Below are 72089 nucleotides of genomic sequence, written 5' to 3' on the forward strand. Positions count from 1 at the left end.
GGTTTTATAGTAGGCAGTGTTGGTCGCAGCTAGTGGCACATCCTTTTTTCAGCCGACTTGGTGAGCCCCACTTCATTTTTGGGTCTTGTATCATCTGTTCTTCATGTACTTATATATTGAGGAATAGCCGGAGCCTTGTTGCAGGTATTTTCATATTTCTCTTCAGTTGTATTTAGAGGCTCCGTAGACAGTTTTTGGGTGATGTCGGGTATTGGAATTGAATTAGAAATATTGATAATTTCGCAAAGATGTTTTTTTTTGTCATATCTATAAGACTTGTAACATTTTAAAAGAATTATGAACGAGGTTGTTAATGAAAATTAATTGGAAATTGTTAATGATATATTTTCAGAATTTGATTAATGGAGCTCATGTCCTATTTATTCATGATTTAGTTTGGGTAGAATGAAACCTAGAAATCTTGCTTAGTCAGGTTTACTCAGTTGAGCGCCGGTCGCGCCCTTCGGTTTTTGGGGCGTGACATTTATGTTGTTGTTGTTCTTGTTGTTGTTGGCCCGAGATAACAAGAGAGAGACCTCCAAATTTTCCCGAATCAGAAGATATATGGACTACAACATAAGAAGTGGCTTCATCCCACACCGGTACAATATCTCAAGAAATGGCTTCATAATAGTAGTGCTGGCGAGACCCATACTTGCCAAATTTTTCACCAAGACACAATTTTCCCTGCTTGCTTGAAAGCTTTTGCTCTTTAATAGGCTATCGCTGCTTCGGAAGAGACTCTAGAAGATATTACTCTGAAGATCAAAATGGGATCCTCGAGGAAACGGTTCTCTCCGATGTCGCTCCTGAGGACATACCCTCGAAAGTAGATTAGGCTCTCTAGCTATTGCATTTTGCTTCTTTGTTTATGTGTTAGGACTCCTCGTGGGCTTTTGTAATCATCGTTTATTAATGCAAAAGTTTATTTCAATCTGTTTTTGACTTGTGTTGGATCCCTCTTTTGCTTGTGTTTGAAAAATCCAAGCGTGCAATTTTATCGATCGGTCAAAATACTGGACCCAGACATAGGAAGTCCTTTGGTTCTTTATTGGTTAATATGGTATTCCCTAAAAACCCTTTTTTACCCCTCGAACTAAGCCTGGATCGATTCTGATACAAACTTAGGTAATTAGAAGTTCTGAGCTCGAATTGAGTGAGAGCGCGGCCTCCGATTTCCTTAAAATAAAGCTTAGCCTTTATAGGCTCCATTGATAGTCTTCGAGGGATGAATTTGCTCGATCATCTGAAAGTTTAAGATTGCCTTTAGGCATTACACATAGTCCCCGAGTAAGAGCTTATTTGAACTCGGGTGGTTTCCAACTGATGAAAAATTGGCCTTGCTTAAAATGAAGATAGCCTTAAGGCGTTATAGATAGTTCCTGAGTGAGGATGCATTAGAACTCGGGTGGCCCAGAAAACTCTCTTTGAACTTAAAATGGAGATAGCCCTAAGGCATCATAGATGGCCCCCTGAGCGAGGATACACTCGAACTCGGATGGCCCATGGGCTAAAGTAATTGAGATAGCATTTAAATTGATCTGAAGGCTAATATAGCCATGAGGCTTTATTAATAACCCTCGAGTGAGAACTGATTCGGGCTCAGGTAGCTTGGGGCCAAAGAATCTGGTGAATGACCCGCAATTGTAATAGCATAAATTCTCGAGACTGGGTACCATCTCGAGGCTAGGTTTATGTGGATAGCTCCTTAGAGCTCATAGTTGTATTAATAAAGGTCCTCGAGATAGGGCACCATCTCAAGGCTAGATTAATGCCGATAGCTTCTTAGAGCCTAATTTTATTTTAATGGAGATCCTCGAGATCGGGCACCATCTTGAGGCTAGATTGGTGCTGATGGCTCCCTAGAATTCATCGTGATGGTAACAAAGATTCTTGAGTTTGGGAACCATCTCGAGGCTAGGTTGACATGGGAATCTTTGACCGCTCGAACATTGTATGACAACGTCATTCGTATGACACGGTCAAGAAGTGATTTGGATGGTCCTGCCGATACACATCCTCGATAGTGATAATGGCCTAGTTCGAACTAACTGCCTTCAGGGTAGGTGGACAGCATCCGCTTGCACTATATATGAGTTTTCTCTCCCCTTATTTGAGGGTTCCGCTACTTTGAGCAGCTATCCTTTTTATAGAGTTCTCCTTCCTTGCGCCAATTGTTTCATCATTTTAATTCAAATATTTCGCCTAAGTTTTAATTTCCCTTATCTTGTTTTACCATAGCTATATCTACTACACCCAGATCCGTTCACCAAGAAGAGGAGGGTTCAGCTTCTGCCTCCCGCTCGGTCGGTGGTACACCACTAGCGTCTGGCGAGCTAACCTCAAGATGCTTTGCCTCGAGGAGAGATATTACGTTAGATAGACCTCCCAATGTTCAGGTCCATTGGGATCGTGCATCGAGGTTCATCTCATCAATAGGAGAGGAACACCTCGAGACGGCTAGGAGAGAATGCGCATGGGGAGAAAAGGTGATATTGTAGGTACCTCCCCCTAAAAAGAACATCATGGCTCATGCAGAGGGGTTTTCGAACGTATACACGTACCCCTTTATGTTTGGCCCTCTCGATAGAGTCGTGCTCGACTTCTGTCGATTATATCGGGCTACCCTGGCACAGGTTCACCCATCTTTCTGTATTATAGTATTGATGGTGAGGTTTTTTGCGGAAGAAACCGGGCTTGATTTTACCTTTAGCCATCTCATTAGGTTGTGCCGGCCTTTATCCATGTAGAGTTCCTACCATTTCCTTAGAAATAGAATTTCACCCGTAAGTGGTACACTTGTGTTTTTATCATTTTTGTTCATGATGGAGGCGGACTCCGTAAAGATGTTTTCCTTTTCCTTTGTACAGTAATCCCCTAGATGCCATACGAAGTTACCGACCTGGCAGATTGGATTTAAAAGCTGGCAGCTCGCTCGACCTACGATGAGCACAAGAGGCACGACCTATCGAAGGGTAGATGGGAGGCAAAATACCACCGTACGTGTTGTTTGGTTCATTATCTTTGAAAGGTATATACTTTTATGTGTATTAATTTCGTCATCACAGGCATTGGAGAATTTCCTGAGGTAAGACCGTGCCCCCTCGGCGAGGAGGAAGGATCGCCGGCTTCAGGGGCGAGGAATAATAACAAATGGAAGGAATCCTCGAGGGGATGCATGTTTCTTTTTCTAACCTTGGGGGTTAATAATTTGACACTTTAGTTGCAGAGAAAGACGGAGGACCTGGAATGACTTTTGGGTGACGTTGCTTAGGCCAAGTGTGAGTGTAGTAAGCTAAAGGGCTAGGCAGATGCCCAAGTTGCGGTCAACAAGAATGCTTTTGCCAAAGCTTCTGCCCTTGAGGTACAAACCTGGAATGCTCGTGAAAAATAGCTCAGTTGAGATGAGCATGATTGCAAGGCTCGAGTCTGACCTTTTGAAGATGAAGGTCGAGGTCTAGGATGCTCGATCTAAAGCTGAAGAGATTCGAGCTAAGGCTGACAAGAAAGTGGTCGTCTATTTAAAAGATGTTGTCGATGCTTGGGCTGAGTTGAGATGGGCTTCCGATCGGGAGAGCAGAAGTAAAGAATATACTTGGTGTAGATCCCAGAGGTAAACCCTCGAGTATATCCATGCTAGGGGCTTCTATCTCTCGGAAGAGATAGCGAAGGCCAATGGGGATAAATATGACGCCAAGTTCCTCGTTTTCGATGTCGAAAATAGTGGAAAGAGGTTGACGTGCCGTAGTCGCTAAGGGGAAAATAGGCTAGGCTTTTTCTTTCTGATTCTGTGTATAATACTATTAGAGAACATCGTAAATGAAGCTGCGTATTTTTTCACATGTACATTGTATACGGCTAAACTCTGAGAGTCCAATTTTAGGATCATCATGGCATTCCATAGCTCGATTCTAGAGGGCTCGAGGCACATCTTGAGGTTTGATGAACCAGAAGGCTCAAGGCAGATCTCAACCTCGGGCCAGTACAAATCGGTGGAAATAATAAACGAGTGGGAAATTCCTAAAGCACGTGATTAAAAGCTGACCAAGTCTATCGGGCTAGTACAAGCTCGTACCGTGGAATTAAATGGATGTACCGGCTGCATATCATTATAATAAATGCATATGTACTATGTTGGGATTCCCCCTCCTATATAAAGGGGACCCTTGTAATTTTGTAAAGGACGATGATATGCAATACAAAAAAAAGAACATTCTCTACTCTCTAACTTAAACCTTTTCAATTGTCTTTCCTTTGATTTATTGCTTACATTTATTATATTTCATTGATTATTATTCATTTATTACTCATCATTGATCATAAAATCCATCATCAATGCTCCCAAAATTGTTAATCCTTTATCAGCTACCCACAGCCTAACACTTAGCTCGACCTTGAGGCCCCGTATAATCCACCTCAAAACCTCGATTCTCAGCCACTCGGTTTGTTTGTCGTATTATCTTCAAGATCTTATCTTACTTCTAGTCTCCAACATAGCTTCTATTTACTAACAACTAGCATAAATATAAATCACATATTTTTAGAACCACAAAATCAAATCTAATTGTAATTACCATTTTCGAGGTAAACAGTTTGGCACCCACCGTGGGGATAAAAATAATAGTGATTGTTTTCGTGCTGGTTTACTGAATAACGCAAGTTATTCTTCGCACTTTTTCTTTCCCAAGAATCTTTGATTTCAGGTCAAAATGTCTAATTCAGTGAATGCATACAAAAACAACGGTCTTGAAAACCGCAGAGAGAATAGTGTAGTTGTTCCAGGCATCGGTGTACCACCGCGAAATCTTGAGGACACACTAGAGCCAATCCTCGCTGATATGGTCTCACACGATGCCCAACACGTCGATATAAGCTCCCATACTAACGGGAGTATACGCCAAGAAGACGAATAAGAAGCTCAGAAAACCCTACCTCAGGATGAACAAGAGGTTCTCCTCCACGTTATTTTCGAGATGTTACAGGCACAACAACTAGCAATTGCTCAACTGCAAAGCCACCAAAAAACACCAAGTGCAGAAGCACTAGAAGCGGCCTCTCGAGCCGAACAGGTATCGAAAAGATCGAGCAACAACGGGTAGACAACCGACCCCGCTATTATGAAGATGCTCGAGGACCTCACAAAGAGGATTGAATCGGGCGAATAGAAGATAGAAGCTAATTATAAAAAGGTGGAGGCCTACAATTCAAAGGTCGATCAGATCCCGGGTGCACCCTTGATCCTTAAGGGTGTTGATTCAAAGAAATTCGCACAAAAGCCATTACCGTCGTGTGGGGCTCCGGAGTCCATCCTGAAGAAATTCAGAATGCCAGGTCTCCCGAAGTACAATGGAACTTTGGACCCCAACGAGCACATTACTGCCTGCACTTGTGCAGTGAAGGGAAACGACCTGAAGGACGACGAGATTAAATCCATCCTGCTTAAAAAGTTCGGAGAAACACTCTCAAAAGGGGAGATGATGTTACATCACAACCTAGCCCCGAATTCGATAGACTCATTCTCCATACTAGCAGATTCTTTTATTAAGGCACATTACGACACCATCAAGGTTGATACAAGGGAATTCGACGTCTTCAAAATCAAACATAGGGAAGACAAGATGCTACGGGAGTTTGTATCTCACTTTCAAATGAAGCGAATGGAATTACCACCAATCTCTGATGACTAGGTAGTGCAGGACTTCACCCAAGGTTTGAACGAACGAAGCTCTGTGGATTGAAAGCAGTTGAAGCAGAACTTGGTTGAATATTCAATCGTGACTTTGTCGGATGTCCACAACCGATATCAGTCAAAGATTAAGGTCGAGGACGACAAACTAGAATCCCTCTCGGGTTTAGTATATCCCAGCAGGCTCTTGGCAAAGGAACCAAAGCCAAACAAGGAAAGGTACCAACCATATACTGAAGATCTAAGAAACACCCCAAGGCATAACATACCCCGAAACGACCGAAGGGCAGACCAAGGTCAGAAGCCTCGAGGACTGGTGAGTAGAGCCGGATTAGATAGATACACAGGGACAATGGAGGCACCCAATTATTTGAGTACAACTTCAACGTCGATGTTTCATACATCGTATCAGCCATTGCTAAAATCAGAGACACCAAGTGGCCAAGACCCGTTCTATTAGACCTGTCACAAAGGAATCCTAACCTGACGTGCAAATTTTACGGCACACACGGTCATATGACCGAAGATTGCAGACAGCTCCGAGAAGAAGTAGCCCGTCTACTTAACAAAGGACACCTCCAAGAATTCCTCAGCGACCGAGCCAAAAATCAATTCTGGGAAAGACATGCGAACAGGAAAAATGAAACAGAAGAAGCACAACATGTCATCCACATGATTGTTGGGGGAGTCGATATCCCATAGGAACCCATTGTCAAACGAACAAAAATATCCATCGCTAGGGAAAAGCGAACTCGAGGTTACACACCTGAGGACGCTCTCACATTCAGCGGTGAGGACATCGAGACCTTGTCTTAGACTCACAATGACGCATTGGTAATTTATTTTCTTGTGAATACATTTCAAATTAAACATGTACTTGTGGATCCAGGTAGCTCGGCCAACATTATTAGGTTGAGGGTGGTAGAGCAGCTCAGACTGCTCAACCAGATCATGCCCGCATCTCGAGTCCTCAACGAATTCAATATGGCGAGCGAGACAAGAAAAGGGGAAATCACCCTCCCGGTCAGTGTGGCCAGCATAACCCAAAATGTCAAGTTTCATGTCATTGAATGAGACATGAGATACAATGCCTCGCTTGGAAGGCCTTGGATACACTACATGAGAGCAGTGCCATCAACCCTTCATCAAATGATGAAATTTCTAATAAAGGACAGAATAAAAATGGTATACGGGGAGAAGCATCCTACGAGAGAAATGTTCGCAGTGCACGATGTGGTACCGGCATCGGCACCTTCAACATTGAAGAAGCAAAAGGATAAGCAAACAACAAAGTAGCAATCACAAGCTACATCCTCGGTTGTATCCGAGTGAATGAACCAGGGAATGTACCGCGTCCCCGGAGCAAGCAATGGAAGCATATCGAGGCTCGAAATGCCATTACAACTAAGGTATAACCGCCTCCTTTTTTATTTACTTCTTATACTAACCTGTGTGGAGGCGTTCAGTTAGAATAATCGAAGTACCTTCCAGCTTGAAGACCTTATGTTTTAAAGCATGTGTTGCGCTCTTTTCCTTCGATCGAATTTTATCCCAAGAAGGGTTTTGCCGGCAAGGTTTTTAAGGAGGCAACATCTATATGCTACCTAAGGAGAACTTAACAAGTATTCAAGGCTTTTCTTCAATCAACCTCGAACACTGGGAGGCATCCCCTGGGAGACCACCTCCTCGAAAAAGCCAAGATGAGCCAAAAAGGGTGTCTATTGGAAATGATGTATTGGGCCAAATGGTCGAATGGACCATGTTCGCGTAGAATAATTGAACCATTGATGGCAAAAACATGTATACTTGTACCAAGTAATCAAAGGAGTATCTTTTACCACCAAAAACGCTTTGCACTTCAAAGAAGTCTGCTATCTTTACAAGAAATGGCTCCAGGGCCTTAAAATTCCCGAACACTCCAGCACTGACGTCAAAAGCTCAAAGTGGTAAGACCTCCGGGTCATTTCTTGTAAGACCTCAAGGAAACATCAAAGTTTACAAAGAACGGCTCTAAATCCAAAAAAGCGCTCGATGTCTCGGGGACTGCTACCGACTATCACCCATCGACCTATCAAAACTCGAGGCCATAAGGCCCCGTGCGGGAAACCTCGAAGTTTATAAGACCTCCAAAAGGTAGCAACAAAACTGTAAGACCTCAAGCAAGGCATGAATTATACTTGTACCAAGTAACCTATCTATAAGACCTCGAGTAAGGAATATTCAAATTTATAATACCTTAAAAAGGGCATAATCCTGATCTTAAAGTCAAGGCTATCTATATTCGAACTTGTTAGACCCCTAAAAAGGCATACCCTCGATATAAATGCCTAGGCTACCATATCGGGGACTAAAGAGGCTACAACCAAATACAATGAGTATGGTCACAAGGCTGTGCCAGCCAAACTAACGCGACTCGAGGATGCCCGACCATCCCCATAAAATCATAGGCCTTTAATTACTTTGAAAATACTTTAAAAAGAATCGATTAATTAGGCTGCCCTCGGCATAAGCAAAAGTGCTTCGATCATATTAGCTTTAAACAATGAAAAACTTCGAAACAATTTATCCATTGACCGAAACTTCCCGAGGTGCTCATTTAATCCCATATAGCGACTCACAATCGAGGTCCTTATCGAACCGTCGAAGAGTCAGACGAACAAAAAAAATTCAAAAAGTCTTTAATGTGGGAACAATAATGCTTATATTAATGATCGTACCGACCCAACGCGAAAGAGCCACTGCAACCAGCCTGAATGAAGAGTCGTATCGGCCAATGCATAAGAGCTACTGCCACCAGCTTAAATTAAGGGTCGTACCGACCCAACGCGTAAGAGCCACTGCTGCCAGCCTAAATTAATGGTCGTAGCGACAAAACGCATAAGAGCCACTGCTGCCAGCTTAAATTAAGAGTCGTACCGGCCCAACATGGAAGAGCCACTGTCACCAGCTTAAATTAAAGGTCGTACCAACCAAATACGTAAGAGCCTACGAGCCAGCCCAACAAGCCTCAGGGCCGATCTGTAAGGAGAAAACCGAAATGTTTCCTTTTATATGTATATGTAAAAAAATACAAAGCATCATTTATAAATTTTATCTAAGAACACTATACAAAGAATCGAAAAGAAAAAGCCTAGTCTATTTTCCCCTTGGGGACTGCGGCTCCATCGGCCTCCTCCTCATTATCTTCGGCATTGGATACGAGGAACGTGGCATCATATTCATCTGCTTTGGCATGCACTATCTATTCATAGAGATCGAAGCCCCTAGCGTGGATCTCCTCGAGGGTTTCCGTCCAGGATTTGCATCAGGCATACTCATTACTTTTGCTCTCCCGATTGGAATCCCCTCTCAATTCAGCTCGAGCACCGGCAGCGTCTTTTAAATAAATGACCACTTTCTTGTCAGCCTTAGCTCGAATCCCTTCAGCTTCAGCCCGGGCATCCACAACCTTAGCCTTCAGCTTCAAAAGGTCGGATTCGAGACTCGCAATCCTGCTCATCTGAACCAAGCTATTTTCATGAGCGTTCTGAAGCTGTACCTCAAGGGCAGAAGCCTTAGCCAAAGCGTTCTTCTTGCCTGCAACTTGGGCATCTATTTGAGCCCTTAGCTCATAACACTTATGCTTATCCTTACCAACTTCGCCCCAAAGACGTTCTAGGTCCTCTGTCTTTTTATGCAACTAAAATATCAGAATGTTAATCTCTGAAGATAGGAGAAGAAGCATGCATCCCCTCGAAACAAATGTTACCTATTTCTCGAGGTGGCCCTCATAGTTCAAGCTTCGATTTATCTCGTACCGAAGGTGTCTCAACTCTTTTCCCCTTTGTCACAAAGAAGCCTGAGGGATTTCTCCTCGACCAAGGCTTTCCACAGCCTGGATTCACGATAGAGCAACTCGTACTTTAGCTTGTCAAAGGCCTATGAAGAAGAAGCTCAATGAGAAAATGAAAATGCAAAATCAAAAAACCAACAAAGTCAACCAAGCTCACCACGGAACAAAGCCGTTGAGCCTCCTCAAAGGTTGAGCGTGCATCCACTGGCCTGGTCTCATCGGCCTCAATTGAACCAATCTCGATGGGGACACGCTCGCTCGAGACCCCGCTTGATTTGGGCGCCTCCTGGCCTCAAACATCCACGAAGTACCTTCGACCGGAGGTGAAAAGGGCGGCAGAAAACCTGTATTCCTCAAACTACCTTCGACAGGAGATGAAACCAGAGGAAGAAAATATGTATCCCTCGAAGTACCTTCGACAGGAGATGAAACCAGAGGAATAAAATATGTATCCCTCGAAGTACCTTCGACAGGAGATGAAGACGACGGTAATGGAGGAGCCATTCTCCCGAGGCTAGAAGCCTCGAGTGCTACAAGCTTAGCCGATGCATCTCCTTTAAGCCTTCGAGAAGGGCTTGCCTCACTATGAGCATCTTCATCATTCGAAGATTCCTTCTGTTTGTTATCATTCCTCGGCCCCGAAGCCGATGATCCTTTCTCCCCTCCAAGGGGGCACGGTCTCACCTTAGAAAATTCTCCAATGCCTGCAGTAACGAAGTTAATACGCATAAAAGAAAATACCTTTTGAATGAGATAAATCACACACCACATACCGTGGTGTTTGGCCTCCCATCTGTCATTGGACAGATCTCGCCACTTACGCTCATCGTAGATCGAGCAAGCCGCCAATCTCAGAGACCAATCTGCCAGGTCGGGGACCTCGTTTGGCAGCCACGGGATTTCTGCAAAGAATGGGAGGAAAACATCTTTACGGGGTCTACCTCTACCATAACAAAAGTGATAAAAGCACAAGTGTACCACTTAGGTGTGAAATTCCATTTATCAGGAAATGGCAGAAACTTTGTAGGGATTATATCGACAGTCCGCACTCGAACAAATCGACTCATCCACCCTCGGTCCCCATCTTCTTCATTACTGGAAATAAAGGGCTGGGTGGATCGACGTCGTAGAGTAATCAGCCTCAATAATGCAAGGGCCGGTACAATTTGAAAAGATGGACGAGGGTGAACTCGAGCCCGACTTTATTCGCAAAGTACCTTATCATAAACACTATCCTCCAAAATGATAGGTGAACCTGTGCCAGGGTAACCTAATATCTCTTACAAAACTCGAGCACGACCCTAACGAGATGGCCCAGTGTAAAGGGGTACGTGTATACCTTCAAAAACCCCACGACGTGGGCCATGATGCTCTCTTCCGAGGAATGTACCTGCAGTACCACCTTTTCCCCCATCCGTAATCTTTCTTGACTAGCTCGAGGTATTCATCCCCTATTGATGAGACGAACCTCGATGCATGCTCCAAATGGCCCCAAACATTGGGAGGTCTCTCTAACATAAAGTCCCTCCCCGAGACAAAGCACCTCGAAGATAGCTCACCGAATATTGGCGGTGTACCACCGGCCGAGCGTGATGTAGAGGCAGAACTCTCCTCTTCTTGGTGAACAGATTTGGGCATAGCAGCCATGGCTATGGTAAAATAAGAAAAGGAAGATGATGACTTGGGCGAAAGCTTTTATTTGAAATGGTAAAGGAATTGGCGCAAGAAAGAAGGGCTCTATAAAAAGGATAGTTACTTAAAAGTAGAGGAATCCTCAAATAAGAAGAAAGAAAATACATATATAGAGAAAGTGGTGACTGTTCGCATATTCTGAATGCCAATTAATTCTGACTATGTCAGTGCCACTTTTGGGGAAGTGTACCGATGGGACCACCTCAGTCACTTCGCAATCATGCCATATGAATGACGTCATCATACGGTATTTGAGGGGCAAGATTCCCATATCAATCTAGCCTCGAGATAGTGCCCGATCTAGAGGAACCCTTCATTATAACAATAGTCTCTAAGGAGCCATCAATATCAATCTAAGCCTCGAGATGGTTCCCAATCTCGAGGATCTCTATCAAAATGAAAATAAGATCTAAGGGGCTATCAACATTGGTCTAGCCTCAAGATAGTGCCGATCTCGAGGATCTCTACCACTACAAAATGGGCCCCGAAAGAGCTAACAGTCTAGCCTCAAGATGGTGCCAGATCTCGAGGATCTCGGTTACTCCGAGTATGGGCTCTAAAAGAGCCAACATAAAAATTCAACAGACTAGCTTTACATAAGAACTGAAAAATAAATTTGAAGACCTAGAATAAAAAGATCTCTTTGCATTCTCAAAAAATCATTTGCAGAATGTGTCTTTGCAAGACTCCCCCGGGGAGCCCATACACAAAAGGAAAAACAGAAAGGATGACGTGAGACTATTCCTTACCCCCGCTACTGTTTGAATCACTTCCAGAGTCCTCATCTGAAGTAGTTAAAGGCGCTGATCTTTCCTCCAAGATTTTGGCTTTCTCGATCTCAATAGAGAGATCGACACCTTCGGTGTTTTCTTTCTCGGGGCCTGCCTCCGAGCTTACAGACAAGCATAAGCAACGACCCGTGCCAAATTCTGCTTGGCCTTCTCGGATATCTCCCTGGATCGAGCATTTACAGTGGGAGCATCTCTCTTGTATGAGGACGAATATTCATCAGCTCCTGCATTGGCCGTAGATAATGTAGTGACCTCCTTCTAAGCATTTTAAAGAAGATCTTGGGTCGAGGTCAACTTTCCCTGTAAAAGTTCTCTCCGAGGTCACAATCTCATTTTGCCTCTTCAGCTTGAGGATCTTCGAATCTTTGGTTGCAACCTGTTTCCAAAGTGGCCGCACCAAGGCATAATTTTTCCCAATCTTCAAAGGCAGGACAAGATCATAAGCATCAAGTTATAAGAATAAAAGGATGAGAACATGAATGCCATATTACCTGCTAGGCAAAGCTAGTCCTTTCCTGGTGCACCCCCTCCAGGCTTGCCCGAAGCTCACCCAACTCCTCTCCCTTTTGAGTGGAAGAAGCCTCTGACTTATTTAGTTCCGAGGTGAGCTTCTTGATTTCCTTCTCACGACATGAAATCTCGTATTGGAGCTTAGATAAGGCATGGTCATATAACTTCTGGATCTACAACCAAAGCAGAAAAGTTGAGAAGATAAAGGGAAAACTTGATGCTCAAATGGTACGTCAAGAATATTACCTGTTGTTAAAGCTTCTCATCCTCCTCGAAAGTGACAGGGGCATCGAGGTCTGTGTCCACGTCGATACCGATGAAATAGTCCTCGAGCATATCTTCCTCTCTATGAGAGTTACCCACACTGGCGATACCCATATCATGGGCATCCCTAATTTCCCCCTATAAAAACGAAGGGCCCAATTTAAAGCCACAGGGGGCATCGATTTCTGTAAGGATTTCGTCTCAAACCTGAGAAATAGTGGGTCTAGGCCCTCCGAAGTCGCCAACAGAGGTTTCATCAGCATGGACTATACCATGTTCGGCTCGAGATTCGAGGACTGCGCCAAACCTTACTTGAGGGTCTCTCCAGTATGTGTTTGATCTGCATCAACCACTCCCAACCCATAAACCTTCTGACCAGCAACTTGTGGAGCATCAGTACTCCGTCTTTCCCTTTGTACCAAAGGGGGATCATCATTATCATCACCTTCGTCTTCGGAATGAGGACTTGCCACAGCGGCTGATGCCTCCTTCTTCCTTTTCTTACCCTTGACCCCCATCGGGTCCAACTTTATTTTTGCAAAAAATATTGTACGCCCCGCAATATTATGTCGATATTATGCTTTACAATATTAAGCTACGACAGTGTTGCACCCTGTAGTATTGTACATTGGATTTGTTGTAAGGTAATTGACATCAATCTAAGGAAAAGATTATTTGGGGATTATAAGGATTATAAGTGATGAGTAAATTCGTGAAAGTGAGAGGGGAAGCTAGTCGGAGAAAATGAAGTTTGTTGAAATTTGGCATTTGGGATAAAATACGGCCCAAGCTAAAATACCCGATATTTATGAACTAGTACCATACGAGGTACCACATAATCATAGTAGTAAGGTGTATAAGGTATATGAAAAGTGAGTAATATTTTAAGTAAGTGGGAATAATTCTTAATTTTTCGGGTAATTGATTAATTACCGGGTAACGGGACATTACCTAATTGAGTAATGACTCTTAATCACAATAGCAAGGTGACTAAATTTGAAGAATTTTGGTGGCTGATCTACTACAATATACAAAAAGGTCGTTGCCATTCCTTGGTAGGTTTAAGTGGGACTACTAAGACCTCTACTTTGGCTTACATATTCTGCTTCTTTAATCTTTCATGGCATATTAAAAGTTTGTGTTTTTTCCTGAGGAATTAAGATTCTGTGTATAGAAACTTTGACATGCCAAGGCTTTTGTTATAACAAAGACTAATACTGCATATAATCAAAGCATGTTTCGTTGGAATTTCACAACTCCAACGCTTCAAAAAAATTCAAACAACAGTTTGCATGATAATCCTTATCAACGTGAGATGATGTAATTTTAAGGGAGTACGGTGCAATCTTTCGCAAGAATATCATATGAAATTTTCCTACTCCGATCTCGCCGTTACGTGAACTGTTGCAATTTGCATATATTAGAGGGATTGTCAAGAGAATCGGCTAAGGTATGTTAAGGATATCCCTTCTTTCTTTTGGCATGATCCATGCGATAAGAATGAAACGTGCAAATGCACAAATTCCATATATGACCCTATTCATAGAAGTATTAGAAGTGCCTATGTTCTTGAATTTCCATATGTCTTATTATTCCATCATCTATTCATGGGTCTCAGAAAATACGTAAAATGATTTTATGATACTAATCAGAGGTATAATGGTCTTATGACGTATCGAGAGATTTTGTTATTGTATTTCATATGCATTTCATGCATTTATACATGTACATTGACATATGACTCAGACGACGTTATATACGTGTATATATGTATATATATGTATATGGGATATAAGAAAAGGTTACGACGTTATATACGCACCACCACCTGATCAACTGGTATATGATGATGATCATGTTGCCCACAGTGGATGAAATATAATTAAAACGGTGTTATATACGCGTATATATGTATGTATTCAAATGGCGTATATACGCATATATATGTATGTATTCAAACGGTATTATATATGCACATATATGTATGTATATATATGTACATGGGATATGCGAAAGGTTATGGCGTTATATACGCACCACCGCTTGATCAGCTGGTATACGATGATGATTTTGCGCACAATGGCCGGTATGATATAATGGAATTCCCTTAGAGGCTGATGATGTTATGAAACATGTACCTATGCACGACATGAAATTCATACGCACGTGCATGATGCTAAAAGTAATTCATGATTTACAAAGTTATTCAAACTTGCAGGTTGAGTCATGTACTTTATATTTCTTTCATGTCTCTGATGTACTTACTTATGTTCCTTACATACTCGGTACATTATTCGTACTGACGTCCCTTTTGCTTGGGGACACTATGTTTCATGCCGGCAAGTCCCGATAGATAGGTCGAGAGCCCTCCAAGTAGGCTATCAACTCAGCGGAAGATGTTGGTGCGCTCCATTTGCTTCGGAGTTGCTAATTTGGTTAGTATGATTTAGACGTGCATTGTTTGGTATGGCGGGACTCTATCCCGACCTCTATGACATTTATGTATTCTTAGAGGCTTGTAGACATATGTCGTACACGTGAAAGATTGTACGACCTCGTCAGCCTATGTTTGAGTTTATAAATGATTATATTGTCCTACTAGGCCCGAATGTCACGTGTATATAATTATGTAATAAGAAAGATACATTACGTTGGTACTCGGTTGAGTAAGGTACCGGGTGCCGGTCGCGGCCCATCGGTTTGGGTCGTGACAAAATAGCCCAAAAAGAACAAAATTTTTGTTGTTTCATTGTAAATAAGTAAGGTGATGTCATTCTTGTCTAAAATAGCCAAATGTCCCTAAAAGGGCGCCGGAAGGCCGTTTCAATAAGAACAACCACCTTTGGTCGCTTTTTTAAGGTTTTGGCCGGTTGGCAAACACAACCTTAAAATCTTCCTCCCCGGAGTGCTAAAAGGTCGTATTTGCAAAGCCAGACTTTTTATGAAAATTTTGAAAAAATAGTGATAACTTTTTCTTGAGTCAAAATGAGTCATAATGTTTTTTTTAATTAAATCACCCTAATATGGATACTTCCAATAATTTCCTCTTGGGAAGGCTGTGGATTCACGCAGTAGGGGCTGTGGCTTCTACTCTTTACCAGATAGTGAAATTCGAATATGAAGATCAGGAGATTGTAGTTCACGAGGAAGAAAAGCAATCGATTTATCGAGACCCGTCAGTCCCTTGTCTTGAAGCTAGAGAAGGAAGTGAATATATAATCTATCAGGCTTTTGAGATTGTGGTTGCGGACCAATGTGAAGAAGGAAGCCCTTGCCCTCAACCCTTTCTTTTAAATGCATCAATTATGGTTGCCAAATAAATGATTAGGCATGGTTACAAACCCGGGAAGGGGCTCGGGAAGTCATTGCAAGGAATCGCCGAACCTATCACTCTGGCTGCTAGTGAGAAGTTCTTTGGGGTAGGTTTCCAACCCACATCAGCTGATGGAAAATGGGCAGATGAAAGAAAGAACAATGGTTGGGTTTTGCCTCTACTGATTCTGCATCTTTATAGGACATTTGTCAGGCCTAAATATAATGAGGAAGAGGAAGATGAGGCCTTCACAGCCGAGGAAATTGAAGAAATTTGTGGGGCTATGAGGCAGATGTTGTATGAAACCCACATGGTCCAACCAAGGGAAGGCTCAAGCACCGCTAAGGTGTTATACATGGGACCCAGTGCCAAACTACAAAATTGGAAGGCTACCCCATTCCCAATCAGGCAGGAATCCTGGTAGTCCAGTCCTGCCACGTTTTCTGCATCATGAGTTATTTCAGGGTGTAACTCAGATGTTTTCTTTAGTTTGGTGTCTTTAATTCCCAATGTAAACCCTATTATCATCAAATTAAAAGAAATGAAATCAATATTTCATAGTTCATCTCTCTTTATTATTTCTGATCTTTGTTATTTTTCTCTTTTATTTCTTCTTTCAGTTCTAATAATGCGGCTTTAAATAACATGACATGCTTGCGGACTTCATGCCCAGATTCAAACACGCTGTCTAACTATGAAATAATGAACCAAGAACCAGAATATGATGAAGAAGAGGCTTTTAGGGAAATAAATCGAGAATTGAAACAATTTGAGAATAAACCTAAACCGAACCTAAATGATATTGAGCTGGTTAATTTTGGTAGTTTTGAAGAAGTCAGGGAAACCAAGATAAGCATTCACACAGATGAAAAAACCTGGGATGCATTGATTCAACTCTTGTTTGAATTCAAAGATGTGTTTGCTTGGTAATACGATGGCATGCCAGGACTAAGTGTTGATTTGGTGGTTCATAAGTTGCCAACTTACTCCGATTGTCCCCATGTCCAGCAAAATCAAAGAAAGTTTAAAATCAATATCAGTGACAAGATTAAAGAAGAGGTCACAAAACAATTAAAAGCGAGGGTGATCTGAGTGGTTCGATACACCATATTGTTAGCTAATGTAGTTCCAGTGCCAAAGAAAGACGGGAAAACCCGAGTGTGTGTGGATTACAGAGATCAGAACAAGGCAAGTCCTAAGGATAATTTTCCTTTGCCGAACATCCACATCCTTATTGATAACTACGCCAAACATGATATATAGTCCTTCATGGATTGTTACGCAGGATATCACCAAGTGTTGATGGATGAAGAGGATGTAGAAAATACAGCTTTACCACACCTTGGGGCACATACTGTTATAAAGTCATGCCTTTTGGTCTGAAGAATGCCGAGGCAACTTACATGAGAGTCTTGACTGCCATTTTTCATGACATGATACCAAGAGATAAATGTGTATGTGGATGACTTAATCATCAAGTCCAAGACCCAGGATGACCATGTTTGGGATTTGAGAAAATTCTTTGAGCTGCTGTGTAAATATGATCTGAAGCTAAACCCAGACAAATGTGCATTTGGTGTTCCATCTAGCAAACTTTTGGGATTCATAGTCAGTCGAAGGGGCATCGAGCAGGACCCAACAAATATAAAGTCCATTCGAGATTTGCCTCCTCCAAGAACCAAGAAAGATGTTATGAGCTTGTTGGGAAGACTGAACTACATCAGCCGATTCATTGCTTAGTTGACGTCTACATGTGAAACCATTTTAAAGCTGTTAAAGAAAGATGTAACAATCAAATGGACAGACAAGTGCCAAGAAGCTTTTAACAAAATCAAAGAATATCTGTCGAACCCGCTAGTTTTGGTCCCACCTGTACCGGGAAGACCTTTGTTCCTATATTTGAGAGTCTTGGAAAACACTTTTGGTTGTGTCCTCGGACAACATGATGTGACCGGGAGGAAAGAGCAGGCGATCTACTATTTGAGTAAAAAGTTCAAAAGCTACGAGGCTAACTATACTCTGTTGGAAAGGACTTGTTGTGCTCTGACCTGGGTAGCTCAAAAGTTGAGGAATTACTTGTTGTCCTACACCACTTATCTCATCACCAGATTGGACCCTTTAAAGTACATATTCCAGAAACCAATGCCCACGGGAAGGTTAGCAAAGTGTCAGATCCTACTCACTGAATTTGACATAGTCTACGTCACTTGCACGGCAATGAAAGCCCAAGCATTAGCAGATCACCTGGTAATAAACCCGGTTGATGATGAATACCAACCTTTGAGCACCTACTTCCCGGATGGAGAGTTAAATTCAGTTAAGGCAATATCCGAAGATACTAATGCTTGGAAAATGTTCTTTGATGGAGCGGTAAACGCAAAAGGTGTTGGAATCGGGGCAATCTTGATCTCACCTATTGGTCAGCATTATCCAGCCACCGCCCGACATCGATTTTTCTGCACAAACAACATTGTTGAGTATAAAGCCTGTATTATGGGTATGAACATGGCAATTGACCAAGATGTCAAAGAATTGTTAATCATGGGAGATTCAGATCAGATTGTACGACAAGCCTAAGGAGAATGGGAGACTCGAGATGTCAAACTTTTTCCTTAAAGGCAACATATGGAAGATCTTAGCAAGCGGTTCAAGTCAGCAGAGTTTAGGTACATCCCTTGTTGTCACAATGAACTAGCCGATGCACTTGCTACTTTGGCCACGATGCTGCCACAGCCAGGCAATTCCCATATTGATCCATTGGAAATCCAAATCCAGGAAAGGCACAGTTACTGTAATAAGGTTGAGGCAAAACCGAATATTCAGCCATGGTATTATGATATCAAAAGATTTATGAAAACTAAATAATACCCCAAGCAAGCTAGTGGAGACCAAAAGAGAATCATTAGACGGCATGCAAGTGGTTTCTTCTTGAGTGGTGATGTCTTGTACAAAAGGACTCCGGATCTCGACTTGTTAAGATGTGTTGATGCTGAAGAGGCCGGAAGAATCATGTACAAAGTGCATGCAGGAGTGTGCGGACCCCATATGAACGGGTATGTTTTGACAAACAAAATCCTTTGAGCGGGTTATTACTAGATGACTATGGAAAAAGACTGTTTCAGTTTCGTCTGGAAATGTCAGCAATGTCAGGTGCATGGTGATTTGATTCATGCACCGCCTACAGAACTGCATCTCATGTTAACACCTTGGTTGTTTGTTGCTTGGGGCATGGGCGTCATTGGGCCGATTGAGCCGAAAGCTTCAAATGGGCATAGATTCATATTGGTCGTTATCGACTACTTCACAAAGTGGGTTGAAGCAATTACTCTCAAATCTGTCACCAAGAAAGCTGTAGTAGACTTCGGACATTCAAACCTCATATGCCATTTTGGTATTCCTGCAACTATCATTACGGATAATATTGTAAAGCCAATGGTGCCGTTGAAGAAGCAAACAAGAACATCAAAAAGATTCTGAGAAAGATGATTCAAAGTTTCAGGCAGTGGTATGAAAAGTTGCCTTTTGCATTATTGGGGTATCGCACTACTGTGCGCACATCGGTCGGAGCAGCCCTGTACCTTTTGGTTTATGGCACTGAAGCCGTAATACCCGCGGAAGTTGAAATCCCTTCTCTCCGAATCATTGTTGAAGATGAAATTGAAGACAGTGAGTGGGTCAAAACCCTTTTAGAACAGTTAACCCTGATCGATGAAAAGCGAATGGTCATAGTCTGTCACGGGGCAATTGTATCAATAAAGAATGGCCCGCGCCTACAACAAGAAAGTGCGACCTATAAACTTTGAAGTAGGGCAACTAATTTTAAGGCGTGTTCTCCCCCATCATCAGGAAGCAGAAAGGAAATTTGCTCCTCACTAGAAAGGCCCATACATTATCAGAAAATTGTTGCCAAAAGGGGGATTGTATCTAGGAGAAATATAGAAACCATGGATATATGTATCAACAGGTATACATCTCAGTATTAATATGAACAAATCAAAAATTGATAGTTACAAATATTTTAAGTACTGGTTAGAAATTCTAAAACATATAAATATGTCAAAAATAATATTAGAAAAAAATATAGAAGAATATCAAAAAACTAAAGATATTAAATACTTAGAATACACACTTGAAAATATAAAAGAAATTTCAAGGTTAATTTCGTTAGCTACAGATAATCATGAAAAAGCATTTAATTCCACAACTACATAAAAAAGATCCTATGAAAAATAAGATGAACTCAAACAACCCCCCCCCCAAATTGGTATCAGAGCTATGAAAAATAAACATTTATATTAAGAAGCAAATCATGAAAAATAACACTGACATTAATAGTACAAACCCGCAAAACAGTGAAACAATCAAAATAACTAAGAAATCGCAGAAAATTAGGAAGAAACTAAAGAAACTATATATAGAATATGAATACTTAAGTATCACAAAAATAAACAAAGCTAGGCTGTCCAAATTAATCGATATAATATCTAAAACAGAATATAAATATGTTTGTTATCTAAAGGATAAAAGATGAATAAAGAAGAATTCGCATTAGAAGAGAAAACATATGAGAATCCAGAAGGATTAAAAATAACAATAATATTTTCTAACTTAGGAAGAAGATATAAAAAAATAGGAAATAACCTAAACTTAATGTTAGAAAAAGAAACTGTAAAACTAGAGGATAGTTTAACCGCCATGGTTAGAATAACAAAAGAAAACGAAGAAATAGATAGAAAACGAGAGATTAAAGAAATACAACAGCAAGCTAAAGAAAAAATACAACAGATAGAGGAAGTAAAAAACACTAAAATAACAGAATTAGAAAAAGAATTAGAGATGCTAAAACAGATGTATGCAAATAAACTAAAAGAAAAGGAAAAACGTAAAGAAGAAGAAGAAGAACTAAAACTAACAAATGAGATAGAAAGATTCAAATTACAGTTAGAAGAAGTACAGGAGAGTCCATCAAAAATAAGTATAAACGAAATAAATGACCAAAGTGATAAAGACACAGAACTAGGAGAAAACTATTCAGAAACAAGTGAAACATACACAGAACTTATAGAAAAAACAGAAAAGATAAAAATAAACCCAGAAATAAATACAGGAGATATGAACGAAGATAAACCAAGCATATCAGGAATAAAAAATCCAAAACAATTAAACCCAACCTATTACAGAGTAAGTTATGATGCATATGACAGAAACAAAACATTATGGGATAAAAGGTTAAATAAGAAATGGGCACCAAGACAGATAACTGAACAATATAATTTTTTAGATCTAGATTGTGTAGCAGATATAAATAAAACAATACAATTATGGATAGGATATATCTCAAAACAACTAATAGATAATAAAATAACAATAACGGAAACACCAGGATATATAGAAAGAACATTAATAGGAACTGTAAAATTATGGTTACAAAATTTATCAAGTGAAAGCTTAGACACATTAAGGAGTAATAAAAAACTTGACGGTACAACTACAACAACAGTTACAGATATATTAAATAAATATGAAATAGCAATAAGAAATGAATTTAGTAGTATGACAACAGAAGTAGAAGAACAAAATAAAGAAAAAATTACAAATAGAAATTTAATGACAAAATTAGCAATATGTAATATGTGTTATATAGATGAATATACTTGTGCATTTAGAGACTATTATTATAAAGGAACATATAGTCCAGATGAAAGTAAAGAGATAAGAAAATTATATTTTACAAAATTACCAGAACCCTTTAGCTCAAAAATAATAAAAAGTTGGAACGAAGCAGGACTAGCAGATACATTAGGAGTAAGGATAAAATTTCTACAAAACTGGTTTATAGAATTATGTGAAAAATATAAAGAAAACATGAAAATGGAAAAAATATTAGTAAAAAATTTGGCATGTTGCAAAAGTAGAATAGCACCCCAATTTGGCTGCACAGATAAATATTACAAAAAAGAAGGAAAGAAAAAGAAATTTAAATCAAAATATTCAAAATATAAATATAGGAAACCAAGAAGAAGATATTATGTAAAAAATTATAAACATAAAAAACCATATAGGAAAAAGAAAAAACTAACAGAATGTACTTGCTATAATTGTGGAAAGCTAGGACACTTAGCCAAAGATTGTAAATTACCAAAAAACCCAAAGAAGAAACAAATTACCGAAATATTGATAGATAATGATAAATATACACAAGTAGAATATGTAGATTATGAATTAAGCAGTGAAGACAGCATATATGAGATATCAGAAAACGAGTTCTCTGAAAATGAAATAAACAAGGATATAGAAGAGTCAGATGAAGAAAATTATGACTGAAAAAGATATACAAATTATACAACAAGAAGAACACCAAGATGAACAATCTTCAGAACAAAAAATAATATTTGACGCTAATATATTTGAACAAATAAAAGGAAAAGAATTGGATCTAAGTATAGACAAAATATTAGAAGTACCAACAATAAAGAATTGGTTTAAAAGACAAAAAGAAGAATACTATGTAGTAAGCCAAAGAGAACATATAATAGATTGTAAATACATCAAAGGTAAAGCACAAATACCAATTTTAAATAAAAGACTACTAAATAAAGAAATACAAGATATAAAAGCAAAAAATCCAATAAAATATGTACACTTAGGAGGAACGGAGATCCTAATAAAAGCATGTTTTAGGGAAGGAATAGATACCCCTATAGAAATATACTTGGCAGATGATAGGATTGTACAACCTATAGAAAAGAGTATAATAAGTGCTGTAAGAGGTAACTTAATATACCAAAAATTTAAATTTATAGTAAGTGCTAACTATTCAGTAGCAGTAGATGATAAAAATATAGATAAATCATTAGTATTATACTGGAAAATGTCTGGAATAGAATTAGCACCAGGAAGTAAAATATTCACAGCAAGATGTAAAAATCTATATGTCTTAACAACGAAACATAAGATAACAGCTAAAAATAAAATAAATAAAATAAAAATAGAAAATCCATTCGAAAGAATAGTATCAGTTATAGACAACAATGATTACAGTTATACAGAAATAGACATGGATGAAGATTTAGAAATAGTAAAAGAAAGATTAAGCACATCAAAACGAATAAATAATGAAATGCCAGAAACATCATCAAGAAGTACATCAAGAAGTACATCAAAAAGAATAAATTATACCACTCCACAAAAATTAATAGAACAAAAAATAGAAGAAATAAACCCACATCATTATTATATAACAGGAATAATGGACCAAAGAAAATATTTAATACTAATAAATACAGGGCAGGAAGAGAATTATGTTATAAGAGAACTAATACCAGAACAAGAGATAGTAACAATAGAACAACAAAATTCAGAACTACCAAAAGCGTTAAGAAAAAACGAAGAAACAACTGAAAAAGAATTAATTATTGGAGGAATACCAATATTAATAAATTTTAAAATATATCAAGGAGATAAAAATATTACACTAGGGATAAAATGGTTAGAAAAAGTCAAACCATATAAATTAGAAGATAGGCAATTAACAATAAGTTATGAAAATAAGAAAATAATAATAAAAAGAACTTTGATATAATGCCAAAGATATACATACTTTCCAAAATAATAGTAGAAGGATATTATAATAGATATTATACACCTATGGTGGATACAGGAGCAGAAGCTAATATGTGTAGACATAATTGTTTACCAGAAAGTAAATGGGAAAAGCTAAAAACCCCCATAGTAGTAACAGGATTTAATAATGAAGGAAGTATGATAACATATAAAGCAAGAAATATAAAAATACAAATATGGGATAAAATATTAACCATAGAAGAAATATATAGTTACGAATTCACAAATAAAGATATATTATTAGGAATGCCATTTTTAGATAAATTATACCCACATATTATAACAAAAACACATTGGTGGTTTACTACCCCGTGTAAACAAAAATTAGGAGCAAAAAGAGTAAATAATAAAGTAAGAAAAACAACACCCTGGATTAAAGGAAGTGAAAAGATTACCCAAAAATTAGAAAATGTAATACAAAGTAACCATAATATAGAGATAATCATTTTCTCAATAAATAAGATAAAACCACTACAAGATAAACTAGAATTACTATATAATGATAATCCACTCCAAGGATGGGAAAAACATCAAACAAAAATAAAGATTGAACTAATAGATGAAAATAGCATAATAACACAAAAACCTTTAAAATACAATTTTAATGATTTAACAGAATTTAAAATGCATATAAAAGAATTATTAGATAATAACTACATACAAGAAAGTAATAGTAAACATACTAGCCCAGCATTTATAGTAAATAAGCATAGTGAACAAAAAAGAGGAAAAAGCCGTATGGTTATAGATTATAGAAACTTAAATGCAAAAACAAAAACATATAATTATCCGATACCAAATAAAATACTGAAAATTAGACAAATACAAGGATATAACTATTTTAGTAAATTTGACTGTAAATCAGGATTTTACCATTTAAAACTAGAAGATGAATCTAAAAAGTTAACAGCATTCACAGTACCACAAGGATTTTACGAATGGAACGTATTACCTTTTGGATATAAAAATGCACCAGGTAGGTATCAACATTTTATGGATAATTACTTCAACCAATTAGAAAATTGTATAATATATATAGATGATATATTGCTATATTCTAGAACAGAGAACGAACATATAAAACTACTAGAAAAATTCATACACATTGTAGAAATATCAGGAATAAGTTTAAGTAAAAAGAAAGCAGAAGTAATGAAAAATCAAATAGAATTTTTAGGTATACAAATAGATAAAAACGGAATAAAAATGCAAACCCATGTAGTACAAAAAATAATTAACTTGAATGAAACACTTGATACAAAAAAGAAGTTACAATCATTTTTAGGATTGGTTAACCAAGTAAGAGAATATATTCCTAAATTAGCAGAAAACTTAAAACCATTACAGAAAAAATTAAAAAAGGACATAGAATATCATTTTGACGAAAAAGATAAAATACATATACAGAAGATAAAAAATATGTGTAAAAAATTACCAAAACTATATTTTCCAGATGAAAAGAAACAATTTACATATATTGTAGAAACTGATTCTAGTGATCACAGCTACGGAGGAGTTCTAAAATATAAATATGATAATGAAAAAATTGAACACCATTGTAGATATTATTCCGGATCATACACGGAACCACAATTAAAATGGGAAATAAATAGGAAAGAACTATTTGGATTATATAAATGTTTGTTAGCATTTGAGCCATATATTGTTTATAACAAATTTATAGTAAGAACAGATAATACACAAGTAAAATGGTGGATAACTCGGAAAGTACAGGATTCAGTAACTACAAAGGAAATAAGGAGACTTGTATTAAATATACAAAATTTTACATTTACAATTGAAGTAATACGGACTGACAAGAATGTTATTGCAGACTACCTATCAAGACAAAGGTACCCAAACAGATGAAAGCCAAGAATCAAAAGACATATTTACAATCCTTACTACTCTATCCTTACAGATGGAGAGTATGGGAAAAAGATTACAACAGCTAGAAAGTCAGCAGCATGACTATAAAAATGCGGAGCTAAGTCGATCGGAAGACTCTAAACTTCCAGAGGTAGAAGGAGACGTTGGGAAACTCCAAAAAACCCATAACACAGTTGCTTTATATACAGCTGCAGGTACAAGCAAACAAGTTAGCAAAAAGCCACATATCAATGTAAACCTAAATACCGTATTTGATAAGCCATTTACATCAAAAAAGCCAAGAGAAGCAATAGTTATAGCCCCACAAACTTCAACCTATGCTAATAGCCTACACCACAACAAAAAGGTATATAACCATATTACTCAAACATATATTGAGAATATATATAAAATCCAGACATTTCTGAACCTAAACCCTAGATCAACAACTACTACAGATCCAACACAAGATTATGTAACCCAAAAACTACAGGGATATAATAGGCTTATAGCCCAGCCAAAAACAAAAGCAAACCTAGTAAAAACATGTTACAACTACGGACTACTTAGCACAGTATATACCCATGACGGAGAAGAAATAATTGGAATACCAGAGCTATACAAAGCATTTGTCACCTTCAAGAGAATTACAAAAGGCAACCTATTCTTCATCAAATTCTATACAGCACCAGCGGAAATACTATATGATGAAATAAAACCCATAATACAGGTGATAAAAATAGGACTAACACGAGATATGATAATACCGGAAGAGATAGAGAAACAACCGGAGATACAGAAAATGGAGATACCAAGTTTCTATGCTAATAAAAGAATAATTGGTATAGCAACTATTATTCAAGAACTAGCTAACAATTATCTACAAGGAAATGCTATCTGGAGCTACTATTCCAGAGACCAATTGATGATATATGCCAACTCGAAGGAACTACGACAAGGAGATATGGATGAAGTCCAGAAATGGATTTTATCATTATTAAAACCAGAAATGCAACCAACTACCAGAGCATTGAAAAAAGAATTTATTTCAAACGAGTTATTAACAAGATACTGCAAACTAGTAGGACACAAATATCCAGACCACATATGTTCAAAGTGCAACGGAGATGATAACTATGTACCAGAAGTCCAACTAGAATGAAGGTATCAACAAGAAGACAAAAGAAGAAGACAGCTACTGGAAACATATAATGTAAAGTAAATAGTACTAGTCGCATTCATGAACAGTAAAGGTCGTTCATGAATAGTAAGAGTCATAAAGTAAATAGTATATGTCATAATCATGAACAGTAAAGGTCGTTCATGAATAGTAAGAGTCATAAAGTAAATAGTATATGTCATAATCATGAACAGTAAAGGTCGTTCATGAATAGTAGGAGTCATTTGTAAACAGTAAGAGTCGTTTTAATTTTCTTTATATAGAATGTAAATCCGAGGAAGGAAGACATCCTCACCCTTACCTTCTCTCTCTAATATTCTCTCTTGTAAGAAATATCTGAGTTAATTACAAGTATCTAAAACAGCTATGGAGCATTCAAACGAGTTACAAAACCAGGTAAGTTTATTTATAATCATGTTTAACTAAACTCTTATATTCCTTATAATCTCTTAAAAATCATAATTGTTTATCATGTTATAGTACTGTTATAAAGAACATCTTGAGAAAGTTTGCCTGTCTAATAATGCTGAGAGTAGTTAAGCCCAGACTATGCCATCCTAAAGTGGAAACCAGTAGGCAAGGAAGCCGTTTAGGGGAGTACACAGAGTTGAGGCGCTGTTAGGGTAAATGATTGAAGCATGAAAAACATGGTAGTGACCAGAAAAGATTGTTCAGTATAACTTATTAAAATATGATAAACTCTATGATAAACAAAGAGGTTAGAGGGAATATGTTTAGTAAACACATGATAAGGATAAATAATAAATCTAAATGAACAACCACACGTATTTATTAGAAGAAAATATTGACTACAAAATACTTATGTTATATATCTTTAAGAGACTTAATAACGATGTTAAAAGAAAAATTTACGATATTTTAGTTATTTTTGAAATAATATATGTAATGGAACAAGCATTTACGGAACTAATTGTATCACATGAAATAGATATATTAGATCTATATGAACTAGATTTATATTCAGACTAATGATCACATATCAAGTTAATAAAATCTTTTTATAAATGAAACATAACACTTTTCATTATATAAGATTCTATAATACCCAGAAATGGAAACTTCTTAAAAACCTCAGTAACATAAATAGAAAAATAGATTGTGTTAAATACAATATTAAAACCTGCAAAGATATTATTAGATATAATAAATTACGTAATAAAGCTTTATTAACTATAGAAAATGAAATTGAATTTTATGAAGATAAACTTGAAAGTTATCAACACAGAAAAGAAATAACACTGAGAAATATAGAAACCATGGATATATGTATCAACAGGTATACATCTCAGTATTAATATGAACAAATCAAAAATTGATAGTTACAAATATTTTAAGTACTGGTTAGAAATTCTAAAACATATAAATATGTCAAAAATAATATTAGAAAAAAATATAGAAGAATATCAAAAAACTAAAGATATTAAATACTTAGAATACACACTTGAAAAAGTAAAAGAAATTTCAAGGTTAATTTCGTTAGCTACAGATAATCATGAAAAAGCATTTAATTCCACAACTACATAAAAAAGATCCTATGAAAAATAAGATGAACTCAAACAACCCCCCCCCGAAATTTCAAGGTTAATTTCGTTAGCTACAGATAATCATGAAAAAGCATTTAATTCCACAACTACATAAAAAAGATCCTATGAAAAATAAGATGAACTCAAACAACCCCCCCCCCCAAATTGGTAAAAAAGGAAAAGAAGTGCACAAGTGCTAGAAACAGCTTTGTAGCAACAATCCATAAAAAGGGAAGTCCCCTCCAAGTTTTTTCCAGCATTTACTCATTCCGTGAAATAAAAAAAAAAGAATAAAGGAAAAGGAAATTAAAAAAAAGAGAGATAAGAATAAAATCCAAAAAATAGAAGTTCAGAATCCTCAATCTCAATCTTTTACGCTTTTCTAACATAGGGCTCCAATCCCTAGTTGAGATTATTTTTAGACATAGGGCCTCCATTCCCTAATATCATTTCACCAACATAGGGCTCCAATCCCTAGTTGAGAATTTTTAGACATAGAGCCTCCATTCCCTAGTCGCCTTTATTCCAACATAGGGCTCAAATCCCTAGTTGATATTTTTAGACATAGGGCCTCCGTTCCCTAGTCGCCTTTTTGCCAACATAGGGCTCCGATCCCCAGTCAAGATTTTTAGACATAGGGCCTACATTCCCTTGTCGCTTTTTGCCAACATAGGGCTCCAACCCCTAGTTGAGATTTTTTAGACATAGGGCCTCTATTCCTTAGTGCCTTTTTTGCCAACATTAGGGCTCCAATCCCTGAGTTGAGATTTTCAGACAAAAGGCCCCCATTCTCTAGTCGCCTTTTTTTTTGCCAACACTAGGGCTCCAATCCCTGAGTTAGGATTTTTATACATAGGGCCTCCATTCCCTAGTCGCCTTTGTTTTGCCAACATTAGGGCTCCAATCCCTAAGTTGAGATTTCAGACATAGGGTCTCCATTCCCTAGTTGGCTTTTTTTGCTAACATTAGGGCTTCAATCCCTGAGTTGAGATTTTAAGACATAGGTCATCCATTCCCTAGTCGCCTTTTTTGCCAACATTAGGTCTCCAATCCCTGAGTTGGGATTTTTAGACATAGGGCCTCCATTCCCTAGTCGCCTTTTCTTTGCCAACATGAGGGCTCCAATCCCTGAGTTGAGATTTTTAGACATAGGGCCTTCATTCCCTAATCTCCCTTTTTGCCAACATTAGGGCTCCAATCCCTAAGTTGAGATTTTAGACATAGGGCCTTCATTTCCTAGTCGCCTTTTTGCCAACACTAGGGCTCCAATACCTAAGTTGAGATTTTTAGACATAGGGCCTCCATTCCCTAGTCGCCTTTTTACCAACATTAGGGCTCCAATCCCTGAGTTGCGATTTTAGACATAGGTCCTCAATTCCCTAGTTGACTTCTTGCCAAATTTAGGGCTCCAATCCCTGAGTTGAGAATTTTAGACATAGGAACTCCATTCCCCTAGTCGCCTTTTTTGCCAACATAGGCCCTCCATTCCCTAGTTGAGAATTTTAGATATAGGGCTCCATTCCCTAGTTGAGAATTTTAGATATAGGGCTCCATTCCCTAATCTCTTCCTCCTAAAGACACACAATCCTTATTTTATCGCTTTCTAAATAAAACAAATAGAATTCATTCGTTTGTTTGTTTTAGTGTCTGAGCAGGTTTGACCTCGTGGCACAGGATTCGAGATGACCAAAAGAATGAGTCTCAATCCAGAATAAAGAAAAGAAGAAAAAGAACAAAAGAAGTGAATTCAAAAGGTTCAAGCGGAGAAAGATGCGGACTGCTCAAGATATGATTGAAGTCACAAGCTTCGCATGTCCCGCCTTGATCCAAAGCTAAAGAAAGAACCACCACCTACAGCTAACGAGCATCAAGATTCAGATCGGAGTCCACAGCAAGAACCATCTAAGACTCAAGATCAAGCTTTAAGATATTTATAGATAGGAATCTTGTAACTCGTAGGTTATAGATTTAGCTAGTTTAGCTTTTTATTTTCCATTTTGGTGTAATAAGGAGTTCAGCAAGCAGTAGCAGCAACAACAACAGTGAAATCACAACTTCCCGGTAGTCCCAGCTACCAAAACTTCTAGAACTACACTGACCTGATTCCTTTATAGCCAAGAATATATAGGCAACCTTTGAAGCAAGGTTCGGTCAGACTCTTTTCAAAAAATGCTTCTCATGGAGTGTCAAACGGGCAAAAATCCCTCATAATTGCTCATTCTATCTTTGCCCGAAAACCGTTCGTGTCTCTGAGCAAAGAGGGGTAGCTGTGAGCACGTAATTTTTGCCTCAAATGAATTACTCCTAAAGAATTCCCAAAATTAGATTTTTCCTTAAATTATTTGTTATTTTTAGGAATTATGGTAGAATTCTTTTAATTATTTGCATTCCTTGCGTGCATGTTTAATTTTAGCTAATTCATAAAAAATACAAAAATACATTGCATTTGCATTTAGGATTTAATTATACATTTTTTAGATTAATTAGTAAATTAGTTGTTTTACAAAAATGGAAAAATCACAAAAAATAACTTATTTTGCATTTTTTGATTTTTAGCTTCGAATTTTGGTAGTTTTCTTTTATGTTAGTATTTAATTATTTGTGTTAATTGCTATTTTTAGTTAATTAATATAATTTGATAGGATAATTTGTGTTAGGAATTACTTTATATTTTTCATTTTTAATTTTGAAAAGAAAAAGAATTTTTAAAATAAAAGGGAAAAAGAAAATAAGTGAAAAGAATCGAATTTTGGGCCAAATCCTTAAATTTCCCAAGCCCAAATTGATTTAATACCTGAAACCCGCTTAAGCTAGACCAAACTTGTCTGTTACCCGGTCCAATCCCGTTGTAAGCCCAAACGACCCCGTATTACTTCAAATGGAACTCAGTCGTTGGATCTCATCAATCCAACGGTCCGGAACTGGCTGATCTATCACATATAAGTGTCGGAATTGAGACCACCCCCCCTCAAACCAATTCTCTCACTCTCCGTCTCTCACCCCATCTCCTTCTTCAGACCATGAACCCTAGCGCCGCCTTAATTTCCACCGCCTCAAGTTGGAGGCACCACCTCCAAACCACCCCAAATCCACACCACAGACTCCTCTTCACCTCCCCATCCTAAATCTCTAATTGTTTTCCCTCGAATCTTCCTGAAGCCATTCGAATCGTAAATCTAAGTCGAACCCCAAAAGTCCAAAATCCATTTCCACTGAACCCAGTGGCATGAATGAATATTAGCTCTTGTTTCTCGCAAGTTTGAAGTTATGATTCGACAAGAACAAATATTGTTCAGTTGTTCTTGACAAAGAAAAAATGTTTAACATTAGTCTCGTTAAATCATTGTCTCCAATAGGTTTTGATTTCTGGTTTGGTAAGTTTCCTTCATCCCTTTGTCCCTTCTTTTTTTCACTGTCTTATTCTTCTTCTCCTCCCCCTTTCTTTAGTTAGTTTTCTTTGACTACTCTGGCTGATAACTCGACCAATTGTCTGAGCTTAAATTGATTTCTGTTCGTTTCACATCCTTACATCCTTCTCTGATTTTTGGTTGTTTTTTTAGTGGCATGTTTAAACTTTTGATTTTTCTATTTTTTATTTTAGTCTCATAGATTAGTTTAATTAGGTTTATTTAGATTTAATAACCTAGTTAATTATATGCCTGTTTGTGTTTATTAATCAGTTACTTAGTTCAGATTTTAATTGTTGAAATAATTTCAGTATTTGTGTTCTTCTGTTTCCCATAAGCCTACAGATTTTAGTTGGACAATTTTGTTATTTTGGCTTTGAGTTGTTGCTGACCCATTTTTAAAGTGCAGCCCGTTCCAATTGATTTAAGTTATTGGGTCAATTTGACCCATTTAGATTTTTGAAGTAATTTCCAAGGTATTAAGGGGTAGCCTAGGATTTTTAAGTAGGGGAATCTCTCCTAACTGAATAGGGAAGCTTCCTAGAAGCTGGGATTGGGACTAGACTGAAAATACTAATTTTAAACTAAGGGTACTTGAGCAAAAATGAAAATTTCAAAAGGATAAAAGTGCAAAACTGAATTCCTTCTTGTTGTCCTAAAAGCTTGCCTATAAAGGCACTCTTTTGTTCATTCACAAGTCAGAAATTAAAGACAAAAATCCTAAGAAATTTAAACATGGTTGATTTCTTTCTTTTAAAAAAAAGAGTACTGAAAATTATTTGAGTTTCTACTTGATTTCAAGTTTTGATTTCCTGGGATAAGTCAGAATTTAAAAGGTTCAGTAGAAATAATACATCTGGGGTTTTGAATGTTGGAATGGGGTCAAGGATTTGAGGCTTGAGTTGCTGGTTTATGCATTGTTTTGTTGTTGACTCTAAGTAAATTCTTCTGCTGCTCTCTTGCTGATTCTTCACTTCTTCGTTTCCTTTTTTATTTCCAGGTATTTTCTTGTGAACAACTGAATGGCAAGTGAAGTTGTAAAAGAGATTTTGTGTATGGAAAACATGAAGTTTTGTTGAAAAAAATGCAATTAAGCTCATTTGGTTGAAAATCAATATGCATGTGTTCATATTAGCCATTTAGTTCTTGCCTATTGTAGTTTTAAACTCTATTGTAGCATTGAGAAAATATTTCCTTTTATTTGTTTAGTTTAAAAGAATTGAATATTTTCTGATCATGTATTGGGTGCTTGAGAATCAGTGCAGTAAGAAGTTCAGTAGATTTAAGCTTGCTTCAGATTTGTTTTGGTCTGTTCAAACCAATGTTGTTGTGGAAGGTTGTGTGAATTTGTCAAGTTAATGTTCCTAAGGTTTGAAACCAGAAATTGTCATGTTAGAGTTTTATTCAGGGTTGTATTCTGCTATTTGGAAAGCCCTGTAATATTTTACTTCATTGAAATTGTTATTTAAATGGCTTAAGTGAGTTTAAGTTTCATACGTTCATTTGTGAGATTAGCTTAGAAATTGAATGCAGGCATGAACATCTGTTTGGTTTGGTTATCGATGCAATTAAAGATTAGAATGTTTGTTTTAGTGTAAGGTGAGCTAATAGCCTGTTAAAGCTTCTGTGTTGGGTCGGGACTCGACATTGAGTCCTGAACCTAATCTCGATTTTACAAGGCTTAGGTTCATGGATCCTTGGATTTTGAGGTCATTTACTAGGGAGGATGGTATGCCTTTGATACTTGGGCTTGTCTTTTGAGCCCAGTAGCTCGTTTGTTGCTGCTGGACTTTTCTCATAACAGATTTGACCCAAAAATGCATGAGAGATAAAATTGGAAGTTTTGCTAGTTAATTTGTGTTAAATAGTTAAAATTCAGAAATAAAATGTTAGTTCAATTTCATGTTTTCGTATAGTCTTAGCTTATTTGCATTTAAATGATGATGCACAAATGTTTGGTTCTGAGAATTGGACCTAATGCTGGCCCAGTTGATGAAAGTCGAATTTTTCTCGATTTGCGATTTTAAAATAAATCAGTGACTTGGGACACAAGAAAACAAACCATCCCAAGTGGTGACTCTGAATAAAAATAAATAAATAATTCCATTTCGAATAATGTCAATTAAATTGGAAAAACTCCCTTACACTACCTTCGGGGTGCGTAAAAAGCAGGTGTGACACAATCTCAGCCCCTTACAAAGTGGTATCGACCCCCTTTATATATGAGAGGGAATACAATATAGTATAGTGTGAATTAAATATAAAGATACGGGGATAAGACAGCTAGGCACTATGCTAGAATCTACTGATGCCGGCTGCTCGCCTCGGGAATTACCTACCCTCGGAACCTTTGTTGGGTCGCGGGCGAACCTCGGGGGAGGGAGCTTGATCGTAGTCCTGCAGCCTCGAGATACTGCTATGGCTCCTCAAGCGCACCTTAGTGGCGAGAAATAGACTCCTTCGATTTCACCGTATACAATTATATCATTTCATTTAAGATAAAATAAAATTTATTTATTCTCTGCGTGTCTTGGTATATTGTTTTATATATAATAGATCGAATTGTCAGGTCTATATAATGAACCAATAAACAGTATTAATGTGAATTTTTCTATAAACACTCTCAGGGTTATTGGCGAAAGGACCTCTTTTCAAACTTGAATTGGCCAAGTGACATTCACGTTTTAATTATTGTAGGATCATGCTTAATTGGGATTATAAAGTGAAGGAGGAAAGTTAACCCTTTATCCCTAAAGTTTCATTTATTACACTTTGTCCCAAGCCTATATAAATCTAATATTACCAGATTTTAAAAAAAATCTCATCCCTTCTAGCCTCAGCTACCGTCCCAATCCTTATTTCCACGACTGATTCCTCCACTACAGCTTGTTTTGCTTGAATTCAACACATAGAGGTCGTCTCACTTCTTTTCCATTCATCTCAAAGCTTCATTCTTTTGATTTATCATTTACGAAGAAGAAATAAAAAAACTTGGGGGGTTTTCGGATCTAATGAATTTGGGTAAGAAATTGGTGGTACATTTATCACGACCCAAAATGATGGGTCGCGACGAGTCCCTAGTCCTACCTGTCGAACACCCATAAGCATGATACTAAGATATAAACATGAATAACATCTGCTGAATTTTGAGAATAACGTGCGTAGGGAAAACCTGTCCAAAAGACATATATGTGCGGAATACGTAGGGCGAGCCGATAAGGCTGCTATAGATAACTACACATAACTGTGTACAAACCTATAATAGAAATGCAATTGTATAAAGACGGGGCTGAGCCACATCAGACCTATATATGTATACAAGTATATCGTACCAAAATCAAAAGCAACTCTGGATCAAGTGGAGCACGCCAACTCTCGCTGATCAAGTATCCTAAGAAGGGGGACCGTCAACTTGCCTACCTGCACCTGCGGGTTTGAAACGCAAGCCTCGGAAAATAGGGCATTAGTACGAATAATGTACTAAGTATGTAAGGCATGAAAATTAGTACATAAAAGATATAGATGAAACATAGAATAAATAAATCCACATGTAAGTTTGAAAACTTTGTAAATTCTGCAACATTTATAGTATCATGTACGTGCATATAAATGTTGTGTCATGCATAGTTATAGGTGTACATAACATCATTAAGCCTCTGAGGATATCCCATCATATCGTCTCGGCCACTGTGAGTAACATTATCAACATATACCAACTCATCAGGTGGTGGTGCGTATATAACGCTGTAACCTTTTCGCAAATCCTATATACATATATATACATATAAATACGCGTATATAATGACATCTGTTCATGGGTCGATGTACATGTATAAATGCATGAAAATATATTAATAATCTCAATATTCCTTTTGGATAAACTTTATAACTGCGTACTATTCTGAGACACATGAACAGAAGATATAATAATATGTCACATGGGGAATCAAGAACATAGAGACCCCTAGTATTTCTATTAATAGAGTCATTTATGAAAGCTGTGCGTTTGCTCATTTCTTTTGTATCATTTGGATCATGCTAAAAAGAAAGAAGGGATAGCCTTAATATATCTAGAGTAGGAAGAAATCTGTACGATGTTCCTGGAAAAGGTAGCACCGTACTCCCTAGAACCGCAAAATCTTACGTTGCAACTCGTTGAAATTGTTGAAACTTGTAAGAATTACGTTGCTTAATGTAAGGTTTAGAATCTGATTTGAAGTGTTTGAAAATGAGAAATTGAAAACTTATCAGACTGGGCAACGTTAGTGTCTTTGATATGAAAAATATTGGAATGAAATGAATGTGTAACTAACACATTATGCCACCTAATAAGAAATAACTAAGAGTCATTTCTTTAGGATGTGGCTTGCTGCCATGTGGGGATGTGGGGGGGGGGAGATTTTAATCTTTATCCACTTATTAGTTAATTAGGTAATGTCCTGATACCCAGTAATTAACCAATTACCCGCATAATTAAGAATTGTCATTACATAAAATTTTACTTATTTTTAATATAATTTATACATCATACTTTCACGGTCATATAGTACCGTGTATGGTACTAGTCTATAAATATCAGGTATTATAACTCGGACCGTATTTTATCCCAAATCGACAACCTTCAACAAAACTCATTTTCTTTAATTTGTGCACCCTTTATCTTTCGTGGCACTTACATATCTCTTGTTATAAATAGCATATATATGCTATCCTCAAGATAATCTCATCCCCGAATCTATGTCAATTAACTGAAAGACGAAAATTTTACGTACGAGAAACGCGCGATGTAACAACATTGGATTGATAATTCATTCTAGGTAGTATATTGTGTAACTCCTTCATCTAGTAAGTGTTTTCATCTCATCTTCTCCGTCATTATTTTTTTTATTTTTTTTAGTAATCCTGTTGGCAGAGTGCCTAAAGCTAGCTTTTATATATCTAAAAATGTAGGAAACAAATGTCAGAAGGTCTTATAAAATGAAAGGCATAAACTTTGACAATTATATAGACCCTATTATAAAAGTTGAGCAAGGAATTCAACAATGATAGTACAAGATGCATTCTAAATAAGATAAGAAAAAGAGTTTTAAAAACTAGTGATGCGAAGTCATCACAATTGAGTCCCATGTGTAGTCTTCTTGTATTGCATGTTTGGTCATCTTCTTTTGGCATAATTTTATTCACCATTTGTAAATTTCGGATTGAATCCATTAATCTCCTTATCCATGCTCGAACAGCAGCTTCCCCATCAAACTAAACTCTCCAGTTTTGGACCTGTACTTATCTTGCCAAATCTATTGTCACGACCCGAACCGAAGGGTCATAACAGGCACCCAGTACCTTACTCAACCAAATACCAATATAACATATCTTTCTTATCGTACTATCATTGTTAACTAGGATAACATGGTCGCAACTCGTAATGTATAACTATAAGTGGGAAAGCATTGTATCAATGAACAATCTTTCTTAAAACATGAATATATATGGGTCGTCAAGGCCTCTGACATACTGTACAAAATGAACATCTGCTTACAAAGCCTCTAAAAGTATTTGATATCAGATGGGACAGGGTACCGGCTTACCCATAAGTCTGTACAAAAATTCTGACATGATAGCTCATAGACTTGGTTGCACTCCGAATGAGGTGGAGTCTTACCGATCCTTCACCGAAAGATAACATCGTATACTATGAGGTCTCATAAAATGGATTGTCTATACCTTCAGGCATGAATGCAGCGTCCCCAACAAAAGGACCTCAGTACAAATAATGTACCGACTATGTAAGGCACATAAATAAGTATATAAAAGACATGCTAGAAACATGGAGTAAATGACTCAACCTGTAAGTCTGGATAACACTGTAAATCATGAAATACTTATATTGTCATGCATATGTGTATGAATGTCATGTTGTATATAGGTACGTGTGTTCACACCATCATCAAGCCTCTGAGGGCAACTTATCATATTATCTTGGCCATTGTGGGCAAAATCATCAACGTATACCAGCTGATCAGGTAGTGGTACGTATATAACGCTGTAACCTTCTCCCATATCCCATATATATATATACACACACATACATATATACGCGTACATAACACCATCTTGTCATGGGTCAATGTACATGTATAAATGAATGCAATGCATGAGAAGTACGCCAATAAAATATTTCGGAATTCCATAAGACGATTATTCCTTTGAGTAATATCATGAAGTAAACTTTTTTCAATTTATGAATCTTTCTGAGACCCATGAACATATGATGTAATAATAACACACATAGGAATTCAAGAATATAGGCACCTCTAATACTTCTATGAGTAGAGTCATCATGAAAGTTGTGCATTTGGTCGTTTTGTTTCTATCATTTGGATCATGCCTACAAGAAAGATGGGATAGCCTTAACATACATGAACTGATTCTCTTGAAAATCATTCTAACACACGCCAATCGCGACAAAATACGCAACGACAAGATCGAAATAGGTAAGGATCCGTATGATACACTTGAGTAAGATTGCATCGTACTCCCTTAGAATCACAAATACCACATTGCAATTGTATTAAATAGTATTCATATGAAATTCTTTAAGCAATAACATTGCCATTGCAAATTTTATCCTCGCTGAAGCTTTTTCACAAGAGATGAACAATTGATAATGTTACTATTGCAAAGTTTATCCTTGTTGAAGCTTATTCTTAAGAGATGAGCAATTCAATTGTGAATTATAAAGGTTATTAAACCTTTAGGTTGGACCCACTAGATAAGATGACTAATCCATATAATTCTCTAAAGATGCCACATTACTTTATGACTTAAGAGTCATATTTAACCGAGGTTCATAGCTTCCTCGTTGGGGCCCTTAAACATTATCCAAAGACTTTAATTTCATAGTTAGTCATACCATCAAAATAATTAAGTAACCCAATTATTCATATAATTAAAAATTATCTCAAATTACATAAAATATTAATCATTTTTAGCACACCTTATACACCTAACTGTCATGGTTGTGTATTACCTTGTATGACACTAGTCCATAATTACCAGGTATTGTAGCTTGGACCATATTTTATCCTAAATTTCCCAACTTCGACGAAAGTCATTTTCTTTGATTTGCTTACCCTCTCACCTTCACGAATTTATTTATCACTTGTTTGAAATTGAGTAATTCTTATAATCTCAAAATAATCTCATTCTCGAGCTTACGTCGGTTAACTTACGAAGAAACTTTAACGTATGAAAATGCAGGATGTACAATCTTATTTTCGAGCTTATATCAATTTACTTATGGCTTACTTCAACGTACGAAAATATGGGATGTACCTCTAGACATCTCACCCATCTCTAGGCCTTATTTTGTAAGCATATACAGAGCTTGATAAGATGTCCCTCTGGACATTTATAGGTATACTGAAATTTTTCGCTCGGTATTGTGTTGAACTTATGAATATTGCTATACCTTATTTCATAGATCTGTTTATCCATCCGTATGACTTTACTGCATCCAGGTAGGTCATACTATATCATAACTCTTACTTCAATTTATAGTTACTGAGGTATGCTACAAAATCCACGTTACTCTAGTTACACATCCTATATGTATAAATCTATGTATTTTAACGCTCCTTCATTACTTGTCTTCTTAAGACTAATGGCCTAATCCCATATCATAGTTTGTGACTTTTATCCATCCATTATTGGGTCATCTCTGTAGACGGTAAAATCAGAGGGTCCAATTTTCCATCGTTATAACGTCTTGAAAGCTCGAAATCACGGTCGAATTTCATCCCTCGAGGGCCATCGACGCTCGACATCGGGCCAGTATGGGATCGACGGTTATGGGAACAAAATGGGGAGTTCCCAAGGTATGAAGCTAGAGCCAACAAAATATATCAGGCTAGACTAAGATTGTATCGTCGCATTAGTTAGATATCCCATCTCCATATCTTTTTAATAAATTCACTTGTACTATGTTAGGATTCCCTCTCTTATATAAAGGGGATCCTTGTCATTTTGTAAACATCTATTACTCCATACTAAATATACTAGAACATTCTCTCTGCTCTCTAACATATTGTCTTGATCTTATTACTTAATTTATTGCTCGTATTTATTGTGATTCTATTCGTTGTTCATCATTTATTGCTTCTTATTGGCTGTAAAGAGCCGCCCTTGATCTATTTATAACTATTATTCGCCATCGACCGCATTCGATAGCTCCCAACCGAGCTTTAGACTCAACCCCGAGGCCCTCGAATAGGCAAGCTTGAGGCACCGATTGGCAGCAATTCGGTTTGATTAACACATCGTTCTTAAGCTCTTATGTCATTTCTAAGTCTTTCACATAGTATCTACCACCTAACAACTAGCATAAAAAAAGATCACGTATTTTTAGAACCATTCAATCAAATTTAATTGTTATTACCATTTTACGGTAAAGAGTTTAGCACCCACCATGGGCTAAAAATAATAGTGATTATTTTCTTTCTGGTTTAACTACATAACTCAAGTTATCTTTCACGCTTTTTCTTGTCCAAGATCTTTGATTTCATGTCAGAATGTCCGACTCATTAAACAACAATCTTGAGAACCACGGAGAAAATGGCGTAAATGTTCCAGGTGCTAGCGTACCACCACGAAACCATGAGAATGCGCCAGAACCGATCTCCGAGGACGTGGTCTCACGTGATTCTCAACACGTCGATGTAAGATCCTATACTAATAGCAGAGTTGTTTACCATGAAAATGGTAATAACAATTAAATTTGATTATGAGACACTAAAAATACGTGATCTATTTTTATGCTAGTTATTAAGCGGTTGATGCTATGTATGTGAGACTTAGAAATGAAATGCGAGTTAAGGATAAGTTGATAACCAATCAGATGGGTTAATTATTGGGGCCTCGAGCTTGTCGATTCGGAGGCCTCGAGGTCGATTCCGAAGCTCGGCTGGAAGCTATCGAAGATGGTCGAAGTACAACTAACAGTTACAATAAAATCAATGAAGGCTCTTTATAGCAAATGATAAGCAATAAATGATGAACAATAACAAAGATAATAAATGGAAGCAATAATCTCAAGAGAGTATGTTAGCAAGCATAAAGAATGTTCTTGTTTATTTAATATGGAGTAATCAATCCTTACAATGTGGTAAGGACCCGCTGATCCTCCCGTAGTACAAAAGCATTTATTACAAAGATATGGAGATGAGACAGCTAGCCGACGTCATGTTGCGGGCTCAGACTAGCCTGACAGACTTTGTCGGCTTTAGCTGCACCCTTTAGGAACTCCCCTCTTTTCCAATATAGCCACTGGTCCGCATTGCCCCGAGGACGAGTGTCGACGAACCTCGAGAGAGGTAACTCGACCGTAGACTTGTAGCCTCAAGCCTTTGAGATGATCATCTGAGGTGCCTCGATGACGAGGAATTGTACCCTCCGATTTTACTGTATACAGGTAGTCTCCGCGTTTCTTAGAGTGACAGTGATAAGAAACGACCTTGAAACTTTTCCCTCTCTGATACTTTTGTAACTACGACAGTCATATGGTGCCAAAAGATGATGCACACGTAGCCCTTGAAGTCCTCTGCATTGATTATGGCAGTTAGCTACCTCTTGTCCTCCTTCAACGTGCACACGGGGCTTCTATAAATACTCTCCTTCTTGTTTTTTCCCTTTTTTTTCGAAAATACTATGTAATGTATTTTGACTTTCGACCCAAGGTCCCAGACCTCGGGTTAGACCCTCGGGCTTTGCTATTATCGGGCGACCTGGCTTTTATGTATACGACCGGCACAACTTTTGATCTTAGCGCTGGTGACAGTGACTCGTACGTATTGGGTCGGTACGCCCTTTTAGTGTAAGCTGGCATATGAGTTCCTATGCTTTTGCTCTTAAGCATTTTTATTAGTTTGGGCTCAGTCTCCGAGTCGGATTTCGACTTGTGTTCATTTGACCCTCAAGTTTTAAAATTTTGAGTTGGCCCTTAGGCTCTTACGTGTTTGGTCGAAGCGACCTTATATGTGGGTTGGAGACAATGGCCCTTGTGCCTTGGATTGAAGTGACCTTTTATGTGGGATGGCGACAAAGGCTCTTACGCCTTGCCCTTGGGCATATTTAGTTAACTATTTTAGGTTCAGTCTCCGAGTCGGGTTTCAATTCGAGCTCATTCGACCCTCATGTTTTAGGATTTGAGTGGGTTGGTGACAATGGCTCTTACGCCTTTGCCTTAGGCATATTTAGTTAACTATTTTGGGTTTAGTCTCCAAGTCGGGTTTGTACTCGAGCTCATTCGACCCTCAAGTTTAAGGATTTAAGTGGGCTGGTGACAATGGCTCTTACGCCTTGGGTCGAAGTGACTTATTATGTGGGTTGGAAACAATGGCTCTTACGACATGGGTCGAAGCGATAAATTATGTGGGCTAGCAACAATGGCTCTACGCCTTTGGTCTAAGCGACCTTTTATAGACTTTGGTTCTCCCTAGTTAAGGACTTTTTGAAATAATTTTTTCCTGACTCTTCGACGGTTCGGGAAGAACCTCAATTATGAGTCGTTATATGGCGATGATCGAGCACTTTGAGAGGTTTGGATCGGAGGCTGAGTATTTCGATGCCTGTGATCTAGAGCTGACATGGTTGAAGCTCTTTTGCCTATGTCGAGGGTGGCCTTTTTATCCGATTCTTTTTGAAATAGATTCGAAGTAATTGAAGGCTTGTGATTTTGTAGCAACGTTCGGGCATCCCCGAGTCGCGTTCGTTTTGCTGGTACAACCTTGTGACCAGAGTCATTTGTATTCGGCCGGAGCCTTTAAGTCCCGATTGAAGTAGTTTTAGCATCTATATCGAGGGTATGCCTTTTTAGGGGTCTTATATGTTCGATATATAGACGACACTTTGAGATAAGGTTTATGCCATTAGTGAGGTCTTACATGTTTTACATGCCTTTAAGGTCTTACAGTATTAGATACTTGGTATAAGTATTGTTTATTCCTTGCTTGAGGTCTTACAGGTATTGTTGTTGCCTTATGTAGGTCTTACAAGACCGAGGCTGCCCGCATGTGGCCTTATGACCTCAAGTTTTGATAAGTCGATGGAGGTGGCACTTGATGGCAATCCTCGAGTAATCAAGGGTTTCTTGAATCGGGAGCCATTACTTGTAAACTTGGTATTGCCTCATTGAGGGCTTACGATTTTTGCGATTCAGATCCTGATTCATGCGATTTTTGAGATTTTGGCTTCAGTCTCCGAGTGTTCGGGACACCTTCAATTTTGGAGCCGTTTTATGATCTTGATGTTGCCTCATTAAGGCCTTATGAGTTTGGAGTTTCGACCTAGGGGTCGTTCAGGTGTCGAATTGGTGACGCCAGTCTCCAAGTTTTTGGGATATATTTGACAGAGGATTCCTTTTCGCTAAAACGTTGAGTTTCTTTTGAAGCGTTAAATGCTTTGATGAAAAGTGTTCTTCGATTACTTGGTACAAGTATGCATGCTTTTGGTGTCAATAGCTTGTTTGTTCTATATAGGCACGGTTCGTTCGACTGTTTGGCCCGGTACATTACTTTTCCTATCGAGGTCCCATTTGCGGTATCTTGGCTTTCCCAAGTAGGTGACCTTCCGGGGGGATGCCCCCCGGTATTAGAGGTGGATTGCAAAAGAAATCTTGAATACTTGTTGAGTCTCCTTAGATGCCGTATGTCCGGTGCCTCATTAAAAACATTGCCGCTAAAACCCTTCTACGGACAAAATATGGTCGAAGGAAAACAGTGAAATGCGTGCTCGAGGGTGTTTTTGTTATTTTCAATCGGATGCCCTAGCAATAATATCGTTTTAGCATTGATATGTTCCAGTTGCTTGGATGTTTTTCACCCTCCATGGTACCGAGCTTGTAAGACCCTTTGCCGACTACTCCGAGGATGCTGTACGGTCCTTCCCAATTTTGGCCTAGCTTTTCTTTATTAGGATTTCGGGTGTTAAAGGGTGACATTCCTTAGAACCATGTCCCAAACTCCGAAATGTCAGAGGTTTGTTCTCCTATTATAATATCTTTCAATCCTTTGCTTTTGGGAAGCCATCCAGACCAGTGAGGCTTCTCGTTTTTCATCTAGTAGTTCGAGGGCCGTTGTCATAGCCTCGTTTTTTCGAGCTCTCAGTGGTGTGTTAGAATCTGGCACTCGTCTCCCCGGCCTCTACTGGTATCAAAGCCTCGACACCGTACACTAGAGAGAAAGGTGTTTCCCCTATGCTTGATTTTGAAGTTGTTCGGTATGCCCACAACACTTCGAGCAACATTTCTCTCCACTTTCCCTTGGCGCTTTCCAGCATCTTTTTTAAGTATTGGATGATGGTTTTATTTGTGGACTCGGCCTGGCCGTTTGCATATGGGTGGTAAGGCGTCGATAGGATTCTCTTTATTTTATGATCCTTAAGGAATAGTGTTACCTTGCTCCCGATGAACTGCCTCTTGTTATCGTATGTTATCTCGGAATGAATCCTGAATTGGCACATAATGTGGTCCCAGATGAATTTAATGACTTCTTTCTCTCTTACCTTCTTGAAGGCCTGCACTTCCACTCATTTTGAGATATAGTGTCATAAATAAAATGAATTTAGCTTTACCTGGTACCGTTGGTAGGGGCCCAACGATGTCCATCCCCCATTTCATGAATGGCTATGGCGATAAAATCGAATATAGTTGTTCACCGGGTTGGTGATTGATAGGGGCAAATCACTGGCATTTATCGCCTTTTCGGACGAATTCCTAAGTACCTTTTTTCCTGTTGTCCCAATAGTAGCCTACCCTGATTATCTTTCGGACCAAGGAATCGGTGCCGGAGTGACTTCCGCAAGTACCCTCGTGAATTTCTCGGAGTACATAATTTGTATCCCCTGGCCCAAGACATACTACTAGGGGGCCATCGAAGGTTCTTCTGTACAGAGTCTTGTTTTCATCGAGCGAGAATCGGGTTGCTTTGGTTCGTAGGGCCCTCGATTCTTTTGGATCCGCAAGCAATTTTCAATCTTTCAGATAATCAATATATTTATTTCTCCAGTCCTATGTTAGGCTGGTGGAATTAATCTCCGCATGACCTTCCTCGATCACTGATTTAGATAATTGAATAACAGCCCCGGGATGTAGGTCATCTTCTTCAACAGATGATCCCAGGTTTGCGAGGGCATCAGCCTCTCTATTCTGCTCTCGAGGTACATGGACTAAAGTCCATTCTTTGAAGCAACATAATGCGACTTGGATTTTGTCTAAATACTTATGCATACTGTCTTCTCGGACCTCGTAGCTCCCATTCACCTGGTTCACTACCAGGAGTGAATCGCATTTTTCTTATATGGTCTCGGCTCCCAGGCTTTTGGCTAGTTCTAAACCTTCAATCAAACCTCGTACTCGGCTTCATTATTAGTCAATTTTGCAGTTTTTATTGATTGTATGATCACGCTGACCGTAGGTCACTTTAGGAATATACCGAGTCCGGAACCTCTCATGTTTGTGGCGCTGTCAGTGAAGAAGGTCCATACCCCGGAAGACGTGCCTAATTTCAGTAAAATTTCCTTTTCTACCTCAGGAACGAGGGAAGGAAACATATCGACCATGAAGTTTGCCAGAATCTGGGACTTGATGGTTGTTCGAGGTTGATACTCGATATCATACCCCCCGAGTTCGATGGCCCATTTGGCCAATCGACCCGATAGTTCGGGTTTGTGCAATATGCTTCGAAGGGGTTATGTCATTAGAACGCAAATATGGTGGCATTGATAATAGGGTTTCAATTTTTGCGATGCGCTTATTAACGCAAGATCTAATTTTTCAAGGTGTAGGTACCTAGTTTCGGCATCCCCTAGGTCCGGTTTACATAATAAATAGGGAATTGCGTACCTTGATATTCTTGAACTAGCACGCTGCTTACCTCTATCTCGGATACGGCCAAGTATAGATATAGTGTTTCATCCTCCTTCGCCGTGTGGAGCAGATGTGGGCTAGTCAGATATTGCTTCAGCTCTTCTAAGGCGCGTTGGCATTGTGGAGTCCATTCGAAGTTGTTTTTCCTTTATTGAAAAGAGAAAAAATGATGGCTCCTATCGGATGACCTTGATATGAATCTGCCGAGAGCCGTTATTCGCCCTGTTAGCCATTGTACGGCCTTTACATTGTTTACCACCGTGATTTTGTCGATGGCCTTGATTTTATCGAGGTTAATCTCGATCCCCTTGTATGATACCATGGAGCCTAAGAATTTGCCTGAACCTACTCCGAAGGCACATTTTTCAGGGTCGAGCTTCATGTTGTAACTTCTGAGGATGTCGAATATTCCCTGTAAATGAGTTAAATGGTCCTCTGCGGGCAAGGACTTAACTAGCATATCATCAATATAAATTTCCATGGATTTACCTACTTGATTCTCAAACATTTTATTAACTAAATGCTGGTATGTAGCCCCTGCGCTTTTTAATATCAAGGGCATTACATTGTAACAGTAGGTACCATACTTTGTGATGAACGAAGTCTTCTGCCTTTCTTCGGGGTTCATCTGAATTTGATTGTAACCCGAGTAGGCATCGAGAAAGGTGAGGGTCTCGTGGTCGGCCGTATCATCGATCAGATGATTGATGTTAGGCAATGGAAACGAATCCTTGGGACACGCCTTATTTAAGTCTTTATTATCTACGCACGTTCTTAGCTTATTTTCCTTTTTGGGTACCACTACTATGTTGGCTAGCCATTCGAGGTACTTTACCTCTCAAATGGACCCTATTTTAAGGAGTTTTGTTACCTCGTCCTTGATGAATGCGTGTTTTATCTTGGACTGGGGTTTTCTTTTTTGCTTAACCGGTTTAAACCTAGGGTCGACACTCAGACGGTGGGAGGTTATTGCTGGTGGGATACTTGTCATATCTAAGTGGGACCAAACGAAATAGTCTCTATTATCAAGAAGAAACTAAATGAATGTTTTCCTGAGTTCGGGGTTTAATCCCATTCCCAGATATACCTTACGATCGGGGAGGTGTTCGATCAAAACAGCTTGCTCCAGATCTTCAATTGTCAATTTCGTTGCATCCGACTGTTCTGGAGCGAAAGTTCGAGGTGCAAGGAAATCTTCTTCATCGTCCTCGGGGGTCTGTATGCTTTTAGACACATCCGAGGTCGAGAGTACGGGGGTCGACTCGTCCTAGTAAACTGTAAACATTTCTTTTGTCGTGTGTTGTTCTCCATGTATGGTTGTTATGCCATCCTTTGTCGGAAATTTATTATTTGGTGCAGAGTTAATGGTATTTCCCTCATGCTGTGTATACACGGCCTGCCAAGCAATGTATTATACCTTATGTTGCCAGTGATGACTTGAAACTTGGTGTTCTGAATCGTGACAGATGTGTCGACTAGAAGGGTGATTTCTCCTTTTGTTACATCGTCGGTCATGTTGAATCCGTGGAGGACCCGGTAGGTGGATATGATCTGATCGAGGAAGCCAAGCTATTCTACTACCCCTGACCTAATTACGTTGGCCGAGCTTCCTGGATCCACGAGCATACGTTGAACTTTAATGTTGTTTAAAAGAAATGAGATTACCAGTGGGTCGTTGTGTGGTTCTGCCAAGGTGTCGAGATCTTCTACGCTGAATGCGAGAGTGTCTTTGGCCACGCGGTCTCGGATCGACCCTTCTATTGCAGTGGATATATTTTTCCGCTTGATCATGGGCACTTGGGGAATGTCGGTCCCTCCAACAATCATATGAACGACATGCCGAGGAATCTCTTTTTGAGCCCACATTGGATTTTGCCAGGTTTCCCGCGGAACTTTTCGGCGCTCTTTCTGGTGAACGTGAGGGGCAATGCCAATGCATTGTGCGCCACGTGAGATTGTACCCTTGGAGGTCGGCTCTAGTGCGTTCACATTGTTCGGTGGTAGTATACCAACACCTGGAACAGCCACACCATTCTCTCCTCGGTTCTCGAGGTAGCTGTTTTCATCTCTATTTACTGAGTTAGGCATTTCGACCTGAAATTTGATGATCTTGGACAAGAACAGGTGTGAAAGATAACTTGCATTATGTGATGAAACCAGCAAGAAAATAATCACTATTATTTTTAGCCCCATGTTAGGCGCCAAACTGTTTACCGTGAAAATGGTAATAACAATTATATTTTATTATGGGACTCTAAAAATATGTGATCTATTTTTATGCTAGTTATTAAGAAGTTGATGCTATGTATGTGAGACTTAGAAACGAAATGAGAGTTAAAGATAAGGCGATAACCAAACCAATGGGTTAATTATCGGGGCCTCGAGCTTGTGGATTCGGATGCCTCGAGGTTGATTCCGGAGCTCGACTGGGAGATAATGAAGATGGTCGAAGTACGACTAACAGTTACAATAAAATCAATGAAGGCTCTTTATAGCCAATGATAAGCAATAAATGATGAATAATAATGAAGATAATAAATGAAAGCAATAATCTCAAGAGAGTATGTTAGCAAGCAGAAAGAATATTCTTGTTTATTTAATATGGAGCAATCAATCCTTATAATGTGGTAAGGACCCCCTTTATATAGAAAATGGGGGATCCTTCCATAGTGCATTTATTATAAAGATATGGAGATGGGACAACTAGACAACATCATTATGCGGGCTCAGACTAGCCTCACAGACTTTGTCGGCTCTAGCTGCACCCTTTAGGAAATCCCCTCTTTTTCAATATAGCCGTTCGTCTGCATTTCCCCGAGGTCGAGCGTCAACAAACCTCAAGAGAGGAAACTCGATCGTAGACTTGTAGCCTCGAGCCTTTGAGACGATCATCTGAGGTGCCTCGATGACGAGGAATTAGACCCACTGATTTCACCGTATACAAGCGTGCACCAAGGAGACCAACAAGAAGCCTAGGAAATCTCGGCCAAGGATGAACGAAAGGTTAGCCTTCACGTTATTTTTGAAATGTTTCAGGCATAATAGCTAGAGATTGCTCAGCTGCAAAGTCACCAGAAAACTCCCAGCACGGTAGCGTCGGGGATAGCTCCCCGAGCCAAGCAGGAATGTAAAGATGCCCTCTGAGTGCGAAGATGAAGAAGAGGAAAGTGGTGGAGAAGAGCAAAGTGACACAGACGAAGCAAAAAAAAACAAAGAAATGGCTGGGTGAAAAATTTCGCTAGTATGGATTTTGCTAGTACTACTATTGTAATGCCGCTTTTTGGGACGTTGCCCCGATGCGGGATGCAACAGTCAGTAGATAGTACCACCTTACTCCACTAATAGCAAAGGGAGTGAGGCGCCGCACCGGGTAATCGGGGGAGGTGAGCAGCGGTGTATAGTCTGAACTCCCTCGTGAGTAGCGATGTAAATTCCAAATATTTTCCTGAGTCAGGAGAAATCGGTCCCATATCTCCTCATCTCGGGCCAACAACAACAACAACAACAATAAGTTGGTATAGTCTCGCTCGACAGGGAAGAGCCCCGGGAAAAAACCATGGCATAACTAATGAGAACGCCACTAGACAGCCTTGAGGTCATGGGCCTTAGACATGGGAAATGACAACAGATGAGGATGCCAAGAAGAAATGTGGGGAAGGTTGATTGAAGAACACTTGAATAAAAAGTGGTTCGAGGAGGCCTCCATTTATATGAGGGGCGACAGCATAACCAACAGGCCCCATTATTGTCATTGAAAGACATAACAGTAGGCGCATATGCCTCCTTGGAAGCTGAACCGACGATGACATTACTAGTTTGAAGAAGAAGAAATGATTGTGCTTTGAATGAATCTGGAAAGTTAAAACAACGAGATATCTCGGTTGTCACAAAAGCCTATGTCATGAGTATGATGCCATCAGTAAAACATTGTCATGGGAAATTTGGAAAGATGGTTATCAAGGTCGTTTCTTATCATTCTATGTTTCTTATCATTCTACTCTAAGAAAAGCGGGGACTATCTGTATACGGTAAAATCAGAGGGTCCAATTTTCCATCATTATAACGTATCAAAGCTCGAAATCACGGTCGAGTTTCATCCCTTGAGGGCCCTCGACGCTCGACCTCAGAGTAGTATGGGATCGACAGTTATGGGAAGAAAATGGGGAGTTCCCAAGATGTGAAGCTAGAGCCAACAAATTCTGTCAGGCTAGTCTCAGCCCATATCGTGGCATTAGTTATATGTCACATCTCCATATATTTGTAATAAATGCACTTGTACTATGTTATAATTCCATCTCTTATATAAAAGGGATCCTTGTCATTTTGTAAACATCTGTTGCTCTATACTAAATATGCTACAACATTCTCTCTGCTCTCTAACATGTTCTCTTGATCTTATTACTTCATTTATTACTCGTATTTATTATGATTCTATTCGTTGTTCATCATTTATTGCCTATTATTGGCAGTAAAGAGCCGCCTTCGATACCAATTATTCGCTAATTATTCCCCATCGACCGCCTTCGATAGCTCCCAGCCGAGCTTCAGACTCGACCCCCAGGCCCTCGAATAGGCAAGCTCGAGGCCCCGATTGGCAGTGATTCGGTTTTATTAACACCTCGTTCTTAAGCTCTTATTTTGTTTTAAAGTCATTCACATAGTATCTACTACCTAACAGCCAGCATAAAAATAGATCATGTATTTTTAGAACCACTTAATCAAATTTATCTTTTATTACCATTTTCACGGTAAACAACCTCAATGTTGATCTACAATCTACCATTGATAACTTCAAAATTCTTATGTAACACAGTTGTTAGGGCTCGAGGAACATCCGAAATGATTAAACTGATCCACCTGGCAGCGATACCATGCTCCCATAACTGTATTTCACAGCATCCCAATGTGATTCACCTTACGTGGGTATTTTAATCCTGTACAATTCATGCAATCCCCATTTTCTTTTTTTTTCTTCAAATCATTACTCAATCGAAGGCCTAAACATCATCCATTATCTAACACAATTACACCCTTATTCTACTACCAGGGCAGCATTCCATCTCCTCTAAATGCTATTAGTCTTAGACTTTTTTGAGTTCGTTCAAGCTATGCTGAGCTTTCTATAACTTAGAGAAACCAGTAGCTCTTTGGTTTTCATGTGCTTAATCCCGAGGGCTTATCTACGTTTGTCACCTTCTCACTTGCCTTTTCTTATCCGTACTCATGTCTTCCTAAAACCTTGTCTCTCTACCACACTTTAGCTTGCGACATACGCATATCTTTTTATACTACTTGCAACCTTCCTTCAACTTGCTTGCACCATAGATGTCCTTATGTTATTATGGAACACCAAGCAAGACATCACATCGTCTCTAACTCTTGTTTACTCTCTTAACTAGACATTTCGATACCTAGAAACCATAGACTAGATAATATGCCATTGATGACTCTACTATCATTCCTAGATACTGAATCCCAGAGCTTCTAGATTTCTACCCGAGGTATAGACTATTCAAAACCTTCTACATTTGAGTATTTCGTACATTGTTCACTTTTACCTTACTTACCTTAAAATCTTACATCATATCTTCTATCTCTTTTATGACCTTCCTTCCACGTAGGTATAATTCACATCCGTAACTTGAAGCTCCATTATATTACTTGCACCTCTGGTGTATACACAATCTGGTAGGAGCATCATATTGACTTCTTATGAGGCTGGTACTCTTCTAAATGGCTCTTTCGTAGGGCCGTTGTAGAATATGGGTACTGTACTACCTCTCTTGTACCTCTGATATTAAGGGTGATTCTGCAATATTCTTAATCACGATTTCTATAATTTTTTCTGTCCAATAATCAGACTCCCTATTTAATTAGTTGAAGTAATCTTTAATTTCCACTTCCTTCTGATCAATCTTTATGATTGTATTACTTATTACTTTAGCCATTCATGGGTGCTATGGAATATCCATGATACCTTCATCTAACAATTCAATCATTTGTCTATGAACTGGACTCAATTCTTTCTTTTAACTTACACTGGAGTCTTCTACAGTTGTATGACTGTCAACATATATGATGCATGAATAATGCTCTGAAATCTTAAGTGCGTTCATAACGTAACTAACTCTGGATCATTGATCGAATAATTCCTTTTGTTCCTTCTCAACTTTCTTTAAACATAAGCAATTACTTTTCCTGGTCTTTTTGCCCCTTGGTAGGTGCATACTTGGCTTATCTTGGCGCTCATGAATACTATAATTCCATGTAACCCATATAATCTCGAATATCACTTACTTCTTGTTAATTAGTCCTGATAGGTGCCACTTTCTTATAGAGTGCGTACAATTTTGTTGTTAGAGTTTTATTACAAGACCATTTCCTCTTTAGGTCATTGGGTTTATGTTGAAGACTTCTTCCTTATTTCCTCAGCTAGTCTTTCATTGTATTACTTAGGGAAGACCTTCTGAATCTTGTAAGGCTGCGAGCTTATTACATTATATACTTAGAGGAATTTTTGATGTCCTTCCTCGCCTATTGTTATTAGTAGTTCTTACCTCTATGCCCTTATGCTTGTAGGGTTGCTCCTAAACTGATACTTTTTTTGTTTTCTTAGTGGCACTCTCTTCTATTTCCCTAACACTGATATAGTACCTTTAACTACCCCAATTATTATCTGAATATTTCTCAAGGATCATAATGTCATATTTGTGAGACTAAATTCCCCATGTTGAGATTCATTCTATTTATCTTGCACGATCTATTGATTTGTCTGTATCCTCTTATCTAGCCATAACTAGTCTCTTGTTGAATCAACTACTAACTACACGTTGGCCCATTCTCATGTCATTATTCCACGTAACCTTTCTTGGGTTATTTATTTTGTCTTAACTTACCTCTCGCACTGACTCCTTATTTATCAATAACATCCTGGGCAAAAACCCTTTCTTTCCTTGACGTTGTGCTTGCATAATATTTTTGAATCGTAGCATATTAGTAAAATTTGGATAAGTGCAATCTCATTCCCTTCTTATTTTTATCGCATTCTTCCTATACTAATCCATAATTACTAGAACTACTTAATTCTGACTTACTGCCGCAACACTCCATATTCCCCCCTTTAAGGGAGTACTAAGATTTAGTGCTATAATGATCTATGAATAGATATTTTACCTCTTCATCTTTGGCGTGTTTTCGCATCATGGATGACCTCTCCCCGTGGTAATCCTTTTGTACTAAGGATAAAAAAATTCCTTACGCACGAGGAGGCACCTAGTGTAACTGGCACATACAGTCACTTAAGATTAACTTTAGTCACATTGCTTGCTTCAGGGAAACGTCTTCCTGAATGACCATTCTTTGAATTTCTCATGAATCTTCTTCTGCTGTCCATTCGATTATCGCAGGAATGCAATTTTAAATTCTCATGATTCCAACCATTATCAAATCACTCGGTCTCTAATTCATGTTTAGTTTATCTTTTTCACCAATCCATACTGATTTCTTGTTACACCCCGCAATATTACGATGATGTTACATCTTGCAGTATTATATTACGATGATGCTATGCCTTGCAGTATTACATTACAATAATGTTACGCTTCGCAGTATTAAGTTACGACAATGTTGCACCCTGCAATATTACATTACGGTGATGTTACGCTTTGCAATATTAAATTACGACGATGTTGCACCCTGTAGTATTGTACGTTGAATTTGTCGTAAGGTAATTGACATCAGTCCAAAGAAAAGATTATTTGGAAATTATAAGGATTATGCTATTTCAAATAAGTGATGAGTAAATTCATGAAGGTGAGAAGGTAAGCAAATCGAAGAAAATGAATTTCGTCGAAGTTGGATAATTTGGGATAAAATACGGCTCAAGCTAAAATATCTAGTATTTATGGACTAGTACCATACAAGGTACCACATGGCCATGATAGTAAGGTGTATAAGGTGTGTTAAAAGTGAGTAGTATTTTAAGTAGTTGGAGATAATTACTAATTATGTGAATAATTGGGTAATTATTAGTTAATGAGGGGTTAACAAATTAATTAATGAGTTAAGTGGATAATTTTTGGATAAAACTTATAAACACCAACGTGGCAGCCCATGACATTGGATAAACAATCAATTGGTGACTCTTGAATCATATGGAAAGGTGTCACAACTAAAGGATTATGTGTCTTAGTCATCAAAAGTGTAGGGCTCACACCTAAAGACTTCAAGAAAACAAAAACAAACCATTCTAATTAATTTTTGTGTCTCTACAAATCATTGAAAAGGATCAACAAGAAAGTTTCATCCAAAGTTATACATGATAGTAACGTGCTTCAATAAGAATTCATATGAAACCTTTACAATGCTATAACAACATGAGATTTGCGATTCTAAGGAAGTACGGTGCAATTTTTTTCAAGAATATCAAATGAATTTTCCCCTACTTCGATCCGTCGTTACGTGATATCGTAGCAGACATGTGTCGGAGGAATTGTAAAGAGAATCAGTCCAGGTATGTTAAGGTTATCCTTTCTTTCTTTTTAGCATGATCCATACGATGCAAACGAAACGTCCAAATGCATAACTTCCATAAATGACTCTATTCATAGAAATGCTAGAGATGCTTATGTTCTTGATTCTCCATGTGTCATATTATTCTATCAACTATTCAAGGGTCTCAGAAAAATACGTAAAATGAAAAAGTTTACTTCATGATATTATTCATAGACATAATGGTCTTATAACACTCTAAGAAATTCTATTAACGTACTTTTCATGCATTGCATTCATGTACATTGACCCATGACCAGATGGCATTATATACACGTATATATGTATGTATATATATGTATATGGGAAATGGAAAAGGTTATGGCATTATATATGCAACACCACCTGATCAGCTATTATACGTTGATGATTTTGCCCACAATGGACGAGATGATATGATGGGACGCCCTCAGAGGCTGATGATGTTATGAAATACGTACCTATGCACGACATGACATTCATACGCATATGCATGACACTATAATTATTTTATGATATACAAAGTTATCCAGACTTATAGGTGGAGTTATTTACTCTATATTTCCTCCATGTTTGTTATGTAATTATTTATGTGCCTTACATACTCAGCACATTATTCGTACTGACATCCTTTTTTTAGGGACATTGCGTTTCATGCCCGCAGGTTCCGATAGACAGGTCGAGATTCCTCCAAATAGGCTATCAGCTCAGCAGAAAATGTTGGTGCGCTCCATTTGCTTCGGAGTTTCTTGTTTGGTTAGTATGAGTTAGATGTGTATTGTTTGGTATGGTCGGACTCTGTCCCGACCTTTATGAAAATTATATATTCTTAGAGCTTGTAGACAGATGTCATATATGTAAAAGATCATATGGTCTTGTCGGACTATGTTTAGTGTTCAAGCGGTTATTTTGGTCTTAGAGGCCCATATGTCTTATGTATAAGTTGGCATTACTTGTTGTATTCTACCTATTTTACAGTAGCCACTCCGGCTCAACTATTTATGATAGTATGACATGAAAAGATACGTTATGTTGGTACTCGGTTGAGTAAGGTACAGGGTGCCTGTCGCGGCCCATCGGTTCGGGTCGTGACAAAAGTGGTATCAGAGAAGTTCTTTCCTAGGGAGTCTACAAGCCGTATCAAGTAGAGTCTTGTTTGTGGGTGTGTCGTGCACCACACTTATAAGCAGGAGGTTACAGGGCATTTAGGACTGTTACTCTTTATTCCTATTCTAGATCGTATGGTATAACTCACTTATAAGAATTCAAATTTTGAAATTCTATTTTATTCGTAATAAGACGATACCTACATCCGAAAAGAAGGTTGTAAAGAGAGATAGTTGTGGAAGAGCTGAGTCAGGAGAATTGAATTTTTGTATGATGCCTACGATAAGTAAATGTGAGGTCTTTGGCAGATCATGGGTGTATTGAAAGGTGTAAGCCTGATAAGAAGTCTTAAGGCAAGAAAACCTATCCACCTTAACGGTGAAAGACAATGAGAGATTCAGAAGATAAATACAAGTTTCAACAAGCAAAAGAAGCAAGATAAAGAAGACTCTGAGGCGCACAATTAATGAAGGTTAACAGTGTTTATAATTCAGGCAGAGGAATATAAGCTTTTGAGTTATATTCAACAGTAGCAGAGGTATGTATAATTGGCCGTACCCATCTCAATTATGCCTTATGGGGGCTAACATGTGTAGTTTAAAAAAGAATGAAACATCAAGATCCAGCTGGGGTTAGAGTAACCCAAAATGGTGAATGGATTGTTTGTGTTAGTTGGCATTTCCGAAAGGTATTACGAATGTTCCAATAGATCTTCTTGTGAGACTCTTAGATGGTGAACTCTAGAATATTACGATTAGATGTGAATACTAGCATGAAAAAAATATTCAAAAGATAGGCACTGGAAGCCTAGATGGGATAAATATTACCTTAATGTGACTCTCGTCCCTAGTAGAGCAAGGACGTTGAGTAACATGAAGAGCCAATGAATGAAGCAAAGAGAGCTAAAAGCGAAAATATGTCGTGTTGAAGTTTTTACAAGAAAAAGGATATGCAGAAATATTAGCAGAGTAATGAGAAGAGAGATAAGGAAGCATTATGAATAAGGTGTGATACATGGATAATGCTAGTAGGAAAAAAAATGACAGTATTAAAGAGTCTAGTCAAGTGAATGAAGAGACGGGAGGTAACACGCCTTAAGACAACAAAAGATTATAGGCGATGAAGTCATATCCTCAGTTTAAGAAGTAAATTCGTGACTCTAACGTGATTACCGATAGGAAAAGCTAGACCCCAGAATAATAGAGATCGGTATGGGCTGGTAAACAAGATAAAGTAAATATGAGTTAGGGATTTAGTGATTTGATAATTGTCGACATCATGAGAATTTTAGATTTCATGCTCGCAATAATAGAATGGACAACAGAAGAAGATTCATGAGAAATTCAGAGAATGGTCATCCAGGAAGACGCTTCTCTAAAGCAAGCAATGTGAGCAAGGTTAAGCTTAAGCGATTGTATGTGCTAGTTGCACTAAATGTCACCATCGCGAGTGAGAAATTTTGTTATCCTTGGTACAAAAAGGTACCGCAAGTGAGTAAGGGTCATCGATGATGTGAAAGGACGCCATAGATGAAGAGGAAAAACATCTATTGGCAGGTTGTCATAGATCCAAGTCTTAGTACTCCCCTAAAGGGGAAAATATGAAATGATAAAGGAAGAATGCGATAAAAATGAGAAGGGGATGAGATTGCGCTTATCAAAATGTTACAGATATGATATGATTCTAGGACGTTATGTAAGCACGAAGTCAAAAAAAAGGGATATAAGGGTTCTTGCCCGGGATGTTATTGATAGATAAGGATCCAGCACGCGAGGTAAGTTAAGATAAGGAAATAACCCAAGAAAATTTACGCGGAATATGGATATGAGAATGGGACGACGAGTAATTAGTAGTTGATTTAGGAAGAGCCTAGTCATAACTACACAAAAAGTTACAGACAAATCGGCAGATCATGCAAGATGAACGTAGTAAACCTCAACATAGAGAATTCAGTCTCGCAATAATGTCATTATAATACTTGAGTTATATTCAAATAGGAGTCGAGGTAGTTGAAGGTACCGTATGAGTGTTACGGGGATAAAAGGAAGTGCCATTAGGAAGGCAGTCAAAATATTGGTTCAGAAGCAATCCTACAAGTACAAGGGCACGGAGGTAAGGAACTATAGATAATTATGGGCAAGGAAGGACATCAAAAGACCTGTAATAATCTCACAGCTTTACAAGAGTCAAGAGTTCTCACTAAGTACTACAATGAAAAGACTAGCTGAGAAAATAAGGAAGAAGACTTCAACCTAAGCACAACGACCTAAAGAGGAAATGGTCATGTAACAACAATCTCACAACAACATTGTAAGCACTCCAAAGGAAAGTGGCACTTACCGTGGCTAATGAACGGGAAGTAAAATTAAAAATTAATATTCGAGATCATATGAGTTTCATGGAAACTCTAGCATGTATGGACACTAATACAAGCTAAGTATGGACGTGAGAAGGGGGCAGAAAGACTAGAAAAAGTAATTGCTTACGTTTGAAGAAAGCTGAGCTGAAACAAAAAGAATTATTCGATTCATGATCCAGACTTAGTTACGTTATGAACGCACTTAAGAGTTTGGAGTTTTATATGTACAACATATAAAACCATAAAAGATTCCAGTATAAGTTAAAAGAAAGAATAGAGCCTAGGTCATAGACGAAGGATTGAATTATTAAAGGACTGTATCATGGATATTCCTCAACGCCCATGAAAGATAAACATAATAACTAATACCATGAACCACAAATCGGGAGGTAGCTTAAGCCTTCATAAAGGCTAATAAAAAAAAAGGGAAACTAAGTAGATACATCAACGAAGCAAATCAGGAATCCGATTATTGTTTATGATTGAGAACATTGCAGAATCACTCTTAATATTAGAGGTGCAAGAGAGATAGCACAACAACCATATTGTTTACCGTGAAAATGGTAATAAAAATTAAATTTGTTGATGGGACTCTAAAAATACGTGATCTATTTTTATGCTAATTTGTTAAGCGGTTGATGCTCAGTATATGAGATTTAGAGATGAAATAAAGTTAAGGAGAGAGCTATAATTGAACCGATAAGTCAGTTATTCGAGGCCTCGGGCTTGTCAATTCTGGGCCTCGAGGTTAATCCCGGAGCTCGATTGCGAGCTATAGAAGACAGCTGCTATGTGACTAAGAGTTATAATAGAATCAATGGAGGCTCTTTATGGCCAATGATCGGCAATAAATGATGAACAAATATGAAGACAATAAATGAAAGCAATAATATCAAGAGAGTGTATGAGAGAGCAAAGAGAATGTTCTTCTATATTTTTTATGGAGCGGCTGGAGCAATAGTCTTACGAAGTGTTAAGGATCCACTTTATATAGGAGGGAAAATCCCAACACAGTACAAAATACATTAATGATAAAGAAATAGGGATGGGACAGCTGGCTAACTTCATGATGCAGGCTCAGACTAGCTTTACACTAGCCTGACAGATTTTGTCGGCCCTGGCTGCACTCTTCGGGAACGCCCCATATCTGTTGGGGTCACGACCAACGTTATCCCTAGGTCGGGTGTCGATGGACCTCTAGGGAGGATACTCGATCCGTGGTCTCGAGCCTTCGAGGTGATCTTCCGAGTTGCCTTATAAACGAGAAATTGGTTCCTCCGATTTTGCCGTATACTGATAGTCCCCGCATTTATTAGAGAGGAGCGACAAGAAACGATTTTGACATCCGACACTTCGGACTTCCCGTGATGACGTCATACTGATGATGCAAGCCTCTATGATTACCAAAATGTTCTGTCGTTTCGCTTCTCCAGGATCATTCAACGTATTGTGGTTACTCATTCTCCAAGCCATAATGTCGACGTCGATTCATCTCCCAGGGACACCTAAATGTGCCTATCATTACGTTTTTCGAGGGCGATAATGGCACTGTCGGTTACTTGCCCCCTTTCAATAAATGGGGGCCTCCTGGGATCAGCCTTTTATCCAAGCACCTATCCATTCCTCCTTTATCGCTATCTTTATTCTTTGTCATTCACCATGTTTGAGGCCCATGGCCTCGAGATTGTATGATCTTACTTCTATCAGGCATGCCATGGCCTGCCTCCTGGACCTTCTCTAGTCGAGTGAGGTTATGCTATTTTTTTTTGTTGATGTCGTCGTTGGCTCACTACGACGAAGAAGAGGGACGATTTCCTCCGACCAGAGGAAGTATTTTGATTATACATCGCTGCTCAAGAGGGGGCAAGGACTATACACCGCTGCACACCTCCCCTAATTATTCGGTGCAGCACCTCACTCCCTTTGCTTTCCATGGAATGATGTAGTACTATCTACTAACTGTTGCATCCCACACCAGGGCAACGTCTCAGGAAGTGGCTTTACAATAATAGCCTGGCGAAATCCATACTAGCCAGATTTTTCACCCAGCCACTTCTTCGTTCCTTCCTGCCTCTTTCGCTTCACTTTGCTCTTCTCCATCGCTTTCCTCTTCGTCGTCTACCCTTTTGAAGATGCCATTATGGGGAATCGAGATAAGACTCCCAAGGGGATTGTGCTTGGAAGATATTGTCTTTGATGACGCGTGCGTGAGGAGATGATGCCCGAAAATGTTGTTGTCAAGGATGCACCTTTGAGAATAGGCTAGGCTCCTAGGCTATTACTATATGTACACCTTCCTGCTTCTTTGTTTCCGTGTAAGGACCCCTCGTGGGCTTTTGTAATCATATGTAAGGACCACTCGTGGGCTTTTGTAATTGAATGTTCATGAATGCAAAGATATTTCTTTAATTTTATCTCTAATGCTTGCTATACTCCCTTTCATTTACGTTCACGGGGATACTAACTGCGTGATTATGTCGGTTAGTGCCCATATCGAACCCAGAAATGAATGTTCTTTCTGACCTTCAGTCAGTTAATATGTCCTTGCACGGAGCCTTTTGCGATCCTTTAGATCGAACCTGGATCATGTCGATGAACTCGGGTCGCCGGGACCTTGACTTCGAGTAGAATGAAAGTAACATTTTGGGCCTTGAAACCATGGTTTATTACTTAAACTCTGTGGTAACCTTTGAGAAGAAATTTGCTCGGAGGCATGTGGACAGGGACTGCCTTTTATCTCTTGAGGGCAGTCCCCGAGCTGAGGTTCGTTCAAATTCGGACCAACTACAAACTCGCTTTGGGCTTAGTGTGAATAACCTTAAAGTGCTATAGATAGATCTCTAAAGAGGGTTTGTCCGATCTTAGATGGTACCCCAGGTCTAAGACTATACGGATGAAGTTTAAATGCTTATTTCCATGGAACCTGATTCCCATTTGAGAAAAAACCCCCGAGGTCGGGTACCACCTCGGGTCTCGTTATGATGCCATTGGCTTCCTGGAGCATAACCTTTCCTTTGATGGAGATCCTCGAGGTCGGGTACCACCTCGGTGCTGGCGAAGGTGTCATCGGCTTCCTGGAGCCTAGCCTTGTCCCGATGGAGGTCCTCGAGGCCGGGTACCACCTCGGGACTAGCGATGAAGTTTTTGGCCTTTTAGAGCCTAACTTCTTTTTGATGGAGATCCTCGAGGTCGAGTACCACCATGGGGCTGGCGATGATGTTGTTGGCCTTTTAGAGCCTAACTTTTTTTTGATGGAGATCCTCGATGTCAGGTACCACCTCGGGGATGGCGATGGTGTTTTTCGCTGGTTTTGAGGCAAGCGGATTGTGCCAATGGATTATTGAATATGAACACATACCCTTTCACATTGGGCCCCCTTGATAGGGTTGTGCTCGACTTCTGCCTAGAGTATCGGGTTACCTTGGCGCAGATCCATCCTTCATTTTGGTGAACAGTGTTGATGATGAGATTTTTCGCGGAGAAGGCAGGGCTTGACTTTACTCTTAGTCATCTCATCAGGCTATACCGGCCCTTCTATCATCGAAGTCTGTTGACATTGCGATGCTAATCGACTACGCCCTTTGTTGTTGACGATGAGGAAGATGGAGAACGGGGGTGGATGAGTCACTTCGTCCAGGTGCGGACAGCTGACATTATCCTCGTGGAGCTCATGCCATTCCCGAGGAATGGAACTATACTCGTAAGTGGTGCATCTCATGCTTTCTCGGTTCTATCTATGATGGAAGCCTAGTTTCGTAACCGTGCCTTCTTTTCTTTTCCTGCAGTAATTTCATAGGCGTCGGGCGACGTTCCTGATTTGCCGGATTGGGTCCGAAAGTTGGAAACCTACTCGATTTGTGACGCGCGCAAGTGGAGAGCTGCGTCCCGGGGCAGATGGGAAGCGAAACATCATGGTGAGTGTTGTGTTATACTTTCCCCTCCCTTCCTTTATTTGGAGAGGAAGTTTTCCTTCATACGTATAAAGCTTGCTGTTGTAAGCATTGAAGAGCCGTTCGAGGCGAGGCCGCGCTCCTCCAGAGAGGGGGAAGGGTTGCCAACTCTCGGGCTGAAGAACAACGGCAATAAGGGAGAGATGCTTTCACCGGGCGATGTCGCTCAAAATAAAAGATCAAGTTATCAGTGGTAGATGATGAATCAACATTAAGGTGAATCAAAAATAGATGGATAAAAGTTCAACAGTATGAGATGAGATTAGACCATCAGTCTTAAAGATAAGCAACGAGAGTAACCTGGAGTTGGTTGCAGACCTCAGTAATGATAAATTAAAGTACGAATTATGGTATAATATGACCTACATAGATGCAGTAAAGTCATACGAATGGATAACCAGATCTATGAAATAAGATATGGCCAAATTGGCAAGTTCTACAAAGTACCGACCCAAGAACTTCAGTACACGTGTAGGTGCTCAGAAAGGCATCATATTAAGCCTTGTATATGTATATAAAATAAGGCTGAGAGATTGACTAAAATCTAAAAGGAAAAAGGAAAAATGAAACGCATAAGCGCACATACAAAGCCAGGGTTATGCAGGCTGCATGACAGGAGGTAGCAGCAGTTGCGAGATTAGAAAAATTTCGACCATAAGTCATGATATGAGCAAAACGACTTAAGGGGGGAATACCCTAGACTTTTGATTTATTCACAGAGCAACTACTTAAATGGCAAGGAAAGAGTTAAGGTATTCACAAGAGCTATAAGTTATGAAAATGATAAGAGCATCAGTCAACATTTTAGGACGATTGTCCTTACACCCCGCAAAATTACGATGATGTTACCCCCTGCAGTATTATATTATGATGATGCTATGCCTTGTACTATTACATTAAGATGATGTTACGCTTCACACTATTAAGTTACGACAATGTTGCACTGTTACGCTCTGTAGTATTACGTTGATGTTATACTCTGCAGTAATATATTACGATGATATTACCAATTCCATAGAATTGTAATGTTATACATTTAAGCCAAAAGCCTTCCATTTCAACATTAACTCTAAACTCTTAAGTAGAGTTTCAGCAAGCTTCCATACATAACGTTAGGCTAATTCTATTGAGAAAGAGTTTGAACAAAGATGATTTTCCAATTGCAACGTGTTTTGTCGCAATTAACGTGTGTTAACTGAATTTCCAAAAGAATCGACTCAGGTATGTTAAGGCTACCATTTCTTTCTTTTGGCATGATCCATACGATACGAACGAAACGTGCAAATGCACAAATTCCATAAATGACTCTATTCATAGAAGTATTAGAGATATCTATGTTCTTGTATTTCCATGTGTCATAATATTATATCATCTATTCATGAGTCTCAAAAAAATACGAAAGTTGAAAAGAGTTTACTTTATGATATTACTGAACGACAAAATGGTCTTATGACATTTCGAAAGATTTTATTAACGTACTTTTCATGCATTGCATTCATGTACATTGACCCGTGACCAGATGGCGTTATATACGCGTATATATGTATGTATATATATGTATATGGGATATGGGAAAGGTTATGGCATTATATACGTACCACCAACTGATCAGCTGGTATACATTGATGATTTTGCCCACAGTGGCAGAGATGATATGATGGGATGCCCTTAGACGCTGATGATGTTATGAAACATGTACCTATGCACGACATGACATTCATACGCATATGCATGACTCCTATAAGTATTTCATGATTTACAAAGTTTTCCAAACTTACAGGTTGAGTCATTTACTCTATATTTCCTCCATGTCTATTATGTACTTATTTATGTGCCTTACATACTCGGTACATTATTCGTACTGACGTCCCTTTCTGCCTAGGGACGTTGCGTTTCATGCTTGCAGGTCCGGATAGATAGGTCGAGAGCCATCCAAGTAGGCTATCAGCTCAGCGGAAGATATTGGTGCACTCCATTTGCTTCAGAGTTTCGTGTTTGCTTCAGATTTAAACTTTCGACGTTTGACGTTAGCCTTTAAAAATTTGTTCTTGGAGTGACCGGGACCCTTTAATCGGGCCATGCCCCAAGGTTAAACCGACAACTTCTAATGGGTTGGTGTCGTCAATATCGAGGAGACCCCAGGGCCTCGCAGTTTCTCGAATTCTGTGGGGTAACAACATTTGCTAGATCTGGTAAGGGGGCCCCAGGGCGATTCTGTCAGTATGTTTCCTTAGGAGAGGGTGATGTTAATACGGCCAGAATTAATTGGCCTTTGGGTAGGCGGGCAGTTGCTGCTTTGCCCCTATATATTCATTCACTTGCCTTTCCAATGGCGATTCTGCTGTTTAGAGAGACTATCTCTTCCACAGAGCCTGGCGTTTTGTGCTAGTTCTTCCGTTACTCCAAATCAAAATTTTTGCTCAGATCCACATCTTTCTCCTAATATTCTATCGTAGCCATGACTGCTACGTCGACGTCCTCCAGGGAGAGGGGAGTTCTTCCTATGCTCTGCATTCGGTTGGTGATAGTGATGCATTGCCGGTGCCCGGTGAGCAGTCCTCGGGGTGCCTTGCCTCGAGGAAAGCCATCACGTTGAGGAGGGCACCCAATGTTTCGGGTCACTGGGAGCACGTGTCGAGGATCATCTCATCAGTGGGACATGAAGACCTTGAAATAATTAGCAAAGATTGCGGATGGGGAGAAGGTGCGATATTACAAGTACCTTCTCCCGAAGAGAGCATCATGACATACGTTGAGGGGTTTTTGACCATATACATGCATATTTTCGCATCGGGTCCCCCCGACCGGGTCGTGCTTGATTTCTGTCGGAGATATCGGGTTACCTTGGCGCAGGCTCACCCCTTCCTTTGGAAGATAGTGCAGACGATGAGATATTTTGTCGATAAGGCCGAGATAGAGTTCACCCTCAGCCATCTCGTGAGGTTATATCGGCCACAGTGCTACCGAGGTTTGATTGCTATGCATCGTCAATCCACCTAAGCTCTTGTCATTGATAGAGAAGAGGACGAGGACTGTGGATGGATGAATCGGTTCGTCCGAATTCGAACGACCGATATCATCCATGGAGAATTTTTGCCATTTCTTGAGAAATGGAACTTCGCACGTAAGTTTCTAACGTGAACTATCATCGTTTTGACCGGAGGCGGGCTCCGTAATGACATCTTTCCATTCCATGTTTGTAGCAGCTCATTGGTCGCCAAACGAGGTCCCCGATTGGGCCGAGTGAGCTTGAGCGCATCGGCTTCATACAGTGCTGCAGATAGAGCAGCGACCGATTCGACATAGAGATCCTTATACTTACTACTATCCGCCCTCGCGTCTTGAAGTTGATGCTCGACCGAGGTCAACTTCTCCTAAAGGGAATCTCTCTCGTAGGCTATCTCATCCACACGCTGCTTGAGTCTAAGAATCTCAATGTCCCTGGCTCTGAGCCCCTTCCTTAGTAGGACATCTTTCTTCTCAAGCTACAAAAATCAAGCCAGAGTTGTTAAAATACCGAGGTCAAACATCCATGGAAATAAAAATATGCAAAGACTATATTACCTGCTTAGTAAGATCACTCGACTCTTGAGATTCCGTCTCAAAACGAGCCCGAAGGTCATTAAGTTCTTCCTCTTTTTTGGTAAAAAAAACTTTGAGTTTGTTGGCCTTTGATGAGAGCTTCCCACACTCTTTCGCATAGTGGGTCGACTCAGCTTGGGACTTGGCCAAGTTTCGATTATAAAGTGCTATAGATTGAAAGCACGAAAAAATAAAATCAGGAAGATGGGGGTCAAAGCTTAGAGCAGAGTAACAAAAGACTACCTATTTACCTAGCCTCTCAGCTTCCTCGAAAATGAGCGAGGCGTTAAGCTCAGAGTTTTCTTTGACCCTAGTAAAGAGTCCTTCAAATATGTCATTCCCCCTAAGGAACACTCCCGCATCGGAAGTCTCTCTATTATAAGAATCCTGTATCTCCCTCTAAGAGGATGCCGGACCCAGTGGAGAATCGCCAACAACAATAACCCTGGCTAGATCGATCGGGGCCTTCTCTTGCCTCTAGGGAGCCTCAAAGTTGGTGCCAGTTAATTCATCTACCGAATGCCCCTCGGATCGAGAATCGTTTTGGCCTTCGATCAACTCAGGGACATCACCTGACCCACCCTCGAGAGCCACATCGGCCCAAGGCGGGACAACATCAGCAACTTTCAATTTGGAAGCCTTTAGCTCAACAGCCATCGGCTTAGCAAGATTCGAAGCAGACGCACTTCCTCTTCCCTGGGGCCCTTGCAGGGAGTCACCATTCTCTTCGCCCCTAGCTTGAGGGCCCTCCGCTTCTTCCGAAGTTAGGGCCAATGAATCAACCTTAGTTTTTTGAGCTTTCTCCTTCTTCGGTTTTGAGGATTCAGTCGGCAATTTTCTCTTTCTCTTCTTCTCCTTTGCATGATAGCTGGCATGCTCAATTTATGATAGGCGCCGGTGGCGAGATTTGTCCAAAGGGAGATGGGAGGCGAAGCAACGTGGTAGGTGTCTTGGTGTTTTGTTTCTAGAAAATAGAACTTTTATTGTCAGCTTATTAACTCAACTACCGCAGGTATTAGAGATTTTTTTCGAAATGAGGTCGTGTCCTCCGGGAGAGGAGGAGAGACTGTCGGCCTCGGGATCGAGGATTGGTGACAAATGAAAAGGCGCCCCGTGGTGTGAAGGGTCTTGCAGTGGGGCGACTCCTTCTCGGCGATTAAGAAGGAGCGATTCGATTAGCCGACCATCTTCTGAAGGTAGTAAGCCATCGGATATATGCTCAGCCTTTGGCGAGGCCCAGTGGCTTGGCCTCATGGTGAGTTTTTGATCGTTGTGAGATTGTTCCGGTCCCGCGCTCTTCTCTTTTTTCATTTAGTTTTCTTTCATAGGTCGTCGATAGGCTCAAGTCCGAGCTGCTTCGTTGTGAGGCCCCGTTGTGGGAGACTTTGGGTAGGGAAAAATCCCTTATGCTTCTTTGTGCAGAAAAGGAAAGCGAGTTGGTTTACCTGCGGCGCGAGGTAGACCGGAGCCAGATCCATGAGGTCTGCCTAGAAAAACAGGTACCCTGCATTCCATGTTGGCTTGCACTTCCCTCTTTATCTCGGCGAATTAATGTTTTGATATTTCAGTTGGAGAAAAAGGCGGAGGAGCTGGGATAGCTCTTGGCCGAGGTTGGTGGGGCCAAACGCAAATTCAAGGAGCTGCAGGCACATGTAAGTACCCATTTTGCAGCCAAAGAGAGTGCTCTAGCCATGGTTTCTTCTCTTGAGCTGCAAATCTAGACCGTTCGTGCGAATGATTTTGCACAGGCAGATATGATTGCAAGGCTTTCGTGCGAGCTTTTGAAGGCAAAATCCGAGGTAGTGAATGTCCGGGCCGAGATCGGATGAGCAACACCAGTGCAAGACAGAAAGCGGCAGCCTATTTGAAGTGTGCTGTCGTTGCTATAGCTGAACTGAAGAGAGCCCTCAATCATACAAGCAGTAGCAAGGAGTATGCGAAGTGCAAAACTTGGAGGGAAGTTCTCGAAGAGATTCACGCCAGGGGCTTTAATCTCTCAGAAGAGATCGAGCAAGCCAAGTGGGGGAGGGAGTATGATGCAAAGTTCCTTCTGTCCAATATTGAAGTTGACATGGAAGGGGCTGTCGGGCCATAGCCATGAGGGGGGACGTTCATTTCCTGTCTTGTTGTTGTATACATAGCTTTCTCAGCATGTTGTAAAGGGAGCTTGAATTTTATCATCTGTATGTATAAGGGGGAACCCAACAATTTGTGTCTTCTATGTTTCTATTTGTTAAGAATTTGTACCAGGTCGATTCAACCTTTGAGCTAGTAGAAATCTTTAAATTCGTGATACGGCCCTGAGGCTCGTTAGGCTGGCGACAACGGTCTTGCACTTTGCCCTTGGGCATATATATTTTAACTATTTTAGGTTCAGTCTCCGAGTCGGGTTCAACTCGAGCTCAATCAACCCTCAAGTTTTGTATTTGTGCAGGCTGGCGACAATGGCTCTTACACCTTGGGTCGAAGCGACCTTTTATATGTATGGCCCTAAGGCTCGTTAGGTTGGTGGCAATGGCTCTTACGCTCTGCCCTTGGGCATATATAGTTAACTATTTTGGGTCTAGTCTCCGAGTCGGGTTTCAACTCGAGCTCAATCGACCCTCAAGTTTTGTATTTTTGAGCTGGCGACGGTGGCTCTTACGCTTTGGGTCGAAGCGACCTTTTATATGTGTGACCTCGAAGCTCGTTATCGTGGCGACAATGGATCTTACACTCTGCCTTTGGGCATATATAGTTAACTATTTTGGGTCCAGTCTCTGAATCGGGTTACGACTCAAGCTTATTTTGACCCTCAAGTTTTTAAATTTTCAACTGGCGATGGTGGCTCTTACTCTTTCAATTGATGCAACTTTTTAGTGTGTGGCCCTGAGGCTCGTTAGGCTGGCGAATATGGCTCTTACGCTTTACCCTTAGGCATGTGTAGGCTTTGTTTTCCTCTCGTTAAGGACTTTTTGAAATGATTTTTCCTGACCCGTCGCCAGTTCGGGAAGAATATCGATTTCAAATTGATTGCGGCGATGTTTGAGCACCTCGAAAAGTTTAGCTTGTAGGCTGAGTAGGTCGAAGCCTTATGATTTGGAGCTGACATGGTCGAAGTTCTTTTTCCTATCGAGGGTAGCCTATTTAACCGATCCTTTTCGAAGTAGATTCAAAGTAATGGCCTATGATTTTGTAGCGACGGTCGGGCATCCCCGAGTCGCGTTAATTCAGCTGGTACAGCCATATGACCATAGTTATTTGTGTTTGGCCGGAGCCATTTTTGGTCCCCGAGTGTAGTAGTTTGGGCGTCTATATCGAGGGTGTGCCTTTTTAGGAGTCTTACAAATTCAATATATAGCCTAAATTTCGGGATCGAGTTTATGCCTGTAGTATGGTCTTACAACATTTTCATGATGTCGAGGCCTTACAGGATATTCACGCCATTGAGGTCTTATAGGTTTTTCATGTCGTTGAGGTCTTACAGTTTTTTCATGTTGTTGAGGTCTTACAATTTTTTCATGCCATTGAGGTCTTATAGTTTTTTCATGCAGTTGAGGTCTTACAATTTTTTCATACCGTTGAGGTCTTACCGTTTTTGTTGAGTCTGCCCGCTAGGGGTCTTATGGCCTTGGGTTTTTAAATGAATGGCGATTGGCGATAGTCTCCGAGTCATTGAGTTTGCTTAGGCTCGGGGGTCGTTGCTCGTGAGCTTGGAATTGCCTCATTGAGGGCTTATGATTTTAAAGATTCCGACCTTGAGGTCATGCGCTTTCTGAGTTTGCGATGCTAGTCTCCGAGTGATCGTGACATTTTTCCCTTTTGGAGATGTTTTGTGATTTCCGTGCTGCCTCAATTTGAGGGCTTATGAGTTTGGAGTTTCGACCATGAGGCCATGCGTGTGCCGAGTTATTGACGTTAGTCTCCGAGTATTTTGGGGCGTCATCGGTAGACGGATCCTTGCTGCGAAAATGCTTAATTTCCTTTGGAGTAGGAGATGCTTTGCTGAAAGACATTCTTTGATTGTTTGGCATAAGTACATGGTATTTTGTTGCCGTGAGCCCGACTTATGCGAACACGGTTAATTTGACCATTTGGCCCGGTACATCGTTTCTTATGGGAACCTTGTTTGTCGTTCCCTGGTTCTTCCGAGTGGATGACCTCTCAAGGGGGTGTCCTCCAGTGTTCGGGGTCGATTGCAAAAGTAACCTCGTACGCTTGTTGGATCCTCCCTAGTTAGAGCGTGGACGTTTCCTCGTTAAAAACCTTGCCGATAAAAAACCCATTTTGGGATAAAAACTCGGTCGAAGGAAAAGAGTGCAACGGACGCTTTGAAACCTCGAGGTCCTCGAGCTGGATCGGCATCTCGACTGCTTTGGTCTATGGCTTGAGAAAAATTTATCGTGAAGTAAAAAATAGAAAAAAAGGGGGGGAGATGATTATACCTTAGTGGCGACGACACTCTTGGGTTTCGGCTTCTGTTCGGCGGACACGATGTGGTACTTGATTTGAATACATCCGAGGGCGTGTCTTAAAAGATCGCGTGGATGACGTGTTAGGATTCATCTGCTTTGTTCTATTTGGTTGTTTCTCTTTCTCGGGACTGGTTCTTAGCTCGGTCGCCGAGGAATTCCCGAAGGTGTCCATTATCGAGTAGCCAGGCCACTTCCTCCCGGAGTTGCCAGCAATCCTCAGTTCAGTCCCCAGGCGAGTTATGAAACTCGTATATCAAGTTATAGTTCCTTTGTAAAGGATCTGACTGTATAGGCCTGGGCCATTTGGCATCCCTAATTTTGCTGATGGCGAACACGATGTCCTATAAATCGACATTGAAGTTGTATTCTGATAGGCAAGGTTCCCCTATTAACCTCGCGTCCCCATCGAATCTGCCTCTATTGATGAGTCCCCGAGAATCCATTCCTCGGTTCACCAATTGATCGTTGCGAGGCGGATTGCTTCTCGGGGCATTCCTCCTATATTCGGGGTATGACTGATACCTCTCTTTGTTTGCTTTCGACACCTTCGCCAGGAGTCTACTCGGATACACTGAGCCCGAGGGGGCTCCCAGCTGATCATCCTCGACTTTGATCTTTGACTGGTATCAGTTGTGGACGTCCGACCAGGTTATAGAGGGATACTTCGATCATATTCTCTTTCAGCTATTTTGAGGCCACTAAGCTTTGTTCATTCATGCCTTGTGTGAAGGCCTGCATCGCCGAGTCATCGGAGATTGGGGGTAGTTCCATTCGTTTTGTCTGGAAGCGAGATACGAATTCTCGCAGCATTTCATTCTCCCTCTGCTTAATCTTGAATACGTCGGACTTCCTTGTTGCTACTTTGATGGCACTGATGTGTGCCTTTATGAAGGAGTCTGGTAGCATGGCAAATGAGTCAATGGAGTTGGGAGCTAGGTTGTGATACCACATCATGGCCCCCTTCGAGAGCGTTTCTCCGAACTTCTTCGGTAAGACGGACTCGATCTCGTCGTCTTTTATGTCGTTGCCTTTAACTGCGCATGTATAGGCAGTGACGTGTTCATTGGGATATGAGGTCCCATTGTATTTTGGGAGTTCTGGTATTCTAAACTTCTTTGGAATGTGTTTAGGAGCTATTTCCTTTGGGAACGGCCGTTGCACGAACTTCTTCGAATCTACACCTTCTAGGACTAGGGGTGTGCTCGGGATCTGGTCGACCCTAGAGTTGCAGGTCTCGACCTTCTTATCGTTTGCTACTATCATTTTCTCACCCGATTTGATTTAGGTGAGGACTTCGAGAATTCTCACGATGGCAGGTTCGGCTATCGATCCGTTGTTGCTTGATCTATCAAGTATCTGTTCGGCTGGGGGAGCATTCCCTGGTGCTACCGTGCTGGGAGTCTTCGGGTGGCTTTGCAGCTGAGCGATAGTCAATTGTTGTGCCTGCAACATTTAAAAAATAACATGAAGGCTAACTTCACGTTTGTTTACCGTGAAAATGGTAATAATAATTAAATTTGTTGATGGAACTCTAAAAATACTTGATCTATTTTTATGTTAGTTATCAAGGCAGTTGACGCTAGATATGTGAAGATAAAATACAAAATGTGAGTTTAAATAGAGTTATAATCAAACCAAGGATTTAGCTGTCCGGGCCTCGGACTAACTGATGAGGGGTCTCGAGGTCGATGCCTGTAGAAAAGGGGCTAACAGTTAGAGTATAATTAGAGGAGGCTCTTTATGGCCAATAACAAACAATAAATGAAGAACAAGTATGAAAGTAATAGGCAATAGCAATAGTGTCGAGAGAATATGTTAGAGAGAAAAGAGAGAGTTCTTGTATATTTCGTGTAGAATAGTTGGAGCAACAGGGTTTACAAAGTGCCAAGGATCCCCCTTATATAGGAGGGAAACTCCAAGCATAGTACAAGATACATTAATGATAAAGAAAGTGGGATGGGACAACTGACTAGCTTTATGATGCTGGCGCAGACCAGCTTTAGACTAGCCTGATAGACTTGACCGGCCCGACTGCATTTTTCAGAAACTCCTCGTGCCTATTAGGCTCCCGGCCAACATTATCCCCAGGCTGGTTGCTGATAGATCTCGAGGGGAGGGTACTCGGTCCGCGATCTCGAGCCTTCGGGGTGCTCTCCCAAAATGCATTATTAACGAGAAATTGGTTCCCCCGATTTTACCGTACACAGATAGTCACCGCGTTTCATAGAGAGAAGTGACAAGAAACGATTTTAACACCCCGCTCTGTGGGCTTCCCGTAATGACGTCATGCTGATGACGCAAGATTCCATAATTATCGAAACGTTTCGCTGTCTCACTTTTCTAGGACCGTTCGATGCATTGCGGTTTCTCATTCTTCAGAGCCATAACGTCGTTGTCGATTCAGCTCCCATGGACGCATTGAATGTGCTTGCCGTTATATTTTTCGAGGGCGATAATAGTATCGCCGGTTACATTACCC

Source organism: Nicotiana sylvestris, chromosome 8 (assembly GCF_000393655.2).
Source record: "Nicotiana sylvestris chromosome 8, ASM39365v2, whole genome shotgun sequence".
NCBI classification, from domain to species: domain Eukaryota; kingdom Viridiplantae; phylum Streptophyta; class Magnoliopsida; order Solanales; family Solanaceae; genus Nicotiana; species Nicotiana sylvestris.